The sequence below is a fragment of the Tasmannia lanceolata genome, unplaced genomic scaffold (assembly GCF_043159265.1).
Source record: "Tasmannia lanceolata isolate RefF3 unplaced genomic scaffold, GAP_Taslan_0.1 ptg000037l, whole genome shotgun sequence".
NCBI lineage: Eukaryota > Viridiplantae > Streptophyta > Magnoliopsida > Canellales > Winteraceae > Tasmannia > Tasmannia lanceolata.
This window is the reverse complement of record NW_027518714.1, coordinates 27870857-27942945: the sequence shown is the minus strand read 5'-3', so window position 1 is coordinate 27942945 and position 72089 is coordinate 27870857. Positions and strand designations below refer to the sequence as shown.

The 72089-nt window shown below is 39.4% G+C and overlaps 3 protein-coding genes across 3 annotated transcripts; all 3 read right to left on the bottom strand.

The window, feature by feature from the left end:
• Positions 1–16486: 16486 nt before the first annotated feature.
• LOC143862327 (uncharacterized) lies at positions 16487–21655 on the bottom strand. The gene is made up of 2 exons (XM_077373353.1): positions 19773–21655; positions 16487–19570 (listed from the first exon to the last, which is right to left on the bottom strand). Exon 1 carries the CDS (start codon positions 21580–21582, stop codon positions 19777–19779), a length of 1806 nt encoding a protein of 601 aa, XP_077229468.1. The 5' UTR covers positions 21583–21655; the 3' UTR covers positions 16487–19570; positions 19773–19776.
• Positions 21656–54585: 32930 nt separating this feature from the next.
• Positions 54586–56795, bottom strand: LOC143860590 (uncharacterized). The gene is made up of 2 exons (XM_077371305.1): positions 56291–56795; positions 54586–54992 (listed from the first exon to the last, which is right to left on the bottom strand). Exons 1-2 carry the CDS (start codon positions 56727–56729, stop codon positions 54913–54915), a joined length of 519 nt encoding a protein of 172 aa, XP_077227420.1. The 5' UTR covers positions 56730–56795; the 3' UTR covers positions 54586–54912.
• Positions 56796–62782: 5987 nt separating this feature from the next.
• On the bottom strand, positions 62783–63451 carry LOC143861366 (uncharacterized). The gene has a single exon (XM_077372292.1). It carries the CDS (start codon positions 63449–63451, stop codon positions 62783–62785), a length of 669 nt encoding a protein of 222 aa, XP_077228407.1.
• Positions 63452–72089: the final 8638 nt, after the last annotated feature.

The following is a 72089-nucleotide window of genomic DNA, read 5'->3' as shown; positions in this document are numbered from 1 at the left end:
TAATTAAGCATACCTCATAAACTGTTGAAACAATTGAGTCCAGTCTAGATCGGTGTCCTAGATGAGTTAGGCATATGTAGCTTAGTTTAGGTCACCGAACTACGTCGATCTTGATCCTAGTGAGGCTTGGGTACGTAGGCAACTTGGATAGTACTCCAAGCTCAGATCGACCCTACACATACTCCAATAGGGTTTTAGAGTTGTATTTTATTTCTTGATTATTTTCAAAACCCAAATTAACTAATTTAAATCGAATAAATCATCTAGAATTCCCTCAACTTAGATTCTTTAGGAGAACTATCACATAAATCAAATCAAATTAAAAGAATCAAAAGATACATCTAGGAAGCACATCGAGATTAGATCACTTAGGGCGCATGTCCAGTAGATTGCATTAAGAGAGTTTATATGAGCCTTTTAAAAGTGAGACAAAAGAGTTGACCTTCGAAATTGAAGACCGGATTACCGGACGAGAACGGTGCATATGGTGTTATCCATCATATCTTATGTTCTCGTAATTAGGTAATGAATCTAGACTCTCGGACCGCAGACCATTGCAGTGTCACTTATAGGTCCTAGGTCCCCTACCTAGGTGGGGACTCTAGTCATTCTATTTTGTGTAAAATTCGGATTTCTTTAGGGATTCCAAGTTCACGGAAAAGATTATTCATATCAATAATAAAAAAACACACGCCGCTCGCATGGGTGCCGAGAGATCAAGAGAGAGGCGGGTCACGCCCCCCTCGCGGGATCGAGTCCCACAGACTGGATCAGGTCGCGCCCCCCTCGTAATAAAAGACCTAATCTTAGACATTTTATCAACTTTGGCTCTTCATTCCCTATAAATACCCACCCACTCTACAGGAGAGAGAAGGAAGAGGAAAAAAGACAAGCTTTCTTTTTCCCCTAGAGACCGACCAAGCTCCCCCTCCTTCGATCCCATCTCACTTTTTTTTTTAGCTCTCTCTCTTTTGGATTCTCGTCCAATTGCTCCTCTACCAAACAAAAAATCCATCCATCTTCTATCAGTTTTTTTTTTTGGATATCTGTACTTCATCAACAAAGTCATCAAAGAGTTTCTCAAGCGAAGATTTTGAGCCGTTGGATTAATGAATCAAAGGTTAGTACATTTACAATTCATGGTTAGATCATAGTAGCATGTTTAGGGGTGTACTTTTCTGATTTTTTTCTCATTTTTTCGTAGAAAATACATGTGATGTTGTTCCCTAAGAATCTAATATGATATTAAATGGATCAATTCATGTTATTACTAATTTTGGTGGAGGAAATGTCGTTTTAATTAATAAAAAGGAAGATTTAAAGAAATAAGGTTCAAATCACTTTTTTGAGTCATTTTTCAAAGAAAACAATCTAAAACCCTTGATTTTTTTGTTGCTTATATTTTCTGAGTGTTATTTGGGTCAAAAGAGTATTGGAAATCAAAAATTCCAGTCGAATTCTTCTCATCTTAGTGGTCTAAGAATTCTTCGAAAAATACCCCGAAAAAGGTTATTTGGCTAAGAAAAATTCGTTTGTATATCAACTCAATTCGGAATTTGACGAAATTTTATTTACAATAGATTTTTAATATTCTATGATCGTAGAAAAGTTTTCAAGTAATTTCGTAATTATTTATTATCTTTCTTGAATTATTTGATGGAAAATAAGTGTTTTTTACATATGTGAGGGCTTTGTTATCAAACGAACTTTTCAAAAGCTGATATTTTGGAATAAGATTGAATGATCTATTAATATCATACTATGACGTTTTCAGAATTTTTTAGCATGATTTAGTATTTCTAAAGATTTTTATTCAAATCGGCATGAATCTAAAGAAATTAACCAACAATAGTAAAATCGAGTAAAAATGGTTGAAACTTTTACTGTAATTTTCTACAGTTATGAGCATTCTATGTTACTGGTTTGGACAGAATTTAATGAGATTTAATATGTTTTTTATCCAAACCTTGCTAAATTAGGAATATTCTTAAAAATCATTAAAAGATGGTAATAAGCCGAAAAATTCTAAAAAATTCCAGAGTAATGAAATATTCCAGAATGAACATAATATGTAAAGAATTGAAGTGAAAACCCTCAAAAATTAGTAAATATTTTCACACCCTCCTAAATCGGTCAAAATTTCAATCTGAGTAGAGAATTCTTAGAGCCTTAGAATACCTTGAATTTCTAGGTGTTAGGAGCACTTAAAAGCTGAAATTAATAAACTTAATAAGTTGGGTTGGTCAAACCCAAGTTCGGATCAATTCTGGAATCGTTGAATCACGGTCTCACCCCGTAGGAACCTTTAGAGCCCATGTAGGAGCACTTACTAAGTTAGGGATCCCAAGTTAGTGGAAAAGATTATTTATATCAATAATAAAAAACACACGCCGCTTGTATGGGTGCCGAGAGACCAAGAGAGAGGCGGGTCGCGCCCAGCTCGCATGATCGGGTCCCACAGACTGGATCGGGTCGCGCCCCCCTCGTAATAAAAAACCTAATCTAAGACATTTTATCAACTTTGGCTCTTCATTCCCTATAAATACCCCCCCCCCACTCCATAGGAGAGAGAAGGAAGAGGAAAAAAGACAAGCTTTCTTTTTTCCTTAGAGACCGAGCAAGCTCCCCCCCCTTCGATTCCATCTCACTTTTTTTTTTTAGCTCTCTCTCTCTCTTTTGGATTCTCGTCATAGCTCTTCTCTCAAACAAAAAATACTTCCATCTTTTATCGGTTTTTTTTTTATATCAGTACTTCATCAACAACGTCATCAAAGGATTTCTCAAGCGAAGATTTTGAGCCGTTGGATTAGCGAATCAAGATTGGTACATTTACAAATCATGGTTAGATCGTAGTAGCATGTTTAGGGGTGTACTTTTCCGGTTTTTTCTCATTTTTTCCATAGAAATACATGTGATGTTGTTTGCTATGAATCTAATATGACATTCAATTGATTAATTCATGTTATTACTGATTTTGGTGGAGGAAAAGTCGTTTTAATTAATAAAAAAAGAAGATTTGAAGAAATATGGTTCAAGTCACTTTTTAAGTCATTTTTCAAAGCAAACAATCTAAAACCCTAGATTTTTTTCGTGGCTTATGTTTTCTGAGTGTTATTTTGGTCAAAAGAGTATTTGAAATAAAAAAAATCCTGTTAGATTATTCTCATCTTGGTAGTCTAAGAATTCTTCAGAAAGTACCCCCAAAAAGGTTATTTGGCGAAGAAAAATTCATTTGTTTATCAACTCAAGTCGGAATTTGACAAAATTTTGTTTCTAATAAAATTTTTATATTCTATGATCATAAAAACGTTTTCAAGGAATTTCGTAATAATTTACTATTTTTTTAATTATTTAATGGAAAATAAGTGCTTTTTACATATGTGAGGGCTTTGTTATCAAACAAAATTTTCAGAAACTAATCTTCTGAAATAACATGGATTGATCTATTAATATCATAATATGAGAACTTTTTAGCATGATTGAGTATTATTAAAGATGTTTATTCAAATCAGCATGAATCTAAAAAAATTAACCAAAAATAGTAAACTCCAGTAAAAATGGTTGAAATTTTTACTATAGTTTTCTCCTATTATGACCATGGTATGTTACTGTTTTGGACAGAATTTAATGAGATTTGATATATTTTTTATCCAAACCTTACTAAATTGGGAATATTGTTAAACATCATTAAAAAATGATAATAACCCGAAAAATTCTCAAAATTTTCAGAGTGATGAAATATTCCAGAATGAACATAATATGTAAAGAATTGAAGTGAAAATCATTAATATCAATAAATGTCTTCACACCCTCCTAAATCGGTCAAAACTTAAATCTGAGTAGAGAACCCTTAGAGCCTTAGAATACCTTGAATTTCTAGGTGTAAGGAACCCTTAAAAGTTGAAAATAATCAACTTAATAAGTTAGGTTTGTCAAACTTAAGGTCGGATCAATTCTGAAACCGTTGGATCACGGTCCCACCATCTAGGAACCTTTAAAGCCACTTTAGGATCACTTAAGTCAAATAGAGTTTTAGGTCTTACGGAGTCTTAAGGTTAGGAGCCCGATAAGCCTCAATTACAGCTGGTTACTCTTGTTAGAAACTGAGCCTTAGATTAGGTTTCACATAGTTAAACATCTTCCCCCATAAGACATGCCTAGTCAAGATAGAATGTAAGGCCCAGCTGCATTAGTTTAGGAAAATCTTTAGATTTAGTTAGGATCATATAGGAATAGAATCCTAGATGGAGTCCTAAGATAAGAAAACGTAATCACATTGAATTAATTAAGCATCTCTCATAAACTGTTGAAACAGTTGAGTCCAGTCTAGATCGATGTCCTAGAAGAGTTAGGCATATGTAGCTTAGTTTAAGTCACCGAACTATGTCGATCTTAATCCTAGTGAGGCTTGGGTACGTAGGCAACTTGGATAGCACTCCAACCTGAGATCGACCATACACACACTCCAGTAGGGTTTTAGGGTTGTATTTTATTTCTGGATCATTTTCAAACCCCAAATTAACTAATTTAAATCGAATAAATCATCTAGGATTCCCTCATCTTAGATTCTTTAGGAAAACTGTCACATAGATCAAATCAAATTAAATGACTCAAAAGATGCATCTAGGAATCACAACGAGATTAGATCACTTAGGGTACATGTCCGATAGATCGCATTAAGAGAGTTTAAATGAGCCTTTTAAAATAGAGTCAAAAGAGTTAACCTATGGAATTGGAGACCGAATTACCGGGCGAGAACGATGCATATGGTGGTATCCATCATACCTTCCATTCTCGTAATCAGATAACGGATCTAGACTCTGGGATCGCAGATCATTGCAGTGTCACTTATGGGCCCTCGGTCTCTTACCTAGTGACGACTCTGGTCATTATATTGTGCGTGAAATTCATATTTCTTTAGGGATCCCAAGTTCACGAAAAAGATGATTCATATTAATAATAAAAAATACACGACGCTCGCGCGGGTGCCGAGAGACCAAGAGAGAGGCGGGTCGCTCCCCCTTCGCGAGATCAAGTCCCACAAACTGGATCGAGTCGCACCGCCCTCGTAATTAAAAACCTAATCTAAGATATTTTATCAACTTTGGCTCTTCATTCCCTATAAATACCCACCCACTCCATAGGAGAGAGAAGGAAGAGGAAAATAGATAAGCTTTCTTTTTCCCCTAGAGATCGACCAAGCTCCTCCTTCGATCCCATCTCTCTTCTTTTTTTTGGTGCTCTCTCTCTCTCTCTCTCTCTCTCTCTCTCTTGGATTCTAGTATAATAGGTCCTCTCCCAAACAAAATATCTGTCCATCTTCTATCGGTTTTTTTTTAATATCTGTACTTCATCAACAACGTCATCAATAGGTTTCTCTAGAAAAGATTTCGAGCTATTGGATTAGCGAATCAAAGGTTAGTACATTTATAATTCATGGTTAGATCATAGTAGCATGTTTAGGGGTGTACTTTTCTAATTTTCTCGTTTTTTCCATAGAAAATACATGTAATGTTGTTTGCTATGAATCTAATATGATATTCAATGGATCAATTCATGTTATTACTGATTTTGGTTGATGAAAAGTCATTTTAATTAATAAAAAAAAGAATTGAAGAAATAGGGTTCAAATCACTTTTTTGAGTCATTTTTCAAAGCAACCAATCTAAAATCCTAGATTTTTCCATAGCTTATGTTTTCCAGAGTGTTATTTGGGTCAAAAGAGTATTGGAAATCAACAATTTTAGTCGAATTCTTCTCATCTTAGTAGTTTAAGAATTCTTAGAAAAATACCCCGAAAAAAGTTATTTGGCGAAGAAAAATTCGTTTGTATGTCGAATCAAGTCAGAATTTAACAAAATTTTATTTTCAGTAGCTTTTTGATATTCTAAGATCATAGAGAAGTTTTCAAGGAATTTATTAATTATTTACTATTTTTCTTAAATTATTTAATGGAAAATAAGTGTTTTTTTACATATGTGAGGGATTTGTTATCAAACGAACTTTTTAGAATCTGATCTTATGGAATAACATGGATTGATCCATTAATATCATACTGTGAATTGTTCAGATTTTTACCATGATTTAGTATTTTTAATGATTTTTATTCAAATCAGCATGAATATAAAGAAATTAACCAAAAATAATAAATTCTAGTAAAAGTTGTTGAAATTTTTACTGTAGTTTTCTACTATTATGAACATGCTATGTTACTGTTTTGGACCTAATTTAATGAGATTTGGTATGTTTTTATCCAAACCTTGCTAAATTGGGAATATTTTTAAAAATCATTAAAAAATGGTAATAACCTGAAAAATTCTCAAAAATTCCAGAGTGATGAAATATTCCAGAATGAACATAATATGTGAAGAATTGAACTGAAAAACCTTAAAAGTAAAAAAAATGTCTTCACACCCTCCTAAATCGGTCAAAACTTCAATCTGAGTGGAGAACCCTTAGAGCCTTTGAATACTTTGAATTTTTAGGTGTTAGGACCCTTAAAAGCTGCAATTAATCAACTTAGTTAGTTGAGTTGGTCAAACCCAAGTTCGGATCAATTCTGGACCCGTTGGATCACGGTCCCACCCCGTAGGAACTTTTAGAGCCCCTTTAGGAGCACTTAGGTCAAATCAAGTTTTAGGTCTTAAAGACTCTTAGAGTTAGGAGTCTAGAAAGCCTCAATCACAGCCGGTTGCTCTTGTTAGCAATTGAGCCTTAGATTAGGTTTGACATAGTTAACTCTCTTCCCCCATAGAACATGCCTAGTCAATTTAGAATGTAGGGCCCACCTGCATTAGTTTAGGAAAATCTTTGCATTTAGTTAGGATCATATAGGAATATCATCCTGGATTGAGTCCTAAGATAAGAAAACGTAATCAACTTGAATTAATTAAGCATCCCTCATAAACTGTTGAAATAGTTGAGTCCAATCTAGATCGGTGTTATAGATGAGTTAGGCATATGTAGCTTAGTTTAGGTCATCGAACTACATCGATCTTGATCCCAGTGAGGCTTGGGTACGTAGGCAATTGGATGACACTCCAAGCTCAGATCGACCCTATACATACTTCAGTAGGGTTTTAGGGGTATTTCTCTATCATTTTTTTAAACCCTAAATTAAATAATTCATTTAAACTAAAGTTAAAAATAAATTGATTAAATCACTTGGGATCTCGCCCAAATTAGATCTTAGGAGAACTTTCACTTAGATTGAATCAAACCAAATTAAGAGAATCAAAAAATACATCTAAGAACCAAATCAAAATTAGATCACTTATTGTGCATGTCTAGTAGATTACATCAAAAAAGTTTAAGTGAGCCTTTTAAAATAGAGACAAGTGAGTTAACCTTTGGAATTGAAGACTGAATTACCGGGCAAGAACGGTGCATATGGTGGTATCCATCATACCTTCCGTTCTCGTAATCAGGAAACGGATCTAGACTCTGGGATCGCAGATCATTACAGTGTCACTTATCAGTCCTAGGTCCCTTACCTAGGTGGCGACTTTGGTCAATCCTCTTTTGCGTGAAATTCGGATTTCTTTAGTGATCCTAAGTTCACGGAAAAGATGATTCATATCAATAATCAAAAGCGCACGCCGCTCGCGTGGGTATCTAGAGACCAAGACAGGGGCGAGTCGCGCCCCTCCCCTGGGATCGGGTCCCACAATGATAAAATAGTTCATGCGCTCGAGCACAGATAAGCTAATCTACACTCGAGTATAGGAAACATGGTGGGCCCACATTTTTTAGGTGATCCTAAGCATTCATTTGAAAGGCCCCATCATGGATGGAGTGTGTACCAAAAATCAGCTCTATTAGATCATCGTAGCCCTTCCAATTGTGGGGTGAAAAAATGGGCAGATTTGTGGACCAACAATATCTGTCCATTTTCTCCTCTATAAATGGACACCCTAAGATGATCCAATGGAGCTAAGTTTTGGTACACACCCTATCCATGATGGGGCCTTTCAAATGAATGCTTAGGATCACTCAAAAAATGTGCGGCCGACCTAATTTTCTGCACTCGAGCGCAGATAAGCGAGCGCATGAACTGTTTCCTCTCTCTCTCTCTCTCTCTCTCTCTCTATATATATATATATATATATATATATATATATATATACTAAGCCTGTAGGATTCCAAAATGTCATTCGTCTTTTCCGAGAAAGGTTTGATTGGAAAAGTTTTTCCCTTCCTAAATTTGTGTACCTCTCTTAAATTAAGTTTGCCGCCTCTTTTCAAGATTTAATTTTCAACGATTAATTTGCTCTCTAAATATTGGTTTGGTGCTCTACAAAGTCAACTTTCCCAAAATTAATTTGATAGCGCCTACAAAATCGAATTTCCTTCCAAAATTTTGCCCGCCACTCAAAATTTTGCCCCCTATTTATTTGGTTTGCCATTTTAGAGCACAAGTTATTATGCATAACTACTAAATACGGAATCCTCTCTTGCTCTCTCTAATACAAGAGTCGAATTTTTGGGATCCATTGGTTGAACCAAATCAGCCTGGTAAGGGATTCTTGCAGTAAGCCAAAGAGGGATGCTTTCAGATTTTCCCACATCCATCGGATCCAGATCTATTTCATAGTTGCTATATTTTATTTGGATTTTTTGTGTCCCTTTTATATTGATAAGCCCTTAATGATTTTTCTTCTTTGTTTGTTGTTTTTTAGTGGGTTTCAAGGAGGAGAACTTCATGGGGCTTAAAGTAACTTTGGTGGTCTTAAAGGGTGTTTTGTTTATTCTTCTTTTTTTTTTTAGAGATTTGATATTTAAAACTCAGATCCATGGTATTCAAAACCATTTCTTTTTCACCTCTTGCTTTATATTTATCTTTGTTGTTAACGGCCTTCTAATTTTTGTTTCAGTTCAAAACCATAAAAGATTTACTCAACCTTGATTTTGTCTTTTAATCTCATCTTGCTCGGACGTGAAGAAGGTCATGGCTTAAACATCATTTGGCAGGTTATTATCTTTCCCTTCTCATAGTGACCAAATGCAATTATTTATGATTCCCCTGGTTTTGTGAGAAGCAATACATGTCACGGGTCTCATCTGGAGAAGGATGAGGAAAAGGCTGATGACGAGGTATATTTCTAGGATTAATCTAATGTTTCCAAAAAACCCGTCTTCTTTGTCTTTTTGTTGGAAATATTGTTTGCTGAGTTTTTAGAGTTTTTATATGATGCCCGACCGTCAAGTACCTTCAAAACAGTACCGCCCTTGATATTTGATCCAACTGCAGCGCACTTTTTAAGATGCTGTTGTTGGATCAAATATCAAGTGTGGTACTTTTGAAGTACCACCTTCACGTGACTTGCCGGTCGGGCATCCTATAATTTCTCGAGTTTTTATTTGATGTTTGCAGAATATTTTTATTTGTTTTTATATGTTTGATCCAAACAATTCATTTGTTTTGCCTGACTTAAGTGGGCCATGCCTAAAATTCATCTCTATTAGATTATCCTAACACTCGGATCAGTATTAATTTAAAATGGCCAGCATAATATAGGATCCTAGAAGTTTAGGATCATCCTATGAGTGTGTTTTTTTTTTGGGGGGGAAGGGCCTATTTAATTCATGCCCAACAAATGAAAGGTCTGGTTCAACCAATGGGCCCCGATTCTATTTTTGGGTGCACTGATCTCATTTCTTTGCTTTGTCATTCATTTTCTTGCATTGAAAAAAAAAATATTGGAAACCATTTTCTTTATTCCTCACGTTCTGTTTTCATAGTTTGGGCCCAATTTGTCATATGGAGAAGTTATGAAATGAGTTGTTTTGGGTGATCATTGTGGAAATGTATGTGCTATTGCAGTTTTTGCCCAGTCATTTGAGTTATTCATCTAAATGATAGCGTAAATGATATTTCCACCCCTTCTTGCACCTCGTGTTTCGGTGGGGTGGAGTCCAACATTATACAGCCACGCATAGCATGGGCCTGGAATACTAGTGTGTGTGTGTTTATGTGTGTGTGTGAGGAAAGTGTTTCTAAGCACATGCTCAAAAACACATGGCCCACATTTTTTGGGGGATCCAAAGCATTCATTTGGAAGGCCCTTCCATAAATAGGGTGTGTACCAAAAATCAGCCCTATGGGATCATCCTAGCCCTGCCATTTGTGGAGGGGAAAATGGGCAAAAACATGGACACACAGTGTCTGTCCATTTTCCACTTCAACTTTGATTGGGTTAGAATGATCATATAGGGCTGATTTTTTGTACATGCCCTATCCATGGAAGGGCCTTCCAAATGAATACTTTGGATCCCCCAAAAAATGTGGGCCACATGTGTTTTTGAGCATGTGTGCTTAGAAACACTTTTCTCATATATATATATATATATATATATATATATATTTCCATATAGGGATTTGCTAGTGTCCATCGCAAAAGGCATTTCACGGCTGGTATGTTGCATGTCAGACCAACCACCTCGTGAATGAAGACAACAGCTTTTGTCTCCATTCACGAGGTGGCTGGTCTGATGTGCAACAGACCAGCCGCGAAATGCCTTTTGCGATGGACGCTAGCAATTCCCATATATATAGAATAGTGTTCCTGCGCAGCTGCTCAGATAGCTTCTAAGGATAGGGTGTGCAGCTGCTTCAAAAAACTCATGTGGCCCACATCTTTTGGGTGATCCAAAGCATTCATTTGAAAGGCCCTTCCAAGGATAGGGTATGTACAAAAAATCAGCCCTATAAGATCATCCTAACCCAATCAAAGGTGGAGGGGGAAATTGACATACACTGTTTCTGACCATTTTTCCCCTTCACAAATGGCAGGGTTAGGATGATCCAAAAGGGCTCATTTTTTGTACACACCCTATCCTTGGAAGGGTCTTTCAAATGAATGCTTTGGATCACCCAAAAAATGTGGGGCTACATGAGTTTTTGAAGCAGCTGCTCAGATAAGCTAACTGAGCAGCTGCGCATGAACACTTTTCTCATATATATATATATATATATATATATGAGAAAACGGTTCCTACACATATGTGTAGATAAGTTATCTACACACTAACTTAAAATACATTGGGGGCCACATTATTTGGGTGATCCAAACCATTCATTTTTAAGGCCCTCACATAGATAGGGTGTCCACAAAAAATCAGATCCATAGGATCATCCTAACCATTCGAATTGTGGAGGCAAAAAATGGACTAATTTGTGAAGGTTTAAAGACATCCATTTTACCTCCACAAATCGTAGGGTTGGGATGATCCTATGGATCTGATTTTTTGTAGACACCCTATCTATGTGAGGGCCTTTAAAATGGATGGCTTGGATCACCTAAACAATGTGGGCCCCCACTGTATTTTAAGCTAGTGTGTAGAGAACTCTCTACACATATGTGTAGGAACCGTTTTCTCTATATATATATATATATATATATATATATATTAGGAAAAGGTTTATGAGCTCGAGCTCAGCCTGAACTAGAGCTCAGAAACCACCACTCCCATAGTTGTTTGACTCATCCAACCCATTCATTTTATAGGTTATGATTAGGGTTATGGTTATGATTATAGGTTATGGTTAGGGTTATGATTTGTAGAGGTTTAGAATGGATGGCTAGAAAATGGGCTTCTATAGATTGAATGGTTAGGATTATGGTATGGAGATGGTTTGTTAGGAACACCTTATCTATGTGAGGTCCTATAGAATGAATGGGTTGGATGACTGAAACAACATGGAGATGGTGTATTTATAGAGCTCTAGCTCAGGCTGAGCTAGAGCTCAGAAACCTCACCCTATATATATATATATATATATATATATATATATATATATAGAGAGAGAGAGAGAGAGAGAGGAAAATGATTGTACGCTCGAGTGTACCTAACCTTAGGTACGCTCGAGTGCCAAATCACATGGATCCCACATTTTTTGTGGTCATCTAAACCATTCATTTGCAAGGCCCCATCATAGATAGGGTGTGTACCAAAAATCAGCTCCATTGAATCATCCTAACCCCTCCAAAACTGGAGAGCAAAATGGCAGATTTGTGGACAAACACTGTCTGTCCATTTTGGCCTCCACAAATGGATGGGTTAGGATGATCCTATGGAGCTGATTTTTGGTACGCACCCTATCTATGAGGGGGCCTTGCAAATGAATGGTTTAGATGACCACAAAAAATGTGGGACCCATGTGATTTGGCACTCGAGCGTACCTAAGGTTAGGTACACTCGAGCGTACAATCCTTTTCATTATATATATATATATATATATATATATATATATATATATATATATATATGAGAAAAGTGTAGCTACACATACGTGTAGCTAACTTAGCTACACCGACGGCTTAAAATACAGTGGGCCCCACATTGGTTGGGTGATGCAATCCATTCATTTGATGGGCCCTCACATAGATCGGGTGTGCCTAAAAAATCAGCTCTATAGGATCATCTCAACCCTACGATTTGTGGAGGCAAAAATGGACGTGTAAAAACCTTCACAAATCTGTCCATTTTTGCCTCCACAGTTTGAAGGGTTGGGATCATCCAATGGAGCTGATTTTATGAGCACACCCTATCAATGTGAGGGCCTATCAAATGAATGGTTTGGATCACCCAAACAATGTGGGCCCACTGTATTTTAAGCCGTCGGTGTAGCTAAGTTAGCTACACATATGTGTAGCTTCACTTAACTATATATATATATATATATATAGCTGATGTTTTAAGCAAATCTTGTAACAATAATAATTTCTTACTCAAGAAAATATTCTAAGCCTAACTAGAATTTTAGCAACTCCAAGCACTTAAAACAAGAATGATTTACTGTTTCAAAGTTGTGTGTTGAATACATGTTGTAAAAGGGCATAATGCTCAAATTTACAAACATAGTAAGCATCTTCTTCCTCCTCAAGCCACATGATCGAAGAGCCACATGATCGAAGAGCCACATATGGCTGTAATCACTTAAATCAATTGTGTTGATGAAAGTGATGGTTGGTGGGTAGATACAAAATCCTGACATGTCAATTATACCAAAACTGGTTCCATACTTCTACACGTGTTGATTATGGAAAGAAGGCATTGCCTGGAAATTCATGCACCAATTGCGAAGAACTTAGCTTCTTGGTTTCTGCTTAACAAACTGTTGGATCTAATCAGAATATTAAAATAAAATTTGGATCCTTGAGAACAGGTATGTCTAAAACTACTTTATATTTTACAAAGGGGATTGATAAATCGACTCTCATATATCTTAAATCGACCCCCTATGTGTCTTTCTCTCTCCTCTTTCTCTCTCTAACCCAGAGGAGAGAGAAAGACACATAGGGGGTAGATTTAAGATATTTCGGTGTCGATTTATCACTACACTTTTACAAATTGTCACTAACAAAGAACTCATAAGTGATAAGGGATCTAGCAGATCTAGCCAACCACTAGAATCATCCATATCCCTTAATATGGCTCGAATTCATAAGCAAACATTGTTGGAGCCCCTGGGGAGCTAGCAAATTGTCCATGAATGATGCTTCTTTAAAACCTAAAAATACTATACAACTGAGCAACATAATCATATAGATCGTACAACAATGTGATAGATGTAGATCCTTTACTAATCTCTTGCAACTGTACAAGATATAGATAAACTCATTCGTGTTTATCTTGTAAACAACCTGTTGGGGGGGGCAAAACCCCACCGCCAATAGCACCTGCCAATCTACCATTGGCGAACACACGGAAATACCCAAGATCTTGCACAACAAGATGGAGAAAATATATGCCAACAAACCACAACCACAAAAGGAAAAAATCACAAGCAACCACAAGAAGATAAGAATATACGTGGTTCACCACCATGAGCTACTCCACAGACAAGGCATCACAAAAATCCACTATTTAGAACTAATAGTACAATCTTACCTTCACCAGTAAAATCCACTAGTTAAACCCTTCTCTCCAACCTTTTATGCGACCCCGAAGCAATCCTCAAATCTCTACACCTAGTATGAGTAAAACTCCTTTGAAAAACCCTCAAATACAATGCTTCTCTTGCAATGGAAAAAACTCTATGGAGAAGATGAACAATAGAAGAAGAAGATCATAGCTCCAAGAAGAACTTTGCTTTTGTTTCACCACAAAAGCACTCCAATAACCCCCAAGAGAAAAAGCCCTCTTGCCTTGCGCTAACCTTTCTTCTCACTCTCTAGATGAACAACCTTGCTTTTGTTTTACCACAAAAGCCCTCCTAGATCCCCAAGAGAAAAACCCCTCTTCTTGCCCTAGATTTTGCCCTCTCACCCTTGAGTAGAAGAACCACTTTGAGTAAATAAGAAGAAGATAAATCCTTGTTTTTGTTCCACCACAAAACCCCTCCTAGAGCCTCAAGAAAAACCCCTCTTTCCTTGCCCTAGATTTTTTCTATCTTCTCTTCTCCAAGCCAAGTTCTTCTTAACCCATCTTTACAACCCTTTCTTACTTTTATATACAAATACATCCCACTTAAAGAGCAACTGGGCCCGACTCCAAGAAAGTAACAAAAAACAAAACTCAACTGAACTCAACTCGACAAAGCTTTTGTCCCAAACTAGTTGGGGTCGGCTAAATGAATCCTTTAGAAAGATTTCATGAAGAAGGTGCAAGGAATCTACGCAGCTCTAATCCTGGCTCTAGTTGGGTTTTTCCACGTGGATCATTTTCTTCCATTTTATCCTATCCAAGGTCATGTTCTTTGTTATTTTCCTAGCTATCAAGTCTTTCCTCACTACTTCTACCTAAGTTGTTTTCGGTCGGCCCCTACCTCTTTTTATTCCATCAATTTGGCACGAGTCGCCTCTTCTCACTGGAGCATCCAAAGGCCTACGTTGGATATGTTCAAACCATCTTAAGCGGTGCTCCATCATCTTCTCCTCAATTGGTGCCACCCCCACCTTTTTACGAATGTCTTCATTTTTAATTCTATCTAACCCTGTATGGCCGCACATCCATCTAAGCATTCGCATCTCCGCTACACTCATCTTATGCACATGCTGGGGTGATCCTAAGCATTCATTTGGAAGGCCCCATCATGGATGGGGGGCCTACCAAAAATCAGCTCCATTGGATCACCAATGGGTGTCCATTTGTGGGGCCAAAAATTGACAGATACTGTTTGTCCACAAATCTGTTCATTTTTTGCCCCACAAATGGACACCCTAAGGTGATCCAATGGAGCTGATTTTTGGTGGACATCCTACCCATGAAAGGGCCCATCAAATGAATGCTTTGGATCCCACCCAAAATGTGGCCCCACCCAAAATGTGGCCCCACCCTGTTTCTGTACTCGAGCGTATATATATATATATATATATATATATATATATATATATATATATATATATATATATATATATATATGAGAGAACATTTCCTACACACTTGTGTAGGTAAGTTACCTACACACTACCTTAAAATACAGTGGGGGCCCACATTGTTTGGGTGATCCAAACAATTCATTTGAATGGTCCTCACATAGATAGGGTGTCCACAAAAAATCAGGGATCATCCTAACCATTCAAACTATGGAGGCAAAAAATTGACTAATTGTGAAGGTTTATACACGTCCATTTTACCTCCACAAATCGTAGGGTTGGAATGATCCTATGGATCTGATTTTTTGTGGACACCCTATCTATGTGAAGACCATTCAAATGAATTGTTTGGATCACCCAAACAATGTGGGCCCCCACTGTATTTTAAGGTAGTGTGTAGGTAACTTACCTACACAAGTGTGTAGGAAATGTTCTCTCTCTCTCTCTCTCTCTCTCTCTCTCTCTCTATATATATATATATATATATATATATATATATATATATATCCCTTAATTAAAAACCTAACAACTTAGAAGTAATATTAGATTTTGGTAAAGTAATATTAGATTTTTGTGATGTTATTGTTATGAGAATAGAGTTCCTAAGGTGTCACCTCATATAGCTTATATGAGGTGGCGCTCACAAAACATAAAGGGCCCACATTTTTAGGGTGATCCAAACCACTCATTTGAAAGGCCCTTAGATGGATATGGTGCCTACAAAAAATCAGGTCCATAGGATCATCCTAACCCTTTCATTTATGGAGGTTAAAAATGGGCAGATTTATGGAGGTTTATACCTATCGATTTCAACCTCCACAAATGGAAGGGTTAGGATGATCCTATGAAGTTGATTTTTCGGGCACACCCTATCTATGTGAGGGCGTATCAAATGAATGCTTTGGATCATCCAAACAAAGTGGGCCCCTTATGTTTTTAAGTGCCACCTCATATAAGCTATATGAGGTGACACCTTAGGAACTATATTCTCTATTGTTATTTGATTGTTCTCCAATTAAATTGTTTGAATTTTTTAACAAAAATATTCAAATTTTTAATTTGTATAAAAAAATAATAAAATATAAAAATATATTATATTCAGCGTACCTAACATACCCGTATCCTTTTTTAAAAAAAATCACGTATCCACATACCCGTATCGTGTCGTTCCCGCACCCTGTACCCATATCCGTGCTTCATTGAGTCTGAATCGACTGTGAAAAGATCTATAATGCAAAAAATCCAATCAAAGTAGCCGATCTGGTATAAAAATGATGAAATTTTGGGTCGACATGGAGTCAACTCAGGGAAAGTTGGGGTCGTGTTGAGGAAATGTCGGGTCTTGTCAGAAAAATGTCAGGCTGTATCGGGGAAATGTGAGGTCATGTCGAAAAATGTCGTGGTCATATTGAGAAAATGTGGGGTCATGTCAAGAAATAGGGGCATGTGGTCCTTCAATCTTAGGAAGTTTCATTTAGATGCCCTTTGTAAATAATCCATTTGGGCTAGCAGTCATTCCCATGCTCTTTCCCAACTTTTTTTTGGAATGCTAAAAGATTTCATTCCAAGCAAAAAAACCGAGGAGGTCTATACAAGGAATATAGGAATAGGAAAAGAAAAGAAAAGAAAAAATACAAATAGAAGAACACAGATAGAAACCCAAATGGGATAATCAAGGGGGGAGGAAATCAAACAACTCCACCTTCGCCCTGGAGATTCCCGCTCTGGCTAGTCTATCGACAATTTCATTGGCCGACTGTCGAACATAAATAAACGACATCTAAGCACCGCCCAATCCATCAAGAATCTCATCAAAAGAAGCCGCAAATATCTAAGGCTACAAATGAGAACCCCTAAGCCATATAATGGCATTAAGAGAGTCCCCTTCAATCACCACCTTATTCAAATCAACATTATCAAGAAACTTCATTCCTTGATGCACTGCTCGAACTTCAGCTTCATTTGCATCTGCTATACCTATTAGACCAAAAAAAGCCTAAATCACATAGCCCTTCTTATCCCTAAGGACTCTCCCAATGCCAGAAGGTCCAGGGTTCCCCAAGCTAGAACCATCAAAGTTTAGCTTAAGACCCCCGATCGAACGGGGGAACCTAAACTTGAACGATCTTAGGCACCCACTCATAGTCATTAAAGATCTTTATCCATCCGTACCAAAGGTCGTGAGCCAATGCAAACTGGAAAAGAGGTAAGGTTCTTACCAAAGAAACAGTAATGGCAATCACCTTGTTTAAAAGGAACAATGCCCTCTTTGAATATTTGGACACCCTCGCATTGCGCTCTTTCCATAATACCCAAATAGCTGCAGAAGAGGGACATTCCAAAGGATCTTACCTTTTTTCCTCCAAGGAATCAACGACCAACATTCCAACAAATCAATGAGCTTAGCAGGGAAAACCGAAGAAATCCCAAATCTAGATAAAAAGCGGCCCCATTCTCCTCTAGCCACTTTGCAATGTATAAAAACATGGTCCAGGGATTCCCCAGCCTCAACACAAAGTGCGAAATGATCCACGATCAACATCTCACGAGCCCTCAAGAAGTCAATAGTTTGAATTTTTTCCATCACCGTGGCCCAACCAAAAGCACAAACCCTATGTGGAGCTTGGATGTCCCAGACTATTGCAACTTTGGAGGGAGCAAGGCAAGGTACACGGTTAAGATAGAACAATTTAACTGAAAATTCTCCGCCCGAGTTCCAAATCCAAACCCTTTTGTCTAACCAAGATAGCTTGATGTAACACCCTTCCAATGTCTCCAAAACACGGCCCACCACTCCAAGTTCCCTATCAGAGAAGTATCGTCTGAAGATAGGCTTCCAATTCACCCTATTGTCCATTCATTCGAAATAGTCAACTCCTTTGAAGAGGTTATAGCAAAAAGCTCAGAGAAGATCTCCTTCCAAAGAGAGAGGAGAACACCACTTATAAACCCAAAATCAAATCCGGTCTCTAGAGTAGATTCTGAATCCAATCCCTTCGGAAAATTTATGCTTAAATTTCATGATGTCACTCTATAGAGTCACCCCTGACTTACAAAAAGAGTCTAAAGATTCCCAATGACCAAGCACCGCTCTTCCTAGTTAATTTCTTGAAACATTGATGTAAAAAAATACTGTGACTGACCGTTAAGATGGCTGACGGTTGTTGATTTCGCTATCTTGACAGAGGTTACTTGCAAGGATGGCCTGGTAGCACGCAATGTGCAACAGGTAGATTGTCGGGAAGGCGACAAACAGAGGAGCAAACGTTTGTCGAAAATGTGAGAAATGAGGAAGAAAGAGGTAAAAGCACCTCGAAAGGCATTTTTGTCTTTTTTTCGTACGGCATCAATTTGACGTGAAATCAAATTTTGCTTCCATTCGGCTCTAATTTCATAAATAAAACACAATTTCTGAATCCTTTTCCCTAATTTAAATCTCTTAAAAATAACATCATGACAATCTCTAAATGTTCAACACCCCCTACTTTGACCAGGCTCATCCACCCTTTTGAGATTCCATCAGAGTTCAGCTTTATCCATTCTGCCAATGACATTGAAGCAGTTGCTTCAGTCAAGAGGTCAATGTCCTACTAATCATGAACTCTGGGCCTACAGACCATTATCAAAGGCCTGGAGTCCCAGCAGAAGGCTGAGTTGGCCATGGCCAAAAATAGTCCGCAAAGCAGAGACAACCAGTTACTCACAGCCAGTCCAGCCTCTAAAACCACTACCAAAATTGGCCGCTCTTGCCTTGCCTTTGCCACCAATAATAATTAAGCTTGATTGTGATATCCTGAGGATGAGCTACCCTGTCCCACTATATTCTCTCTCCATTTCTTCTCCTGTTCTGGTGTACCTGGTGTGTGTTCTATTTTCATTTTTCATTTCTTCTCAAATGAATTATAGCATGTCAAACAAAACAATACAGATACAACAGTCTGGGCCACCAAGTTAGCAAGCACCCTCGGCTTGCTAGTCTTGCACAAGACCTGTATAGCAACAAGCACCCCCATAGAGAAATGAAGAGTAGGATTCTTCTCAGAAGAACCTCCTTCCCATCCAGTTGATGGCTACCAATGCTTTAATATGGAGCCTACCAAGAGTATGAGTTCAACTCACCAGTGAAGGAGGTGCTCCAAATTATCTTGATTTCACATTCCCACCAAACAATCTGTAATGAGCCCAAGTGTTATTTGAGGAACAATGGCGGATCCCATCTCAGACCAAGAAAAAGCAAATCAGTGCCAAACCTGTTCCACGAAGGAATCCTGAATCAGGAGATCAGATGTTGGATTTTCCTTTGATTAGCAAAAAAACTTCAGAAATTAACATACAGAATCCCACATTTCTGTGATTGAATGGAGCAGTAAAATAATAGGTATCACAAAACATTGTTTGTGTCATTTCAGGACTATCTTACAAAAAATGCTAAAAGGGGTGCCTAAATCCTACCTTTTCAGGCTTCGGAGTTACTTCGTTGGGTAACTTGGTCCATTTTCTCCAGCAATTCCCGAGCCAATTTCAACTTCCCATATTTCTGAAACGCGCGTTCAAAAATATCTATGGTGTAGATTGGTGGGCAGAATCCTTTCGATATCATTGAACTTAGCTTCTCATATGCAGCCTCTAACTTACCCGCTTTGCAGTATTTTTGTAAGAGCTGAGTATCCAGTTTCCCTTCCAACTTACGCGACAAATCAACCCGCCCATATCTATTCACAAGACTATCCACCAAATTATATGTGTGAAAATGCGGACACCATCCAAACCCCAACATCTCCATCAGCAACCCATATGCTGCCTCCCAATTTTTTGTTCCACAATAAGCATGGATTAATGCAGTATATGTTACATTATCCGGTGCACACCTTTTCTTGTTCATAAGCTCAAAGTACTTCTCTGCTCCCTCCACATTCCCCAATTTGCAAAGTACACAAATAACTGAATTATAAACAACAAGCTTAGGCTTCAATCCTTGAGAAACCATCCTTCCAAACAACTCACAAGCTTCGTCTATCCTACGAACCTCACATAATGCCTGTATCACAACCGTGTAACACTCGTCAACGCATCTCAGCTTCCTATCCTCAACAACCTTCAAAATTTCAACTGCTTTTTCTATCTTTCTCAATCGAGAAAGCTCTGAAATAAGCCGAGTAATAACAAAAGCACTAGGCAACAAACCCAATTTGCAAATTGCCCAGAAAACCTCACTTGCAGGCTGTATACTACTCTTTGTGCTAACATTCGGTACTAAAATACTAAACGGTCTACAAAAATTCTTAACCTTAACCTTCTCAATCGAGTCCTGTTTCGTTCTCAATTCGCACAATTCTCCAATCAGAATGTTCACAGCAGTTCTTGTAGGGACCAAACCAGCTGTACCCATTTCATAAAAAACTTCAACAGCACTCTCCAATCTACCACATTTACAAAGACCCACAAGAATATTACTATAAGAGAACACATCAGGGCATTCAATCCTTTGAAAAATGGCAAAAGCAACATCTATTGATTCCCCAGAAGTTACCTTCTTACATAGCACAAAGAGTATGTTATTAAACACGAGATTATCGGGCACACAACTGAATTCAGACTCCATCTCTTCAAACAAACAAAGTGCTTCTTTGACCCTCCCCTGTCTACCCAAAAACCTAATACAAATCGAAACAGTCCGGCACGAAACCCGCCCTTTGCTCAATGAAACTGTCCTCAGAAGACACTTCAAATCATCAAATAGTTTCCTCCGACCTAAAAAATCGGCCATGTATTCGATCACGGAGTCGTCGAAACTAAACCCCAATTGAAATCCGGCCCATGAAAAGAACTCAAGGGTATTGAATCTGCCTAACTGTCTATAATTCATTAAAATTTCTAAAACTAGGTCTGAGTTCAGCTTGTTTTTGAAATCTTTCAGTAAGTTATCGAGATTTCGGTTTTGTTGGATCGGCCCGAAGAGTAAAGAACAGATTGAAGTTACGTTGGAAGAAAATTTTTCTGAAATTTGTGAGATTTCAAGTGAGGAGGAATCTGAATCGTACCTGAATTCGGGAGCGACGGTGGTATGGCGTAGAGGACGGGTGAGAGAATCAATGGGTTTGTTGATGCTGATGTTTCTAGGGTTTCTATTGAGGGTTGTTCTTTTGTGAAAATTAGGGTTTTGTAAAGAAGGGTTTGAAGAGGATAGAGAGCGAAACGAAGAGAAGAAAGATACAGCGATAGAGAGGATTCCATGGGGGAAGGGTTTTCGCCTTCCGAGCATTGAAGGGTTTGCGAAATGATTGGGGGTGGAAGAAGGGTTTTAAGTTTGCATCTTTCAAAGAACGAAATTTGGTCAGACGGTACCTTAAAAATGTCTGAAATAGTGAGACGGACCCTGAATTTCAAACTTGTCAAAGAGTTCATTTTTTGACCGAAATACCCCTCCACCCTCAAAATACACGGTAAGCCATTGAAAAGTGTTCCCTCCTTTTTCTACCAACCCCATTTACTGCCCTTTACCTTCCCCAATCCCCATTAACGCCTGAAACGAAAAAGGTGAGTTTTTATTTTGTCCTATTAGGGTTTTTGCTTGTAATCCCTAATATCTCATTTAATGTGTTTGATAACCCTCTCATTTTATGATGGTGTATAAGGGTGTATTAAAGGTGTATTAAGGGTTTATAAAGTGTTATTAATGTTTGATGGCCCTACTGATAGAGTTGCTACCATTGAGTTGAGCTCTTGCTAGGTATTTCATAACTGTTGTGATTAGGGTTGTCTAAGGGATTGTCCAAAAATTAATCTCTTATTTTTTTGCTTTGATAATCCCTTAGAAAACCCCCATTTAGGTACTGGAAACCCCCTTTTAGTCCATGACCCTATTTTATTTCAATCTGTCCAATTGAAAACACCCTAGATAAGCTCCATTAAGCTATAACTTTATAGCCCCTTTTAGAGTCTCGAAGTTTATGTTAGAGAGTTTAGAGTTTAGAACCCCTGTGTAAAATTATAGAAAAATGCTTGAATCAATGGTTTCTTTTCTTTTACACTATGATGGACATTTGAAGGATAATGTTTCTTGGGACTATGTCGAGGGAGGAAGAGATTGTTATCAGTTTCCCGCCGAATTAATTTTGGGCTCTGTTCACTTGTTTTCCCAGGAATCTGACGTGGCATTAGGAAAAGAAATCCAGGGAAACTGTGCAGGAAAAGGTTTCCCGCGCCTGTTCACTTGCGCATGAACTGTGCAGGAAAAGGTTTCCCGAGAAACTGCTTGCCCACCTTTTTCACTAGTTTTCCTGGGAAAGCAAATCCCACCAATAAAGGGAAAAGGAATCTCACACTTATGAGAAAAGACTCATTTCCACATCATTTTCCCAATTTCCATGTCAGATGTGACATTTTCCACCTAGGCTCCTTCAAAATCCCGTGAAGACAAGTGAACATGAGAATTTTAGCTTTCTCGGGAAAAAGGGGGTGTTTTCCCAGGATTTGGTCTCCCGGGAACACAAGTGAACAGAGCCTTGATGAATTTCAAAGTGCAATCCAAAGAAGAATTGGTATAACAGAGAGGCATGTTTTACTATCGATAAAATATCGATACGCTGTTGATCTATATATAATCACTTTAATCGACGTCGATGATGATGATGCCCTTCAAACAATGTTGAGGATGTTTGACAGAGACATGTTCAATTCTGTGATGATATACATAACGAAAACCATAAGTGTGAACGGTATTAATTCATTTAATTCGTCAATGCTTCCCCCAAACAATGTTTGTATTAGTAGAACCTCTATTACTCCTAACATTCCATCTAATTCGATTCCGCTCCAGGAACGTGCACGCGAACGGAAAAATGTCAAACTTCGCCTACGTTTTGAAGTCTTGCAAAAAGACAACGAAAGTGAATTTGTAAGTGAAGAGATCCCTGATACCAGTATAGGAGATGGTTCACGAGAACGCAACGTAAGGTATTTTAGTTCTTTGGTAATCTTTCAAGACTTCCATAGTTCAAATTATGAATTAATCATATGGATTGAGGCTGATTATATATTTTCGAACTGTACAGGTCTCAATTTGACTTAAATGAAACATTGGCAAGTAGTTTGCATGTTAACCATATTACCGGAGGTATAGATGAGTTACAAAATGTTGGAGATCATGAAGTGGACGTCAATAATGTTTTTTAAAATGATTTCTGTATAAGGGGTTTAGATTCTGAAGAAGAGAGAAATTATGATAATGATGATGATGATTATGATGATGATTATGAGGAGGAGGAAGAAGTGGAGGACGAGGATGATCATGATCGAAACATCGTTGTTAGTCCAACCGCTCAGCCTATCAACGGAGGCTACAACGAAGGCTTTCCTACCAGAAGGGATACTCCTATCAGAGGTGGTACTCAATCAGTTCTGAGTGACGGCAGTAGGCCAATGGAAGTAGATAGCATGTTTGTTGGAGCCCAAGAGGTAGAAGCTGATACATTAAAATTTGACCAGTTAACAGTTGGGGCAATGTTTTATGACATGAGACACTTCAAAAAGGTTGTCTGAGAATATGCTATTCGATAGAAATTTATCTCCGAAAAAGGCAAAGTCATCACGCAAAAAGTACACCGTTCGGTGCAAGGAAGATGGTTGCAAATGGTGTATAATGGGTGTGAATCCTATGACTTTTGTGGTAGTAAAGTCGTTTGTTGCCGACCATACGTGTATAGCTAAAATATGGGGCAATGATCACCCTCTCATTACAGCAGCTTAGGTAGCTGAGACATGTTTACGTTTATTCGCTCTCCCAGAGGACGTCCGTACAAGGATCATAAGAGAATATATCAAAATGCATTGGGGTATAACTATTAGCTATTGGAAAGCGTACAATGCGATGAACATCATACTTGAGATTAAGTGTGGGAATGTCGAGGACTCTTACCACATATTGCACGCATTTGCAGTTGAGATAATGGGCAGAAATCCTGGAAGCTACATACATGTTTTTCGACATAGAGATTTACGTCCAAGGGGAGATGATAAATCTACTCGCTTATTCTGGACATTTGGTCCCTGCGTATGTTCTTTTCGAACATTGAGACCTATAATTTTGGTGGACAGAACACATTTGTGAGGAAAATATCTAGGAATCTTATTGATTGCAATCGGTGTCGATGGTAACAACGGTTTATATCCATTAGCATTTGGGGTGGTGGAGACGGAGAATGAAGATAGTTGGGAGTGGTTTCTGATCTTGTTGAAAAGGCATGTATTGCCAGAGCAGATGAATGTATCCACTATATGCTCCAATTGGCAGAAGGGGTTGTTGCAGGTAGTACCTGCAGTATTTTCCAATTATCATCATAGTTATTGCATGCGTAACCTCACTGCCAACTTCCGGTCCGACTTTAAAGATCTTCTACTTGAGAGATTGTTCTGGAGAGCCGCAAGGACATTGAGAGAGTGTTTTCAAAGAACCAATGGAGAATATTAAGGCAAAGAATGAACACGCACATAAGTGGATAAGTAACATTCCAAAGGAAAATTGGGCTAGTTTTTATTTCAAGGGGGATAGGCATGATGTATTGACTACGAATAGATCGAAGTGTTTCAACGCTGTCTTGAAGGATGCCAGAAAATTGCCGATTACATCATTGGTAGTGCACACTCGACATCAGACTACCCAGTTCATTCAGAAGTGTCAGAAATTAGGTAGTAGTTGGCACACATAGTTGACTTATTACGCAGAAGAACATATGGAGACATCACTGAGGGAGAGCTGTCAATATACACCTTATCGAGTAGGGACTCATGAATTCGAGGTAAGGTCCCTTGAAACTACAAATCCCATAGATTTGACAACTCGAACGTGTAGTTGTCGTGCCTTCCAAACATATGGATTTTCGTGCGGACATGCAAATGCAACCATTAACATCACAGAATTTGATCTGTACGATTACTGCGACGAATGTTTTGATGCAAAGAGGTATCAGGATACATACGCTGAGGTTGTGCATGCAACATTAGATCGAACACAATGACATGAAAGTCCCGAACCATTGATGACAATATTACCACCGCTTGCAAAGCGACCGCCTGGATGGCCACGTACGAGAAGAACGGATCGTGAGTTGAAAGGAGAATTATATTACAAGTGCACCCGATGCCGACAACTTGGTCACAATAGAAGAAGTTGCGAAGAACCTCTCGTCGTCAGAACGAACCTCGACGAAACTGCTATTGGACATTCTGCACCAATACTCACCAGGTCGAGCGTACCTTGTCAAGCTCCCTTCTTTGCGTAAGGGTGTGGATTTTTTTGAGGAGAAGTTGTATATGATTTTATTTATGTACTCAGATACTCTTACGAATTTTGTTGTTTTCTGTAAACAGTGGTTGTATTCAAATATACTTATAAATTTTTTGGAGTAGAAGTCACCTATTGTTTCAGTTGCTTTCCTTTTTCTTTGGTTGGTCTCCTCAAAATGGGGTTATCAGGTCAAGGAAAATGGGGTTATCACATACGAAACTGGGGTTATCACACCTGTAAATTTTTTGGTTTTTGTCTGTTGGGCCTTGAAAGGATTACCAGGTCAAGGAGAATGGGTTATCACATATGAAACTGGGTTACTAAGAGATGAAATTGGGTTATCAACTCTAAAAAAATTTTGGTTTTCCTGTTGGGTCTGGAAAGGGTTACCAGGTCGAAGGCAATGGGGTTATCACATGTGAAAATGGGTTACCAAGAGATGAAATGGGGTTTATCACAGTTGCAAAATTTTAGTTTTGTCTGTTGGGTTTTGAAGGGGTTTCCAGTTCAAGGAGAATGGATTATCACATATGAAACTGAGGTTATCACACCTGCAAATTTGTGGCTCTTCTTCGTTGGGCCTGGAAGGGGTTACCAAGTCGAGGAGAATGGGGTCATCACATATGAAAATGGGGTTATCAACTCTGCAAAATTTTCGGTTCTTCCTGTTGGGTCTGGAAAGGGTTACCAGGTCGAAGGTAATGGTGTTATCACATATGAAAATGGGGTTATCATCTATGAAAATGGTGCTATCACATCTACAAATTTCAGTAACTTTACTGTTAGTTATGGAAAGGGTTACCAATTCCATGAAAATGGGGTTATCAACTATCAAAAATGGGGTTATCAACTACCAAAATGGGGTTACCACGTCTGAAAATTTATAGTCCTTTACTGTTACTGTTAAGTAGGGAAAAGGTTATCAGGTCCATGAAAGGGTTATCAACTATCAAAATGGGATTATCAGGTCTGGAAATGGGTTTACCAGATCCATCCAAATTGGGTTACATAAAGCATCCTGTTACATAAACCTGCAAAATTTGTTACACCCAAACCATAAACCTGGTACTCAAACCATGACTTGTTAATAAAGCATCCAATAATCATCCCCTAGCATCCAACAAATTGGGTTATATAAGCATCCAGTTACATAAACATGTTACTCAAACCATGACCTGTTAATAAAGCATCCAATAGTCATCCCCTAGCATCCAACAAATTGGGTTACATAAGCATCCAGTTACATAAACATGTTACTCAAACCATGACTTGTTAATAAATCATCCAATAATCGTTCCCTAGCATCCAACAAATTGAGTTACATAAGCATCAAGTTACATAAACCTGTTACTAAAACCATAAACCTGTTTTTGCAACCACGAACATGTTAATAAAGCATCCCCAACCATCCAAACCATTAACCTATTACATCAGCCTCTTACATCCAATCACTTAACCTCTTACATAAATCTGTTAAATTCTCCCAAGCATTAAAAAATAAACATAAAGTTTTGTCAAACATGAACATGTTACTAAAATTCATTTCACAACCCAATCAATGCACAACCCTATTCAAGATCACATCTCCCAAAGTCCCCCTTTAAAAATCTTTGGCAAAGTTCAAGTCGAAATTTAGGAATGTCTGCTGGGCCGAAATTCAATGGAGATCTACTGTAGAAGTGCTCAATACCCATTATGACGAATGCGCCGCAATCAAGGTTGCCAAATAAAATGCAGTGATTGGAATGAGTTCAAACTATTGATGAACTAACAGATAAAACTAGTTTCAAACATAATAGGTTGTACCCACCCATTGTTCTGTTGTGGGTAGTCATCCATCTGTTCATATGGGTAATCATCAATGTTGGCACCCCGTCCTTTGAAATACTCTTTGATGCATGCTACCTGGCAATTAAAAATGGGATTATCTAAAGTCATTGAAGTTGATGATTGTAATGTCGTTGAAGTTAGTAATCTACTTACAGAGGGTAATACCCTTTCCTTGAACACGTCTCCCTTGGATGAGTTCCATTCTACGAATGATTTCTTCACCATGTCCACCGCTAAGAAAACCCAATGGAAGTCTTGACATAACGGGAGTAAGAGTATATGAATCTCCTCCAACGGGATATCGTCAAGAATAGACCGCAATTTTCCTAGGGCGATACCATGTTTCTCCTGCTTCCTTTTCTCATCCATCACCTCATGACCGGCAGTAAGAGTTTCCTGTACAAGAAAAATCAAAGAAATTGGCATTTGGAAGCAGTAGTTATGCATTAGTTGTAAAGTTAGATGCATAATTACAAAAAATCATCTTACATGTACCGAGGACGGAACAAATAGAGTCTGTCCAGTAGAATCTGTCGGCCTATCCTTGTTGGAGGAGCGTAGGTAATTCCCGTATAAATCGACCAACTTTACAAATAAAAATTAAAGTTAGTAGCCTTAATGTATGAAATTGAATATACACAGAAAAAACAACACTTACAGCGCAACTTAAGACTCTTCTCAGATTCCAAAGGTGTTCAAGGTCCTCAACAACTATCACTACACCGTCAACATTCATGAGCATACGACTGCAAAATTATAGCATGGTTAGAACTTAGAAGATGCATATCTAACTTCCATACTTACATAACTTAGATATCTACTAGCCTTTGGTCCTGTTTTTTCAGCCTTTGGATCAATTTCGTCCTCCTCTCAAGTCTACCCTCCTCCGCCTCCTCCTCCTCTATAATAACATCTTTTCTCTTCTTATTGTACACCCTTGCCTTTTCCTTCTTTGGGCCTACTAGTGTTGCATAAGGGCTTCTCTTGGCATAGCTTCCTTTCTTATCACTAGCCTCAGTTTTCACCCCTCTTTCTATACTCCCTATTTGTCTCGATGCCTCGTGGAACCTCTTTTTTGGGTCAGGGCTGCTGTCGGAAATGGAAAAAATCGGTGGCGGTTCATTTACCCCAACATCTTCCTTTCCACCCTGAATTTCTTCCACAACATTCATTATATCCTGACTCAGTATGTCTAAGACTTCCACGTCCCCCTTCTCTATCTCATCCTCTATCCCCCTCCCCATTCCAAATAAACTTCCCATTCCATCCTCCCCCATTCTTCCTTTTTGCTCCTCACCTCCTCTATCTTCCCCCTCTGCCCTCACTCCCTCCAACTCACTACCCATTCTATAATCACTCTCCTCCCCCATTCTTCCTTTTTCCTCCACATCTCCTCTATCTTCCCCCTCTGCCCTTACTCCCTCCAACTCACTCCCCACTCTATACTCAGCCTCCTCATCCATTCTTTCTTCCCCCCTTCCCTAAATCCCTCCAGCTCCCTCGTAGATGTAGGGTCATCCCCTTCTTATCTTTCTATTGCCCCCTCCAGGGGCGATGCCAGAAATTTTGCACAATTATAGTAAATTTTTTTCTATCTTAAAATTAAGATAGAAAAAATTTCTATCTGAAATTTTGCACAAGGGATATAAAAATGGTAAAATTAAAATTTTAAACTTATTTTCTATCTTAGGGATAATTGGAAAGGAGGGCCTATTTTTTTAAAAAGGGGGTAAGTATAAAAAAATATTAAAAAATAAAGGTTTTTTTTTCCCCAAAAAATTAAGGGGGGCAATTGTCCCCCTTTCCTGTCAAGTGTCATCGCCCCTGGCTCCCTCCCCCTTTCCTTTTCTCCTCTCATCCTTCTCTTTTACTAACACAGACCATTCTTCTTTTAACTTCTGCCTCTCATCTTCTATCCCCTCCTTATCTTTCCTTAACTTCTCATTCTCATCTTCAATCCATAGCCTTTCTCTGCGGACACCCTCCCATGCTACATTTATTTTCTTCCATTCTCTGTCCATTCTTAAGATTGTTGTAAATTTTGAGTGTACTGTTGTTGATAAAAACAGAAACTTGTTGCTTCAAGGGGTGATATCACTTTCCTTAAGACAAGATTCGCCCCCACTAGTAGTGTGCAAAGGGGATCCGCGAATTGCCTCCAAGATACAATGAAGCCTAGTAGGGAAGCCCTACTAATGTTTGATGACGCGTAGCACTAGCGGAATCAAACCCGAAATGCCCTTCCGAAATTTCAAGCCTTAGAGAAAGTTCTAGATACTGTTTTTGCAAACCTGAAATGTCCTTCCGAAATTTCAAGCCTTAGAGAAATTTCTAAATAATGTTTCTGCAGAAAAACAGTATCTAGAACAGTAAACAAAAGAAAAACAGTATATAGAAATACTTGGGGATTTTGTAGGAGTGTAGAAGAGAGTGTAAAGTCTGTCAGAATTGCCAATTCGTTTTCTATTTGAAATGACTGAAGTTTGCACATTTTTATAGACCATCTGGTGTCTTTTCAGTGTGAAAAACACCTCTACAGGGCACCTTTCCAGAATGTTTGAAATCTGACCGTTAGATCGCACCCATTGATATTGAATGGTCCTGATCGATTCTAGAGGTGACTGTTGGTTTGAGTAAAACCTCTCTCCAACCCAGTCATCATTAGATCAACCATCTATGGTGTGGATCGCACCCCCTTGGCACATGACCGTTGGGGGAAGGGACACAACCCATTTGATCACACCCTTTGACCGTTGGAGTCATGGGCCCGTTGGGCCGACTGTTAGGCCCGAACCGAAACGGGCCCACCGTTAGGCCCGAACCGAAGCCCAACCCAACTGAACCATTCGGCTTGATGGGCCTGCGAACCATTTGACCCACCCATCCGACCGGTCCACCTTCATCTTGATCCAACGGTGCAGATCAAATCTGGAAAAATTAAAGGCTCCAATCGCTCCTCGCCCATCCGACCGGTCCATCTTCATCTTGATCCAACAATGCAGATCAAATCTGGAAAAATTAAAGGCTCCAATCGCTCCTCGCGACGCTGCGTACGTGCGAAGTGCAAAGTGCGCCTAAAAAAGCGCCAATAAAGCGCCACTATGCGCCCTATAGCCCATTGCCCACGCCGCGCGCGCGCGTGCGCGTGTGCGAACGGTGCATTGCACCGTCTCGCGGGTCCAACCATGGGTTCAACCCAATGTGCAATCAACAAGAGTTAGAAAAGGTAGTGCTTTATAAGCCCTTCTCTTTCTTTTCTCTCATCCGGTACGGGACTATCTTTTCAACTACACTTCTACATCCTTTGGTAAAAGTAAATATTTCCAAGAAAACATTTTATTTTTCCCAAACGCTTTTGATAAAACATTTTCCAAAACACTAAAACATGTAATATACAATATTTTGAAAATGCAAAATCACTAACAATCCCCCACCATTTTCAAAATCAAAGAAAATTTTCTCATCGGGCTTGGAAATCTTATGCATAGATGAAGGTATCTCTCGATTTGAACCTTCACTTAGTGAGGACATATCAAAGTTAACCAGAATTGCATAGTAGACGTATCTTTGAACTAGCTATTCTATTTGGTTAACCGGATACGTCTCACACACAAGATTTCACCTCTTTGGGCAATTTCTAAAACCGACACATGTACTGGCCTTGTGTCTATATCTTGGTTTCATGAGCGCTCTAGAGACTAGCCAGGTCTCATAGGAAGCGGCACCACTTCCACACTCACATAGGTAGGCTTATCAAGAGTGCCCCTGTAACTAAAACACTCCAACACTATGTTATAAGCCTATTAAGAGTTTAAATACTCAGCCTTCTCCTTTTAAACATTACAGGTACCAAGCACTTTACCTTGGGATGGTAAATAATACAGATTATAGTGCTTGCAATCACTCCATATGATGTACTTGGACTCATTGAACTCAAGACTTGATGTTTATTCAAGTGTTGAGTTGATGTTCCATCATTGGTGACTATTGGTTAATGGCTTTAACCCCATCCCTAATGATGTTTTACACACCAGATCTCTTGCAAGAGCTTTAGTGAATGGATCGGCCAAGTTTTGGCTCGATCTCACAAAATCAATAGTTACTACTCCATTACTAAGTAACTCTCTTATAGCACTATGTCTAAGTCCTATATGTCTGGACTTACCATTATAAACATGATTATATGCCCTTAATAGTGTGGCCTGACTATCACAATGGACATAAATCGATGGCATTGGTTTAGACCATAACGAAATTTCCAATAACAAATTCTGAAGCCATTCCGCCTCTTTACAGCATGCTGCCAGAGCTATAAACTCGGCTTCCATAGTTGAAGTTGTTATGCATGTCTGTTTCTTAGAGGCCCAGGAGACTGCTCCCCCACCAAGGGTGAAAATCCACCCACTGGTTGATAAATGGTCTATACGCTCAGTTATCCAACTAGCATCAGAGTATCCTTCTATTACAGTTGGATACCCACTATAACATAAACCATAGTCTATAGTTTTCTTTAAATATTTTAAAACTCTATAGACTGCATTCCAATGAGAAAAACTAGGATTACTGGTAAACCTACTAAGTTTACCTACAGCATATGCTATGTCTGACCTAGTACAAGTCATAGCATACATAAGACTACCAATTACACTAGCATACCCTAGTTGAGAGATAGTCTTGCCGGTATTAAGATACAACTTTATATTTGGGTCAAAAGGTGTTGAAATGGGTGAACATTCAAAATGGTTAAACTTTTTGAGAACTTTCTCAATATAATGTGATTGTGTTAGAATAAGACCATTATCCTGTCTTATGATTCTAATACCCAAAATCACATCAGCTTCACCCATATCTTTCATATCAAAGTTTTGAGAAATATATGATTTAGTACTTTGAATGCTTTCAATATCGGTACTAAAAATTAACATGTCATCAACATATAAACAAATAACAACACCTTTGCCACCCTTAAATTTACTGTATATACATTTATCTGACTCATGTATCTTATAACCATTTGACACTAAGACTTTATCAAATCTTTCATGCCATTGTTTAGGGGCTTGCTTAAGCCCATACAAAGATTTGATAAGCTTACATACTTTATGCTCTTGGCCTGGCAGAATAAATCCCTCAGGTTGTTCCATATACACTTCTTCATCAAGTTCACCATTTAAGAATGCGGTTTTAACATCCATCTGGTGAATGTGAAGTTTGTATATGGAAGCAAGGGCAATCAACACTCTAATGGTAGAAATCCTAACAACAGGTGCATATGTGTCAAAGTAATCAATACCGGGTTTTTGAGTAAACCCTTTGGCAACTAACCTTGCCTTAAACTTTTCTATGGTCCCATCTACTTTGATCTTCTTCTTGAAGATCCATTTACATCCTATAGGTTTAGACCCAGGTGGTAGATCAACCAAAATCTAAGTTTTATTACCCATGATAGAATCCATTTCGTCATTAATTGCTTCTTTCCAAAAAGCAGCATCTTGTGACTTTATGGCTTCTCCATAGGTTTGAGGGTCACTTTCTATGCTTAAGTTTAACAAGACAGAACCTTGGAGTTTTTCCTTTGTCCCTTCTACCAGGTAGGTTACAAAGTCAGGGCCAAAACTCCTATCCCTTCTATCTCTTGAACTTCTTCTTATTTTACTAGGTTGTACACTAGGTTCACCAACTTCTGTTTGTGATTCTAAAGGATGATCTACAGAAGTTGTAGGTTCAATTTCTTTAGGAATTGAAGTGAACCTATTTTCATAGAAAAAGGCATCTCTAGATTCAATTATGGTATTGACATCTATAAAAACATTAGGTTCTATAACTAAGAACCTATAGGCCTTACTGTGACTAGCATATCCCAAAAAGATACACTCAATACCCTTTTCACCTAATTTTCTTAACTTAGGTTTAGGGACTTTAACTATAGATCTACAACCCCAAACTTTAAGGTAACTTAAGTTTGGTTTCCTTTTCTTCCACAATTCATAAGGGGTTATATTAGATTTCTTACATGGTACCCTATTCAAAATGTGACAAGCTGTAAGTAAGGCTTCACCCCAAAAACTTTTATTTAAACCAGAATTAACAAGCATAGCATTAATCATTTCAGTAAGTGTCATATTCTTCCTTTCTGCTACACCATTTTGTTGTGGTGTATAAGGGACAGAAGTTTCATGGACTATGCCTACTGATTCACAGAAATGAGGAAAGTGATATTCACCACCTCTATCTGATCTGAGACATTTAATGCTTGTTATACATTGGTTTTCTACTTCAGTTTTATAAATCTTAAATTTTTCTAAAACCTCATCTTTATGACTAAGTAGATAAATATAACAGTACTTAGAATAATCATCAATAAATGTAACAAAGTACTTTTTACCTCCCTTTGTGGGAACACTATGTATGTCACATACATCACTATGAATTAAATCTAACAAGTTAGAAGTTCTATCTACTTTAGGAAATGACTTAGTGATTATCTTGGTTTGCATGCATGTTTTACATCTATTTACTAGGTCATTTTCATATTTAGGAATTAAGGTTAACTTAACCATATCATTCATTTTCCTAGTATTTACATGTCCTAAACGATTATGCCATAAAGATAAAGAAGAATCCAAAACATAAGCAAAGACATTCACTTTATTGATATTAAGTTTGAACATCCCTTCATACATATATCCCTTCCCAACAAAAGTACCCCCCTTAGAAAGAATGAACTTGTCAGATTCAAATACAAGTTTGAAGCCATTCTTGTTGAGAATGCTTCCAGACACTAAGTTCTTTCTAACTTCTGGTACATGGTAGACACCGGTTAGAGTGAGTCGCTTGCCGGATGTGAACTCAACTTCCACCTTGCCTTCCCTTTGACTTCTGCTGTCGACGAATTTCCCATGTATAACACGCTTCCATCTTCAACTGTTTCATAAGTTAAAAACAGGTTCCTGTCTTTACAGACATGCATCGTCGCACCAGAGTCAATCCACCAATCATTGCCATCTTCAAGCATATTTGCCTCTGAAATCATGGCGACAAACTTTTCTTTGTATGTTGGTGCACCCAACTTCTTATCCTTAAGAAGTCGGCACTCACTCTTGTAATGGCCTGGTTTGCCACAGTTGAAACAAGCACCCTTTCTTTTCTTATTCTTATTAGTCTTCTTTTCAGGGTGTTTGTTTCTCTTCCAATTGCCTTTTCCTTGTTGGTTCGAATTCTTGACATTTTCCACCAAATGGATCTTAGAGGATACAGTTTCATTTTCTTTCTTGTCTCTGATTCTTGACTCTTCCTCAATCCTGAGGCATTGAGCCAAGTCTTCAATAGACATTTTCTCTTTCTTGTGTTTTAGACTTTTTCTAAAGTCTTTCCAATTTGGTGGAAGTTTTTCAATAATTGACGGGACAATGAAGGAATCATCAAGAAGGATGCCTTGCAAATGAATTTGATTAATTACATGTTGTATTTCATGTAATTGATCAATAACAGACTTATCATCTACCATTTTAAAATTTAAAAATTGACTCACAGTGAATTTCTTGCTACTGGCATCTTCCGCCAAGTATTTGGCTTCAAGTGCATTCCAGATTTCACTTGCTGATCCCATGCCTTGATATATGTCAAATAGTGTATCTGACATAGCATTTAGGATGTGCCCTTTGCAAATGTAGTCATCCTGTTCCCACTTCATCCTTGCACGAGCCTCCGCCAAAGTTTCATTTTCATTTGCTGACGGCTTTAGAGTAGTGAGAACATGGACCACTTTGAGTGATGTCAAAATGAAGTGCAACTTCTTCTGCCAGCGCTTGAAATTTCCTTTGTCGAAACGTTCGAGTTTGACAAAGTCTTAGGTCATTTGACGAACTGAATAAAGTGCCATTGAAACAAAAGTAGAAAATCTTGTCTTAAGATTGTTGTAAATTTTGAGGGTACTGTTGTTGATAAAAACAGAAACTTGTTGCTTCAAGGCGTGATATCACTTTCCTTAAGACAAGATTCGCCCCCACTAGTAGTGTGCAAAGGGGATCCGCGAATTGCCTCCAAGATACAATGAAGCCTAGTAGGGAAGCCCTACTAATGTTTGATGACGCGTAGCACTAGCGGAATCAAACCCGAAATGCCCTTCCGAAATTTCAAGCCTTAGAGAAATTTCTAAATAATATTTCTGCAGAAAAACAGTATCTAGAACAGTAAACAAAAGAAAAACAGTATATAGAAATACTTGGGGATTTTGTAGGAGTGTAGAAGAGAGTGTAAAGTCTGTCAGAATTGCCAATTCGTTTTCTATTTGAAATGACTGAAGTTTGCACATTTTTATAGACCATCTGGTGTCTTTTCAGTGTGAAAAACACCTCTACAGGGCACCTTTCCAGAATATTTGAAATCTGACCGTTAGATCGCACCCATTGATATTGAATGATCCTGATCGATTCTAGAGGTGACTGTTGGTTTGAGTAAAACCTCTCTCCAACCCAGTCATCGTTAGATCAACCATCTATGGTGTGGATCGCACCCCCTTGGCACATGACCGTTGGGGGAAGGGACACAACCCATTTGATCACACCCTTTGACCGTTGGAGTCATGGGCCCGTTGGGCCGACCGTTAGGCCCGAACCGAAACGGGCCCACCATTAGGCCCGAACCGAAGCCCAACCCAACTGAACCATTCGGCTTGATGGGCCTGCGAACCATTTGACCCACCCATCCGACCGGTCCACCTTCATCTTGATCCAATGGTGCAGATCAAATCTGGAAAAATTAAAGGCTCCAATCGCTCATCGCGACGTTGCGATCCAACGGTGCAGATCAAATCTGGAAAAATTAAAGGCTCCAATCGCTCCTCACGACGTTGCGTACGTGCGAAGTGCAAAGTGCGCCTAAAAAAACGCCTAAAAAGTGCCACTATGCGCCCTATAGCCCATTGCCCATGCCGCGCGCGCGCGAACGGTGCGTTGCACCGTTCCGCGGGTCCAACCATGGGTTCAACCCAATGTGCAATCAACAAGAGTTAGAAAAGGTAGTGCTTTATAAGCACTTCTCTTTCTTTTCTCTCATCCGGTACATGACTATCTTTTCAACTACACTTCTACATCCTTTTGTAAAAGCAAATATTTCCAAGAAAACATTTTCTTTTTCCCAAACGCTTTTGATAAAATATTTTCCAAAACACTAAAACATGTAATATACAATATTTTGAAAATGCAAAATCACTAACAACCATCACCATCTACACTGTTCCTTTCTACAAATGCATGAGAGGTGGACAGTGGGGTGTTTGTAGGTGTCTGGCACAAAGTTCGGAGCCCCAAAACGGCTCCTGTCTCCTCTTCTTCCTGATATAAGATAAAGGAAAACATAATGAATTTAGTTAGATCAGTAATTCTAATTAAATAATATAGATATACCCTATTGTAATACCTGTTCGTCGAAGTACTCGACTTCCTCCCCTACTGGTGTCAATGTGACCACCACCTGATGATTTGAGAAGTTAGGTAGTTCACGAGATATTGCAGAACTTATGATAGGGTATGCAATTTTATGTCTCACCTCATAATCCTCTATCTTTCCCTCCTCAATCAGCTTATACTTCTTCGACTCCTTCGTTGTCCAGTCCCACTTGAGCATAAGTGGACGGGCATCTGGGCTAGTAGGAGTCCATAATTTGGTATGCTTATATAACCAAACCTGCATGGAAGAGGCAGACTTTGTTATTAGTTTGTTAAGACTAAGATATCAATGCCAAATATTGAACCACCTGAGCCCATCATATCTGCAATAACATCGCACAACGGCCGAGGTATTTCCCACCATCTTTGCTCCATCTATTCAAATATTCTACTAGCCATTCGCACACAGCAAATCCCCAGTTGCAGTTGCCAATATTTTCCAAATTATCGACAAACTGCCAGAATAGTTGGTCGACCCGATGGGCAACCTGGGTGAATAGGACGGTCCCAAATAGGTGTAGAAGAATATACTTGATAGTCTTCTTTATGGTTGGTTCGTCCTCCTCCGCAACTAAACCACTAATCTCCTCCTCAAGAACGCGTGCCATCACAGAGGCTTTATTAAAAGGCCATCCGGACACTTTGGGGGACGCTTTTTCTTGTCCATATCCCTCACCACCTTCATTTTCTCTCCTATGAGAGGGAGTCCTATCACTAAAGCAACATCACTTGGAGTAAAAGGAACTCGTACTCTCCCTAGTGTGAAAGATTTAGTGGTGGGATCCCACTTCCCTTGTAGTGCTCTAATGAGAGGCTTGTGCATCACAATCTCCTTTAAGTATATGCGGATCAAATTAATAAATGGAGTCTTCTTTAGAGCTTCATAATGCCATTCCCACAATACCAAACTACCCATAGCCTTGGTAAAGCACAACGGCGAACATCGTGCAAGGACGTATGGAGCCTGCAAAACAAATTACGTAATCAAACTATAAAAGTAGAAAATAAACTTACCATATTTGAAAAAGACATAAACACATACATGTTGCTTCCTGCTCGCTTTCTTCTTCCCCTTCTCCTGCTTTCCCTTCTTTAAACCAACTGCCGACTTCCTTAAAACCTTCTGTGTCATTTTTCCCTTCTCCTTCTTTGAAGACTTTGTCATTTTCTCAATCTAACTTTATATATATATATATATATATATATATATATCTGTTACTTTGAGAAAACAGAATGGAGCATTAATTATATCTGAAAATCAACACTATAACCCTTTCCAGACTGAACAGAGAGGGAAGTTAAAATTTTGCAGGGGTGGTAACCCCATTTTCATAAGTGATAACAACATTTTGATAAGAGATAACCCCAGTTTCATATGTGATAATCCCATTTTCTTATGTGATAAACCCATTTTCTTAGACCTGATAACCCTTTCCAGACTGAACAGAGAGCGAACTGAAAATGGGGTTATCACATATGAATCCGAAGTTATCACATATGGAAAATGGGGTTATCACTTATGAAAATGGGGTTACCAACCCTGTAATTTTCAGTTCCCTCCGGAAAGAGTTATCAGGTCAAGGAAAATGGGCTTATCGCATATTAGAATGGGGTTACCAGGGCTGCAAAATTTTCACTTCCCCACTGTTGACTCTGAAAAGGGTTATCAGGTCCAAGGAAATGGGGTTATCAATTATGAACATGGGGTTACCAAGTATGGAAATGGGATTATCACATATGAAAAAAGGGGTTACCAAGTATGAAAATGGGATTACCACGTCTGCAAAATGTCCACTTCTACTCTGTTGGGTCTAGAAAGGGTTATCAGGTCCATGTAAATGGGATTATCACCTATGAACATTGGGTTACCAAGTATGAAAATAGGGAAAATAGGGTTACCAAGTCTGCAAATTTTTCAGTTCTTCTCTGTTGGGTCTGAGAAGGGTTGGTTATCACCTTTCCCATGACTCTCAGTTGGTTGCCAACCAGATCCAAGGTATATACGAAGCCCGCGACGAGCGAATGATTAAATACCTCTCCCAGGTCCGGCAACTATCCTCCAAGTTCAGAAGTTTTGAGGTCGTCAGAATCCCCAGAACGGACAACACAAAGGCAGATGTACTGTCCAAGCTGGCCGCATCCGGGTACACGACTCTCGGGAATATATGCATGGAGTTCCTACAGGCCTCCAGTATCAAAAGAAAGGCTGCTGAGATAATGCAGGTGGAACACGAGCCCTGCTGGATGGACGAGATCGTCGACTACCTGCGTAGTGGGAAACTGCCTGAGGCCAAGAGAGAAGCGCGCAAGGTGATCCAAAGGGCAGCCCGTTTTTCACTCGATGGCGAGAACTTGTTCAAAAGATCCTATACTCTCCCATACTTAAAGTGTCTCCGGCCCGGCGATGCCGCGTACGCCCTGCAGGAGACACACGAAGGCATTTGCGGGGAGCACCTGGGGGGCAAAGCCCTGGCGATCAAAGTCCTGCTGAGAGGTCTGTACTGGCCGACGTTGAGACAAGACGCGCTGACCCTGGTAAAGAGATGCGAGAAATGCCAAAAATTCTCCCCCACCATTCATCAGCCCACTGTATCTATGGCCCCAATCATCAGCCCGCTACCCTTCGCGATTTGGGAGATGGATATCTTGGGCCCCTTCCCACCGGCCTCCGGAAGGCGCACCTTCGTAGTGGTGGCCATTGATTATTTTACCAAATGGGTGGAGGCTGAACCTCTAGCCCAGATCACCGAACAGAATGTGCAGAACTTCTTCTGGAAATCAGTAGTTTGCAGATTCGGGATTCCTCGCGCCTTGATAATAGACAACGGCAAACAGTTCGACTGCCTAAACTTTCGGAAGTTTTGCTCCGACCTGAAAATTGAGCAGAGGTTCACCTCTGTGGCACATCCACAGACCAACGGGCAGACAGAAGTCACAAACCGAATTCTACTGCAAGGGATCAAGAAAAGACTGGACGAAAAAGTTGGTCGATGGGCAGATGAGCTCTATCACGTCCTATGGGCTTATCGCACAACCCCGCGCACACCCACGGGTGAGTCTCCATTCAACCTGTCCTTCGGAACAGAGGCGGTAATACCTGTCGATGTAGGCACCCCGTCCGCTAGAATTTCCAACTTCAACGAACAGCTCAACGGTGACGGGCTCCGCGCGAATCTTGACTTATTAGAGGAGGCCAGAGAAGAATCCCGAATAAGAGTCACCGCCTACAAGCAGAAAGTATCTCGCTATCATGACTCGAAGATACGCCCTAGAGAGTTTCGAGTTAGAGATCTGGTCTTAAGGAAAGCTGCTATCTCCCAACCCAAGAAGGCCGGAAAGCTTTCCCCAACCTGGGAGGGGCCTTACCGAGTAAAAGAGGTGATTCGCCCGGGAAGTTATAGACTGGAAACACTAGAGGAACAACTACTCCCACATGCCTGGAACTCGAAGAACCTCCGCAAATATCATCAGTAGCGAAGTAGCCGGCACACAAAAAAAAAACTTTGTAAACATCTCCTGAATGTGAATGAAAGAACCTTTTCCTTTTTTACAAATGCCTTCGTGTCCGTCAGATTGCGAAACCCAGTTCACTAAAACTAGGGTACTCGACGTTTAGTTCGCCACGGCTCATCTTCGCAAAGACCGGGAGCCCACTCCTGGTCCGGAACCAGCCCGGATGCAAAAACTAAAGCTCCTTCGAAACCCAGTTCACTAAAACTAGGGTACTCGACGTTTGGTTCGCCACGGCTCGTCTCCGCAAAGACCGGGAGCCCACTCCTGGTCCGGAACCAGCCCGGATGCAAAAAACCAAAGCTCCTTCGAAACCCAGTTCACTAAAACTAGGGTACTCGACGTTTGGTTCGCCACGGCTCGTCTCCGCAAAGACCGGGAGCCCACTCCTGGTCCGGAACCAGCCCGGATGCAAAAACCAAAGCTCCTTCGAAACCGAGTTCACTAAAACTAGGGTACTCGACGTTTGGTTCGCCACGGCTCGTCTCCGCAAAGACCGGGAGCCCACTCCTGGTCCGGAACCAGCCCGGATGCAAAAAAACCAAAGCTCCTTCGAAACCCAGTTCACTAAAACTAGGGTATTCGACGTTTGGTTCGCCACGGCTCGTCTCCGCAAAGATCGGGAGTCCACTCCTAAGTCCATAACTCCTACCTAGAGCGATAGCTACGCATCATACGAAAAAGCAGTGTAAAACTAGAGACGGACAAGCATAGAAGAGGTAGACAAACAAAAGTCCTTTCCATTCATATGTTGGGCCCTCAGAGGACCATTACAAAAAAGATGCCTCAACGGGCTGTTACAAAAGGGGAGTTGGGCCTTCAAGGGGCCATTACAAAAAGAAATCAAGAAATCGCCAAAAAAGAGGAGAAAAAGAACTCAAGGCGCCTCATTGCCCCCATCCCGTGCTGAATCTGCCCCCGGGGGCAAGAGTGCGTCAGCTGCGGCCGGCTCCTCGCCAGTGAGCGTCGGTGGATCAGGTATAACCATCCTCGACAGGTCAACGCCCGGGTTGGAATCCTTGACCTGCCCAAGGCAGTCAAAAAACCCTATCTTGTAGGCCTCACTGGATAGAAGAAGGAGTTCGTCCTCCTTCTCCTGAACGGCAGTCGCCTGCCTCGATAGGGCTCTCTCCTTCTGAGCGTTGAGGGCTTCCGTCGCTTCCTCCTTCTGCGCGGCCAGCTGAGCGGCAAAATCCTCTCTCAGCCGCTTGATCTCGTCGGCAGATTTTTCGACGGACTTCTTCAGCTCCTTCGCCTCCCTTTTCAGCTTCCCATTCTCCTCATCAGACTTGGTTATAGCATCGGAGAATTTCTTACTCTTCCCTCGAAGATCATTGAAGTACACTCCGATCTATAAAATACAGACGAGCAAGCGTTAACACAAGCAAACGAAGTAGAAGGCGAACAAAGAGTGAGCGTACTCAACAGCCATCTTACCTGATAAAGAGAAGAAAATACGGCCTCTTCAGCCGTAGCTGGCGGCTCGTGGAGAACCTGTTGCTTGTCTTTGTCAAGAATACATTTAGTTTGAATCTCTACAGCCACCCGGCTCTCTCCAAGGCCGGTATCAGTCTTTTGGACGGCCCAGTTCGGCCGGAAAACGTTATCACTGGGCCTCGTCGGGTGTGGGAGGGTGCCAGCAGATGTCGCCACGGTCCTCGAGGACCCTGCGCCCCGGCCGGATGAACTCACCAGTTTCACTGAGCTCTTAGCCTTGGGCGGGGGCAGCGCGTCCTGGGTCGGAGCCGGACTTGCCGTCTCTAGGGCCTTCCTTTTCTGGCCCTGACGGACCGTCCCGAAGGCCCCCTTCCTCATCTTATCGACTAACGACTGCTGCTGCATCTCTGAAAGATAGACGAAAACAAAACCAGTCAGAGACAAAAAAAAAATTGGAGAGACGAATTTTAAAGGAAGCTATCTACGTACGTGCCCGGGTCGCAGTACTAAGGCCCAACCCAACCAAAACCTCTTCCCCTTGGAAGTCTGAACAGTCAGCAGGCCCCTCCCGGTCCAGCACCTCCCGAAGTAGAGCGAGGGTTCTCGCATCTTCACCCTCAAGGAACGGTTTGCGACTCATCGCAACTGTATCCGGGGTTCCCCATTTCAAAGGGACCGGCCAAGGCTCGCTGGACTCCGCGTCCTCGACGTAAAAGAACCTGTTCCTCCACAGGTGTATGGAGGAGGGAATACCAGTGATCATTTTTATCTCCGGACGCTGGCTAATGTAAATCCAACCCCCACCCTTGTGCTTCTTCAATTGCGCACACGCGCGGAACAACGTTACTGACAAGTCCCTCTGAAGCCGGCCCCGAATGAGGTATACGAACCCCGTGAGCAGCCTCCATGAGTTCGGTGCCACCTGGGCCGGGGCCAGCCCGTAATGCTGAAGCACCGAGGTGAAGAAGGGGTGTAGAGGAAATCGGAGTCCGGCCCTCAGTGACTAGTCATATATGCAAACATCGGAGCTTTCGTTGCAGGCTCTATCTCCCTCCGCCGCCTCCCTCAGTCCAAACCTGGATGGGATGCAGTACTTATCCCTAATTACTGCCATGGCGGACTCATCCAGGTAGTTCTCCTCATTGAGAGCCTGTATGTTGTATGTAGGGTTGGCATCCATACGGGCCCGTGCCACGACCTCAACGGCCCGGCCCGGGTGAAACGTTGTGGACGCCTCGCCGGTGTCACTACCAACACTCCCCCCTTGTGGGATGTAGCTATCCGTCAGAAGCGGAGCGGTGTTCAGGTCCAATATCGCCTCGTCCTCCCCCTCCTCATCACTACCTATAACAGTCACACTCGCCATTTTCGGGGCCGGTGACCAGGTAGGCCTATCCTCGGTCCTAATCAACGATCTAGACCCTGAACTACTAGAAGACGACTCCCCCGAACCGGACTCAGAACTAGAGCTACTAGACATGAAAGCAGGAAAAGAAATGAATGAGACGCGCTCAAGAAAAATTACCGGATCACACTGAATGCTCCTGAATCCACCGCCGTTCACAAAAACTACTTGGCCCGAACTGACCTTCACCGAACTGGGCTTCGCCGGACTGACAGAGGAAAAAGAGGGGGAGTAGGAGGAGAAGTAAAAAAGTGAAAATGAGAAGGTAAAACCCACTCTTATATAGATTTCTCTGAGGCGGTGTGCATTAAATGAAAGGCACACGTCTCGAGGACGCCCGAGTGGTGCCACATGTCTTTTATTAATGGCGGGCACAAACTTCGAGACAAGTTCCAAGCAGTCCGGCCCAAGCCGGACTGGGTCGCTAAAGAACAAAAAGCAGTCCGGCCAAAACCGGACTGGATATGACGAGTTCCAAGCAGTCCGGCCCAAGCCGGACTGGGTCGCTAAACGACAAGAAGCAGTCCGGCCCAAGCCGGATTGGATATGACGCGCTTCGCAAAATGACAAAAAGCAGTCCGGCACGCGCTTCGCAAAATGACAAAAAGCAGTCCGGCCCAAGCCGGACTGGGTCGCTAAACGACAAAAAGCAGTCCGGCCCAAGCCGGACTGGGTCGCTAAACGACAAAAAGCAGTCCGGCCCAAGCCGGACTGGGTCGCTAAACGACAAGAAGCAGTCCGGCCCAAGCCGGACTGGATATGACGCGCTTCGCAAAACGACAAAAAAGCAGTCCGGCCCAAGCCGGACTGGGTCGCTAAACGACAAGAAGCAGTCCGGCCCAAGCCGGACTGGATATGACGCGTTTCGCAAAATGACAAAAAGCAGTCCGGCCCAAGCCGGACTGGGTCGCTAAACGACAAGAAGCAGTCCGGCCCAAGCCGGACTGGATATGACGCGTTTCGCAAAACGACAAAAAGCAGTCCAGCCCAAGCCGGACTGGGTCACTAAACGACAAGAAGCAGTCCGGCCCAAGCCGGACTGGATATGACGCGTTTCGCAAAACGACAAAAAGCAGTCCGTCCCAAGCCGGACTGGGTCGCTAAACGACAAAAATCAGTCCGGCCCAAGCCGGACTGACGAAGATCCGAACTGCCTCCAGAATCCGGACTGCTCCCAAATCCGGACTGCCCCCCCCCCCCAGAATTCGGACTGCCCCGGAATCCGGACTGCCTCCATTTCCGGACTGCTCCAGAATTCGGACTGCCTCCATATTACGGACTGCTCCAAAATCCGGACTGCCACAGATTCCGGACTGCCTCCATTTCCGGACTGCTCCAAAATCCGGACTGTCTCCAGATTCCGGACTGTCTCCAGAATCCGGACTGCCACAGATTCCGGACTGCCTCCAATTTCCGGATTGCCCCAGATTCCGGACTGCCACTGATTCCGGACTGCCTCCAATTTCCGGACTGCCCCAGATCCCGGACTGCTCCAAAATCTGGACTACCACAGATTCCGGACTGCCTCCAATTTCCGGACTGCTTCGTATTCAGGACTGCCACAGGCCAAGCCTCGACCACTTCTAATCGGAAGCGTACCCCACCATATTTCCCCAAGTCACCATAATAACTTGGAGAACTGGGGGGCAACTGATGGGGTACAACAACGCAGCAGCCTGTTAGCTTCCAACACGTGGCTAGAGGAGGGCCCACCGCAGGACCCTCGTCAGCAGGGGTAGTTTGGTAATTCCCTCGGGGTAGGTGAACCTGAACCTATAGCTGGTCGACACCTGCGTTGGAGGCATTAACTCCCCACCTACCCCAAACTTTCCTTATAAAAAGGCTTCCAAAGCTCATAAATCGGGTATTGAATTCTTACCCTCCACTCTTAAAATTCCCTCTTCACTTCGGCTCATACTGACTTGAGTGTCGAAGGGCCAGTCCGGAGTACACTCCGGGTCGGTCATTCTGACCTCGTTCGCTTCTGTGCAGCACACAGCTCATCAGGACTCTATTTCCTTCACTTCAGCTCCTTAAGCCCTCCAGCTCGGCTCTTACGTCACTGCCATATCTGTTAACCGATTTCGGGCCTAACACCTCCGATCAGCCATATCTTTAGTTCTTTTTTATACACTTTTTTCCTCTATTTCTAATTGACTTCATCATCTTCTTGATTTACCTCATTCAAACCCTAGTTTCCTTTAAAATCTTTGGATTTTGACTTGAAAACCCTAGCATTTCTAGCTAAAATTTGAAGTTCCTTCATCTTCAAGCTTCAGATTTGTGCTTCAACTTTTTGTATGATTTGAAATTGAAGATTCGATCTTATTTTGTTTACATTTTGGTCGATCTTACAAGCTGCAGTGGTATTACGTTCAGGTGAGTCTCTCTTATGCTATTTGGAAATATTTTAATTCAGATAATGCTCTAGCAAGTAATATTGTCAATTTTTTGATTAATTAGTTTATTTTTGTTAATTTGCTTTTGAAGAAGTTGACTTAATTTTTATGCCTGAATGAGGTATTGTGTTCTGATAATTGTATTGTGAGGGATTTTCTCGATTACTATGATTAAATGGCATATGCTATAGATCAATAGATATGTGTGAAAGTTGTGCACTGTTTGGATATGTTAATTAGTTAGATTAGCCATGTGAAAATTTAGGTTGTTCTTGTGTGCATTTCAGGTTTTTCATCATATACAGGTAGTGTGGCGTCTCCTGTGTCTTTAAGGGCAGTTATCCTCAGTTATCAGCCCTATTTTTGTTCACATTAGAAATGATTTTCATCATGATAGGGTCTGTTTTGCTTTGACTAATATAGAGCTGAACTTGTTTTCATTATAAGGTAGGTATACTTTAGTCATCAACATTTGTATTGTATTGCTGGGATTGTACAAAGATGAACCTGTCTTCATTGCTTTAGTTGAACATTAATGAGTTGTTCGGGTATCGATTGTGATGTGCAATATATAACAGTTTTGAGAATTGAATAGCTGTTTTGTACCTTTATCTATACAATCCATCACACAGTTGTTGTCTCATTTTGCAAATTTTATGTTACCTTTAGTAATGCTTATAAGGTAGTAATGGTACTATTGTAGTTAATTTAATGACATGTATTTTATCATGATTGAATACTTGTACCGTTTTACCTTATATTTCCCTCAAAAATGAGAATCTGAATGGGATTATGCCTTGATTTAATAAAGGGACACAGAGAGTTAAAAAGAATCAGAGTGAAAATCCTGTAAAGGTCTTTGTGTTCCATTGTCTTTGGTTGATATTGAATGATTTGAGGATCATTAAGACAACATCAATTAAAAATCTGAGAGTTAAACGGTAGAGTGCAGCTTTACATGTTCCCTCACTTGTATTTGTTAACCATGCTATATTCGTGTCAACTTTTATATTTGTTTACCATGCTATATTCGTGTCAACTTACCTTTCGTTTCTATACCATATGTTGGAATTCTTTAAACCCAGGCCTAGACCCAATTCGATTTGGTGACTTGTTAATGTCTAAATGCTTAACATTTGATGCTAATACCGTGCAATATGGAAGAGACGAAAAGATAGTCTCATTCCCAACTTGAGTTCCATATTGGTATTCAGCTTTTGAGGTGTATTGAGGCAGTGTATTTGCAGGGGATTAATTCCCGGCACTCTTTCATTTGATTTCATAGTATTTATTTGTCGGGATTCAAAAGATGTGTATGAAATGTTGGTAGCAGCCCTTCCCTTAGTGGTTGAGTCATGGAAATGCTTATAGCAGCCCTCTCACTTTGATGTATGCATTACTCCAATAGTAGCCCTCATTTAGTCGTTAGAACATGGTGGTCCTGTAACCTTTTGAGTGCGTATGTAGGTGTGAGTATGTCTATGATTGCGTGTGAGTAAGTGAATATGCTCGTGAGTATGTGTGTGTATAAATGTGGGTATATGTAAGCGTGTGAGTGTTTGTGTAAGTAAAACTAGAAGTTATCTCATCTCTCTTTTTACTTAGTCTATGTGTGTTGTGTGTAGGTGTATATGTGCATGTGTGTGAGTGTGTGGGGTAAGTATATGTGTGTATCTATGTTTGTGAGCAGGTGCATATATGTGAATATGTCTGTGAGTGTGCGTATATGAATATGTGTCTGTGGATGTCGTATGTGTGTGTGTGTGTATATATATATATGTGTGTGTGTGTGTGTGTGTGAGAGAGAGCTAACTTTGCTAAAACCATTTAATAGCGAAAGCTCAGCTTGTCTTCTCTGTTTGAATGGTCATCTTGAGAAAATATGAGATCCGAATCTTGATATTAATGAAGTTACTAGCTGGTTGTTTAGACTATTTCACTTGTTAATTGTCTTGATTGATTATAGTTGTTGTTATCCTTGTATAAGAAATGTCTTAGGCTTTTTGGTTTTTATGAGCGCATTATGATTAGAATGGTCATAGGCCCCATAAGATAATCCCTTGTTTCCTTAGGCCATCATGTTTAATCTGTCCTCACCCTGTAAGTCTCTTGATCACCATATGTACAGTTTTACTTGTTTGTTTGGGGATTCGCAGGGTGATGGTAGTTATTGTTTTGTGAGGATGACTATATAACCTGGAGGTTATTCTCTTATAACCTGTGTGAATATTGTGAATATATGACTTGGAAATCTCACCTTGTCGCGGTACATAGAGCTTAGCTGTTAGATTATTTGTAGAGTAATTATGTTGTCCTTTCTTCCTTGAGCTGTCCTTTTCTTTTAGTGGACATACCTTGTCTTATTAGCACTCCTATTTTAGAGTTGTTTCATGTTCATTTTGGAGACAAGCTTTGTCTCATTTACCTTAGTTGTTTCCCCCTTTTTAGGAAAAGCACTTTGTCTCATTTAGAGAGTTTGTTTATAGGAGACTACCCAAGTCTCACAAGTTACACCCCTATTAGTTGAAGACTAACTTGGTCTGTTAGTTGTCTTATTCCCTATTTATTTTTGCAGGGGCAATGATAGGGATACTTGGAGCCCCATAGGAGATATGCCTCGTCTGATTAGAGTAAAATGATTCCCCCATTGGAGACAGGCTTTGTCTTATTTCCTTTGTTTATTTTCTCCCCTTTTAGGAGCGTACCTTGACTTATTCGCCCCTATTTTGGTAGCATTATTAGAGTCTTTGACTTATTTGCATCCCCTCTTAGAGCTATTAGACATGTTTTGATCTACCTGTACCCCCTCTTTAGTGTTGTTAGTTAGGAGTCTACTCTTTATTGTTATTGTCACTCCCTTTTGTTAGAGATTATCTCAGTCATATTAGAGCTTTGCTTACTTGGGATCTTAGATCATTTTCATTGTTCTTGGAACACTAGTTCATTTATTTTGGGATCATTACATTTTTAGTAAGTTTGTTTTGTTTGGAGTTTCCCCTCTGCCCTAGGGTTTTACCCAAGGGTGTTGCTTTGTGTATTCCCTTTGGCCTTTGACCAAAAGGGTGAAAATATTTTGAAATTCAAAAATACTTGAAAATTTTAAAAATCCAACAGCATTAAAACAATTAAAAGTCCAAAAAAATTTGAAAATCATAAAAACTTCAAAAACAAATAAATTGTCAAAAATATTTTTTAAGAGCGTATTAGGAAAGTTTGTTTCCGAACTACGTTGGCTTGATCCTCTTCCACGAGGTACGTAGGCAGCTTATGACTTTTATCCAAAGTCCAGTCAAACCTTTCAAAATAAACATTTCAAATTTTGTAAATAAATCATTTAACCCTTTTAAAAATATAAAAAAATCTTTTATAAAATATGTTTTTGAAAAGATATTCCTCTAGAGTTAGGTGTATGTCCTAGATAGAGTGCTTTGAAAGTTGTGTGTTTGTGTTAGAGTTAGGAGTTTGTCCTAGCTAGGAGCGCCTCTGTCCGGTCAGTTGGCGATCCACGTCGCCAATTGATGACTAGAATATGATGTGTTAGTCTGCCCATTGTTTTCCTTAGGACATACAGCCTAGTTACACATAGGATATAGGAACCACCTGCATTAGTTTAAGGCTAACTTGCATTTAGTTAGGGCATATAAGAAGTCCTAAAATTCACAATTCACTTTAACCTAAATAACGTCCTAAAAACTTAAAAAATCAGTCCGGTCATTTAGGTTGACTCTAGTTTAATGGTCTAGATGTCTTAGGCATCGTAGTTTAGAATAGGCGCGAAGAACTACGTGACTCTGATTCTCGTGGAGGCGAGGATACGTAGGCGGGTTGGATGAACATCAGACCATCCAAGAGTCAAGGAATACATTTAGAGTTTAGGGTCTGTTGTTAGTATTTTATGAGTTGTATTTATTGTTCTCTACTGTTTATTGTATAGGATCATGCTAGTGTGTTTTCATTCTTTGATTGATAGTGATTTATTATTTGTAGTTTTTTAGTCGCAGCCGTTATCTATTCACTATAGATTTGTTTAGTTGTAGTTTATCATGCTTAGTCTTAGCCCTTTTTGTTCTTTACAGTTTTTATTACTGCTCATACTCTTACTTAATTATAAGTTATTCACTGCTTTCTTTATTGTCTTAACTCATGTGTAGCTGTAGTTCTTTCATTTGTTCATCTCATCATATACATATATTCATTTTGCTGCATATACAGAATCTTATATTATATTAAGCGCTATGTGTTCGCCCCTAAGTTCCATTCCATTATTCTTCTATCTGTCTGTCGTTTTGTTTATTCTTTATTTCGTTTACTGTATTCTTAATTCATTTCATGATTAACTGTCAGTTTTAGATTTCTTTTCATGTACAGACCTCATACCTTTAGCTGTAGTATACATGTGTTTGTCCACCAGAACTTAGACACCCATTAGGCATGACACTCATAACTTAGCTAAGCTTAGGTGGCACTTATCTTTTATTTATTTTGTGTGTGCTTGTTATTTCTATCCTCGGGTCATGCATGTTTAGGTAGACGTTCTCTTGGGGATATTTGTTTCCATTTCACATGATTTTCGCCCAAAACTCCTCAAAGTTAATAAATAAATGGCATAAGAGACCAAGTGCTTGCACTTGGGCGGATTGAGATGCTCTTCGGACCTTTCTCAACCGTAATCAGGCACGGACCCATATATATTTCTGGTTATCCATTGCATGGAGGATTTGTTTTTGAGGTTTCATGGCCTATCCATGGATGGCGACTTTGAGTTATTTTAGGTACGTCTTGGTTTCGAGCTTTGGCTTCAGATCAAGAAGTATCCCATTCATTTATCGTCACTCGTGCTATGCTATGAGGGTGGCACCTGTTCTGAGAGTTCCTTGGTAGAGCTCTCATTCACATGTGGAGATCCCAAAGGACCGACGGGGGACTCATTTTCTCCTCACTCTCTCTCAGGATCGGGGTCCACATGTCTGTAATATGTATAGACCGTTGGATTCTTGACAAGTGGAAATATTTTTATGTATTTCAAATATTCTGGCGGCATACTCCAGAATTCGGTGGCGTACTCGATATGTTTGGAACACATGTTTAAACCCAGAAAATCCGGCAGCGTACTTGATATTCTGGCGGCGTATTCGAGGTTTTGGCGGCGTACTCAATATTCTGGCAGCGTACTTTAGAATCCAGAAATATACTTGATATCCTTGAACGATGGGTGTTTCTTGATACGATAGGCCAATGAACGTTAACAATATATCTCATAACGTAGATGTTTGTAGCCAAAAGATTTTAATAAAATATTCAATAACGTAGCCATTCTAAGCCAAAAGAGATGTGAGAAATAGTAAATTGTTCAATAAATAATAAAATATTCAATAACGTAGTCATTCTAAGCCAAAAGAGATGTGAGAAATAATAAAATATTCAATAATGTCGTCGTTCTCAACCAAAAGAGATGTGTAAATAATAAAATATTCAATAACGTCGCCGTTCTCAGCCAAAAGAGAAGTGAAAAATAATAAAATATTACTGTAAAGATAATGATTGATGTCTGGCTGTGAATGTGTTAGGAAGGACAACATATGAGGACTTTGATCATGTCAAAAGGGTATTGGGGTATTTTTTCCACTAGTTTCTAAGAATCACCCGAGTTTCATACTTACTTTAATTGGTACCTGCAATCCGTATTTTTCTATAATTAATGCCCACATTCCGTACTTTTCTCTTTTTTACAGCAGTTTAAAAGCAGTTTAAAACAGAAAAGACAAGCTGAGATTGTGTAATTATTAAAACTTGGCAGTGTAGAGCTTTAAAAAAATACCAAAACTTGCTTCGGAGAAGATATTCACTTTATACTAGAAGAATTGTGAAGTCCCCGTTCAAAAGGCATTTCAACTCATAGTCATTTGACTAATCAATTTACATTTTTATTAAGGGCAGTGATAAATCGACTCCCTATGTGTCTTTCTCTCTCCTCAGGGTTAGCGAGAAAGAGGAGAGATAGACACATGGGGTCAATTTAAGAAATATGGGAGTCGATTTATCACTCCCCTTTTATTAATTGGAAAGGCATTCAAAACTTTCGATCGAAGGACGACTCTTGTATGTTGTGCAGAATTTTTGTCAGGACTCTTCTCTTGTACGAATAGTGTGGAGGATTTTTGCACCATAAATATTTTTGGTCTCTTTACGCTCAAAACTTGGGACAATGGTACGCTGGTAGTTTCTTTGACACCTTGGCAACTTTCGATAGTTTTGCAAAAGTTGATTGGCAAATTGGTAGTTTTCCTCTGACCTTAAAATGGATTTTATAAAACCAAATATTCCTGGCAAATCATAACTTAAGAATTGCTCAAAGGGCATTTTTCCCATCAAAAGATTAGTGTAGCATTTCCCAACCTTTATAAAATATCTTTTAACAACTTGTTAGCCAATTCATAATCTTCCATGCAAAATTAACATATAGTTACAAAATTAGAGGCTTATAGAGAGAAAAAACTGTCTTTACTTGTTCACTTTGGGAGGGGTGCAACTCGGGTTTTCCAAAACCCTACACCCTACCCAAGCATTATCTCAGGTCGGTTCGGGTCAGATTTTTTACTGTAAAACCCGAGATTCGTAAACCTGACCCTACGCAAGACAGTTTCTCGGGTTGGGTCGAGTCAGATCGGGTTTTCATTTTTTAGTGTAGGATAGTGACTAATTTTAAAGATTGTAGAAAAAAAACTACACATAAAAAATCTATAAATTGATGACATCAAGTGTATAAATTTAAGAACACCACCAAATTTTTACATAACTGACATGATCACCTCAGTGAAAACAATTGTATCAATTTATTCGAAAATAATTTGCTATGTTATTCAAGAGATACTTATGAAAGTCACAGTACACCCATATGAGTCGGGTCGGGTTTCAGGATTTTTTTCTTTAAACCCAGCCCTATGCAAGATTGAGTTGGGTTTTCCAATTTAAAACCCGACCCTACCCAAGACCCATGATTTCTAACCTGACTAGGGCTGCAACAAGGTCGGGCTGGGTCTGGTTTTTCAAAACCCTAGCTAGGGGTGTAAACGAACCGAGCCGAGCCGAGCTTGACCAGGCTCGGCTCGGCTCGTTAAGCTCAAAAGCTCGGCTCGGCCAGGCTCGCGAGCGGCTTGCAAGCCTTACCGAGCTCGGGTTATATTAAGTTCACACCCCTCATCTTCCCTAGACAGCCCTATCTAGTGTAATTTGACTACTTTTTTTACACTATGCGGGGTGGTCCAAGTAACAAATGGGGTTCCAAAAATGAAGTGACATATTTTGCCTCCCCCTTTCACTCCCTGGACAACCCTTATAGTGTATATATTAATATATAATATATATATTTAAATATATTAAATTCTTAATGAGCCGAGCCGAGCCTGGCCTAAATCGGGCTCGGCTCGTTAAGCTTAACGAGCCTGGCGAGCCGGCTCGGCTCGGCTCGTTAAGGATTCAAGCCGAGCTCGAGCGAGCTTCCGAGCCCGAGCCAAAATTGACACCCTTAACCCTAGTCCAACCCTGGATCCCATTATCTTGACCCTGAGTCAGGGCCGAAAAACCTCAACCCATTGCCCGCCCTACAGGGCTCAGCGCTGCCCTGGCCCGCCCTGATTGGGCCGTGCGGAGCCGGGCTGGCTCTGATCGACCCTAGTGCAAATACATGTTAAGAGTACCAAAAATAAAACAACCACATATCATATAGAACAAAATGATCAATAAACAAAGAAAGTGAACAAAATAAGACAATATGAATTCAACAACGTCACGGACAACAGAGACAATTAATAATAATAATCTAGAGAAACATCAAACCAAGATAATAGAAAACATTAGCAAAAGAAATAGGCACAGATGGTTCAATTCTATAATTGAAAACTTAGGGTCAGGCCGGATCAGGCTGACCCGAGGTATCAACCCAGAACCCGACCCAACCCTGAGTCAGGGCCTAAAAAATGAACCCTGACCCGCCCTTAGGGTTGGAAAATCCAGCCCAAACCCTAGTCGGGCTCAGGGCGGGACAGGGCCAAACTTGCACCCCTAAACCTGACCCATGTTATTTTCGGGTCGGGTCGATGCAGGTCAGGTAAAACCCATCCTAAGTTGCAGCCCTACACTTAAGGCACATTTGGCTAACATGAATTTTCTCATGATAAATTAGTTTCTCCAAGTGGAGATGAGGGTGAAGTGGGTGAAGTGGCTAAAATTCAAGAAAAAAAAACAGTAAACTAGTGTCTCCAAGTGAACAAATAACTGTACTTTAAAAAAAACAAAAAACTATACTGAAAATAGGATCGACTTTTCCTGATTTTTAGACACTTCTCAGGCTCATCTCAATCGTGCCCTCTCAAATCTCTCTCCTTCCACTGCCCTACCAGTTGGAGACATCGATTTATCATTAAAAATATAAATGTCCTAGCCTTCAGCCCCTTAGGCAAAGTTTGGCAACCAGGAATTTATTTTCAACGAATGTTAGCTTACCAAGTTGAGAGAGCAAGTAGGGGAGCAGGAAAGGGAGAGAAATGAGAGGGCAGTGAGTGAGGACATGATGCTAAGGGGCTGAAAAGTAAGGAAAATTAAAACTTTATTTTGATTAGAATATTTCCCAGTTTTCAGCCAATCCTCACCCTCTCCTCACGCATGCCGCACTTGCAATTCTCTTCCTTTCCCACCTTCCTTACCCCTGTCCCACTACCTGATAAACCAATATTCCAAGGAAACAATTTTCATGGCAGCCAAAATTGGCCTTATTAGCCTTGCCCTTCTTTAATTAGACTTGTAGCCTCTTGCCCCTTGATTTTTCGTTTGGTTATTTGAGATCTTTTATTTTCGACCGAAGTCATACATGAAAGTATGAAACCACTACTTTTCTGTTGACATCTTCTGCTAATTTTTTGACGTCCAGCCTTTTGTTATCCTGCTACCAATAAAAATGAAGGAAGAAATTTATTTTGCACCTCAATTACCATACATACATTATACAAATATATACTCAACTGGTATTTGGTTAAAATTTCACCATCAAATTCTTCTTCCCCTGTTCCTCCTCTCTCTTCTAAGCTGTTCCTGCTACCGCCATTTTTGTTATCAGTAGCAGATTCCGGCAAAGCCAAAAAATTTAGGACTGTGACAACTCACTCTACAAAAAGAGGGAGTCACCAAGTAGAAAACTCACTCTACAAAAAGGCTCACTTATCAACTTCCATTAGATAAGGATAGTTTCCACACCGAGAGATAAGCCCAAGGGTTTTGTTTCTTAGCTGCATAATCTCACAGTACATGCCACTGCTTGTGCCCAAAACTTCAGCCTGGCTTTAACTTCTTCTGGATGGTCACCTGAAAAAGAAAACCAACAAAACAGGCAAGAACCAGTTATGAAAAACTATGTTGAATGAAAACTTGATGCGGGCCGATTTGATTTGAGTAAGGAAGTCTTTTCTGGTATGATCAGGACGATCTGATTCAGCAAGTTTATGAGATACTCACATGCATAGCCCACAAATTTGTTCTACTGGAGACTAACATTCGATTGGCTAAAGATGATATTTTAGATGAATTACTAATAGTCATGTTATTAAATGTCCTAAGCTTAAGGAACACCAGAAATAAGGGCCCGTTTGGATACCTCAGATTTTGTATTTGGAATTGGAATTGAGTTTTCAGTACAAAATGAATAGATCTGCCAGCTCATGTTGAGGGAGACAGATACGGAAGGGGGTAATTCCTGCTGCGGAGAGGTTGAGGAGCCAAGAGGGTGAAGGAAACTGCTAGATCAGTGGATTTCCAATTTCTTATTTCTACAGCTTATTTGGAAATCTGATTTTTTTCACTCAGTCGCTGAATTGGAAATTCAAGGATTTGATCGGGATCTAAATGTCAACGCAAAAAGGGCTGCAAATGTGAGAATTCCAAATCAAAATCTTCTCGGCATCCAAACGGGCCCTAACTCTTCTCAGATTCAATTACAGGTAAACACTTATATAAATAGCTGTATAACTTAAGAATATCACCATAAGATTGCGAATTCTACAAGATTATAAAAATGGCACAATTCCTGCAAAGATCGAGAGTCATATTCAATCTCTCTTTGAATAATGAAAAAGTCCGCGAATAATGAAAAAGAAAGGCTCAAATATTGCAGACAACTCTTTTTTTCCCATTTCAAAGATTTGAACCCCCAAAACCAACTCCCCTATTCTCCACACAGAATACTATAGATTAATCAATTCCAAAAAATTATCTGAATATTCAAACCATGTAAAAACTTTACAATCTTCATCTACAGATAAAAACAATTAAAATATTTGAACAGATTTTCCACAAAACCAAAATGCCATTCATCTGCTCCGATAATCATCAATCAGAAAATGAAAACAAAACAATGCAGAAACCTTTATCAGAAACTCCAAAGATTTAACTCTGCTAAACTGAGTCCAGACACAGAAAACAAACGAATACATGATGGAATTCAACCCGATTCATAGAGTCCCTTAAAAAAATGAAAATCTTAATAATCTTTGAACAAACTGTTTATTAGGAAATTTCATGAAAAACTCCTAAAAGAACTTAAAACCATTGAACACCCAGATATTAAATTAACTAAATATAAAAAACAAAAACCCCAAATCAATTACCAGGACTAGAGATCTTCCAGTTTGCAATCGGGCTAGATGACGAAGAACATGGTTCAGATGCCACTGTTTGCTCGCCTAAAAACCTCTGACTCATCGAATAACAGAGTTCCAGAGCAGGCAATGTATTACAGAGCTCAGGAATCTCTTCGTAGCTGAAACCAAACCCTAAATCCAAGCACCCCTTCAACTCGTCTAGATCTTCGTCTGTTAAACTCTTTGTTCTCGAAACCCCTTTCACCAAACCCTGATCTTGAACCTCATCTTCCCCACCCTCCACATACCCTTCCAAAAACACTTGCTGATGCTTTTTCTTCTTGGCTGTCCATGGATCTTTCTTCTTGAAACCCCTCTTGGAGAATTCTAGGTTTTCAAGGTCCTCCGGGTTAGGGTTAGGGTTCCTAAAAGAGGGACATTCTGAATCTGAAGAAGAACGACCCATTGCTCTCTCTCTCTCTCTCTCTCTCTCTCGCTCTCTGTGTTTCTGTTTCGATGTGGCTAGGGTTTTTAAATGGGGAGAAGAACCCTATGTTATACAGCTGGGTCTGATGGATGTATGTAGAGGATACATGCATGTATGCGTATGGAATGGGCATGCGAATGGATGATGTGGACAGTCACAGCTGTAGCTTGTGGTCGGAAAAAGCCACGAGGAAACAGAATATATGACAGAAAAAAGCAACATTTAAATTTAGGACCAATTACCAAAGGGGGACAGAAATTAGGCAGAATTATCAACTGGACCAGGCATTTCAGAAATTACGAATGGAGGATGAAATATGTACGGATGGAAAATTGTGGTCCAAAATGCCCTTTTCCTAATGACGACTTTCATTTTTACTTTTTTACTCTTCCCTCTTCCCTCTTCCCTCTTCCCTCTTCTTTACTGTTTCCATTTTTTACTTTGGGGGTTTTAACCTACCGGTCATCTCCTTCACTTGCAGCCACCATTAGAGGTGGAAAAAGTCGACGAACACGTGAGTATTTTATTTCTTTTCCCATTTTCTCTATCTCGGTTTTGTTTTTCATTTTTTTCTTAGGGTTTTGCAATGCTTTTGTTTTGTCAATATTTGTTTAGGGTTTTGTATTTTGTTCCTCTCTAATGATTTCTGGTGGATTACCCTATTTTGAGAGTTGAAAACCCGATTTTAGGTGGATACCCTATTTTGAGGTTTTGTTTTGAGAGTTGGAAACCCTGTTTAGATATTTTGTAAGCCCCATTTAGATACTTGAAAACTCCTCTTTTATAGACCTTAAAACCTTTGACAACCCCCTTCTAGAGATTTGAAAACCCCTCCTAGAGAGTTGAAAAGCTTTGAAAACCCCCTCCTAGAGAGTTGAAACCCTATTTTGAGGTTTTGTTTTGAGACTTGAAAGCCCCTCTTTAAATATTTGGTAAGCCCCATTTAGAGACTTGAAAACCCCTCTTTAGATATTTGGTAAGCCCCATTTAGAGACTTGGAAACCCTGTTTAGAAACTTGAAAACCCTGAGTTAGAAACCCTATTTCAGGTGGATAACTATATTTTGAGGTTTTGTTTTGAGACTTGAAAACCCCTCTTTAGTCAGCTAGTAAATAGAGCATTTATATGGATTCAGGTTGGTTCTAAGGTGTAGAACTGATAGGTTGGAGCTGTAACAAACATACTCGAATGTATAAATAAGAGACTAGTAAAAAAAATGTGAAAACTGATATAAAAAAAAGGTGCGTGTGTGCCTTTCCCTACTATGATTTGAATGTATTTAAAAATGAGGTGGGAAATGAAAATATATATAAAGACTAAAGCTAGATTACGATGGATGTTAAAAAAAAAAAAAAAAAATTAGTTTGTATTATAAGGGGTTTGAAATAGGATACTAGCTTCCAGAAGCAATTTTAGAAAATGATGACTATGAAAGTGATTGAATGATCTTTTATGTGAAAATTGATTTTCAAATTTTGTGAGAGTGTTTTTTATCCTAAATTGTAATGTTTATTTTTGGATCTTTTATTTCAGTTATTTGAATGGTCTACCTGTTCTATTTTGCTTATTTGTATGAAGATTTCCTCTCAAGATTGGTTAGTGTTAAATACTTTAGTTGTCTCCTCATGATGTTTGGTGTTAGGATTGTCTAACTTATAGAGGAATATGTGAGTTGCTATCAATTTTTTTTAAAAAGAAAAAAATGGTTCAAAGAACTTCCTGTATACTCTTTCTATTGTGTATACTCAACTAGCTTTCTTATTCTTTCTAGCATCCTTTTCTAAGTCTCTTAAAGTTGACATTATTCCTAATTGTGCTCTGCCAATTATATAATTCTTGTTCTACTTTGGGAAATGATTCCATCACTTAAATCTTGTTATATGTATAGTTTTTTTAGTTATTTGGTTAATAGTAAATGACATCAGCCCAATCTTTGTTCTATCTCTTGTGAATAATGGTATTGTGACACTCGTGTTTTAGTGTTTGCACTGTTAAGGCTTGCCTTTTTCTTATAATTTGGTTGTGAACTATGGTGGCATTTTATAGAGTATTTTAGCCACTAGGAAATGATGCTTTTTAATCCAGTTATGACTGAGGTTTTTGTCCTCAAACCAATTCCTTCTTCTCTTCCTTTTGTTCCCAACTAGAGGTTTCACCAATAGATTGCATGAAGCTAGCTCTGAGATGGTCAAACAAAGACAATAGGCAAAGGAGAAGACCAAAAAACTCAATCCTAACCCTCGCTACTCCATCTCCAGCCAACCAGTCTGCCTCTCTAGATATTGGAGAACACTATTTTGGAAATCACGTATGAAACGAATGTATCCTTGGTGCACATTTGAATAAGCGCAAATGAAGTGGCAGACCTTAATGCAATGGAGGTTTTATATGTGGATCAAGACACTCCACTATAGAACTGTTTTGTGATTTTCAAGGGTGCTACAAATTTATTTCTCTTGTCCTGACCATCTTGGTCTTTTTCTGTGAATAAAATTAGCAGCCATTCAAATATTTCTCTTGTACTGCCTTGGCTAGTTGAATCCATATCGTCCCTGATGTTGTATACTTCATTACCACGAAATTACTATATCTTGCTCACACACCTTGAAAAAAAGAGAGTAAGAATAAGAAAAGAAAGAATGTTATATTGAGGTAGTGGTCATAAAATGGCTTCAATCTGCCATTTCGTTATAAATGAAAAAGAGCCAACCTCTCCAACACTTGCAAGCATAGAAGAGAAAGAATAGTGAATACATGTCATATCAAAAGCAATAGCCCCTGATACAACATAATCATGATATGATTATTTTTGAAATGCAAACCTCTTAAAAAATAGATTTTTTTTAAATTCAAAATTTCTAATTGTGTTCATTCTTGTCATCACAAGGTAGTTGATAACCTTGTCTTCTTTCTTCTCTTGCCTTTGATTTAAAATAATATGAGTTTTGATAACCTTATTATGTAGTTGATAACCTTGTTTGTTTTTTCACAGATCTATATATTGTGTCTGTTTTGATAAATGGCAAGGGTGACAGAAAAAGGGGGGAGCAAGGCTAAGATTCAAAGGGGGAAGATTCTTAAGAGGAGGGGGAAAATGCAAAAGGGGAAGGGGAAGGGAAAGGGAAAATTTGAAGGGAGGAAGCAACATGTAAGTGTATTTCATATTTATGTTTTCAATATCATTCAGTTTTCATATGCCATTTAATGTTTTGATGATGTTAATTGATTTGCAGGCTCCTTATGTCCCTGCAAGATGTTCGCCTTCATGTTTCAAGAGTGCATTGGCTAAGATGGGGTTGCAACAACACCATTACGAGGCACTAGAGAAGACCCCGTTCAAACATCTGATCCACCTTGAAGAAATTGTGATGCACAAGCCCCTTATCAGAGCACTACATGATAAGTGGGATCCTGCCACTAAATCATTCAGATTAGGCTGTATTTCAGTTCCTTTTAAGGCCAACGATGTAGCGTTGGCGTTAGGCCTACCAGTCAGAGGGGAGGCAATAAATGTGAACAGGGTTATATCAACTGACAAGAGAAACCCTCCTCCTCTTGTTGATGGCTGGCCATTTCGTAAAGCAGTTGTTCTAGCCCTTTGTGGAAGATTTAAAAAATATTGGTAACTACAACTGGAACTATGTCAGATGCGACTGGAACTATGTCAACGATTTATACGAGGAGAGTTTGGGAAATGTAAACTTCAATAGGAGAAATGTTGTGGACGAATGTGATTGTTGTGTTTGAGTTGTTGCGTTGTTCAAAACTTAAAATGATGTGTATGTGTTGTTCAGAACTTCAATAGGAGAAATGATGTGATTGTGTAAACAGGTTGTTGTGTAAATGGGTTGTTCTGTAAACAGGTTGTATACTGTGTTGTTCAAAACTTCAATAGGAGAAATGATGTGATTGTGTAAACAGGTTGTTGTTCAAAACAGGTTATTGTGTAAACAGGTTGTTGTGTAAATGGGTTGTTCTGCAAACAGGTTGTTGAGTAAACAGGTTGTATACTGCGTTTCTAAGTTGGTAACCCTATTTTTAGACTCCAGAACACCGCTCACATTCACCAGACTTGATGGTCTCATTTCTAAGTTGGTAACCCTATTTTTATATTTGATCACCCCAAAATTGAGGAATTGAAAACCCCATGTGGATGGACCAGTAACTTCGGCCAACACGCATGGACTTGATGATCCCATTTCTATTTTGGTGACCCCATTTTTTATACCTGATAACCCCAAAACCCATGACTTGAAAACCCCATGTGGATCGGCCAGTAACTTTGCCCAACACACACAGACTTGATGATCCCATTTCGATTTTGGTGACCCCATTTTTTATACTTGATAACCCCAAAACCCATGACTTGAAAACCCCATGTGGATCGGCCAGTAATTTTTGGCTAACACATGGACTTGATGATCCCATTTCAATTTTGGTGACCCCATTTTTGATACCCGATGACCTCAAAATCGAGGATTTGAAAACCCCATGTGGATGGACCAGTAACTTCGGCCAACACGCATGGACTTGATGATCCCATTTTGATTTTGGTGACCCCATTTTTTATACCTGATGACCCCAAAACCGATGACTTGAAAACCCCATGTGGATCGCCCAGTAACTTTTGGCCAACACACATGGACTTGATGATCCCATTTCGATTTTGGTGACCCCAATTTTTATACCTGATAACCCAAAAATAAGGACTTCAAAACCCCCAGCTTCACATAACCCTTTTTTGTAGACTTGATAATCCTCTACCAGTAACTTGATAATCCTCCAATGGAATTACAATTCTACTCATGATGGAATAACAAAAGATATGGATCCAAAGAAATGGATGTTGTATTCATTCAATGTGCTTCATGTATTACATCCCAATTCATTTAGTACAAAAAAATTAGAATGGTTAAGTACCCAGAAAAATATTTTTGTAGCCACCTTGTCTGGTTAAGTACATCAAAAACATATCATTTACAAGTAATCCACTTGTCTTCCAAAAAAAGAGACTGAAGTCATCCATCGTATGCAACTAATCCAATTGTCTTCCAAAAAAATAGACTGAAGTCATCCATCATATACAATTAATCCACTTGTGTTTCAAAAAAGAGAGTGAAGCCATCGATGCATTGTCTCAAGGACACACCTTTACAAGAAGAAAGGAGGTTCACAAGGTACACCAGACCTAAAAAATACCAGCACCACAGTTAATTATTCTTGAAAAATATTTTTTTTTAGAAAAAGAATAATTCATATAATGTGTACCACGTACCTGTTGAAAATAGGTGCAGAAGGTCCAATGGCAGTTTCGTCAACAGGTTGTCTTACGATGGGAGGTTCTTTGCAACTTATTTTGTTGTGACCAAGTTGTCCACATGTGGTGCAATTGTAATGTAATCAGCTTTGCAATTCACGATCCGTTCTTCTCGTACACGGCCTTCCAGGTGGCCTCTTTGCACGTGGTGGTAATAGTGTCATTAAAGGTTCTGGAGGAACTTGCCATTGGGTCCGATCAAGTGTAGGGTGCAACACCTCATCGTATGTATCTCGATACCTCTGTACATGATACCATTCTTTGCAGTAATCGTAAGGATCAAAATCTGTGATGCCAATAGCTGCCATGGCATGTCCGCACGGTAGTCCAATCGTTTGGAAAGCACGACAGGTGCATGTCCGCACGGTAGTCCAATCGTTTGGAAAGCACGAGTGTGTTCTACCAATGATGCAATAGGCAATTTTCTCGCATCCTTCAAGACAGCATTGAAACACTCCGACCTATTGGTCGTCAATACATTATATCTATCCCCCTTAAAATAAAAACTAGCCCAATGTTCCTTGGGGATGTCACTTATCCACTTGTGTGCAGTTTCATTCATTTCCTTAATCTTCTCCATTGTTTCTTTAAAAAAACACTCTCTCAATGCCCGTGCAGCTCTCCAAAATAATTTCTTTAGTAAAAGATCTTTGAACACAGAATAGAAATTGGCGGCGAGGTGACGTATGCAATAACTATGATTTGCATTAGGTAATTATATAGGTACTGCTTGCATCAACCCCTTCTGTCGATCAGAGCATATGGTGAATACGTTCGTCTCCGCTGACATTATGTTTTCTCTCACCAACCTAAGAAACCACCTCCAACTATCTTCGTTCTCGGTCTCGACAACTGCAAACGCTAATAGAAATAATCTGTTGTTACCGTCAACCCCGACTGCAATCAATAAGATTCCTAGATACTTTCCTCGTAGATGTGTACCATCGACCAAAACTATAGGTCTGAGTGTTCGATTAAAGGAACGTATGCTGGGACCAAATGTCCAAAATAACCGAACAAACCTATCATCTCCCCTTGGATGTAAATCTCTTCCACGGAAAACACGCATATAGGTGCCAAGATTTCTTCTCATCATCTCAACTGAAAGTGTAGGCAATATGCGATAAGAGTCCTCAACATTCCCACACTTAATTTCAAGGATGATGTTCATCGCAATGTACGCTTTTCGATAGCTTATAGTTATACCCCAATGCATCTTAATATATTCTCTTATGATTCTTGTCCCGATCTCTTCTGGGCAACCGAATAAGCGTAAGCATGTCTTAGCAACCCAAGCTGATGTTACAAGAGGGTGATCATTGCCCCTTAGTTGAGTTGTGCACGTATGGTCGGGAACAAACGTATTCACTAACACATAAGTCATATTATTAATTCCAGATATACGCCATTTGCAACTTCTTCCTTACATCGAATGGCATATTTTTTTGGTGTTGACTTTGATTTCACAAACTTAAATCTTTGCCGAATTGCATACTCTCGAACTACCTGCTTGAACTGTTTCATATCTGCAAACATTGCCCCACACGTTAACTTCTCAAGCTCAACATTATCAGCATCTACCTCATGAGCCCCAACAAACATATCATCTACTTCCATTTGCAGCCTACTGTCATGAGGGACACCAAGATTTCCATCATCAACATCATGATCATCATCAATGCCATCATGATGATCCTCGTCATTGTCACTATGATCATCATCATTATCATCATCATCATCATTCCTATCTTCTTCAAAATAACCACTCATGACACAAAAATCATCTTGAAATTCATTATTGAAGTGCATTTCCAAATCTCCATCACTTTGTCTGTCGTGGATATCTTCAATGGCATGATCCGTCAAATCATGTGTAAATTCTTCATTTAGGACAATGCGAGACCTGCATAGTTCAACAATATATAATCAGGCTAGTAGATTGATTAATTTTTAATTTCAAATATTGAAGGGAGAAAACCATTGGTAAAGTACAATACCTTACAGTCGGTTGTGTTGAATTACCTCCTATATTGGTACCATCAAGTTCATCATCGTAGTCTCTTTGCAAATCCACTTTAAAACGGAGGGGATGATTGACATTTTCTGCTTCTCGAGGAAGATTTTGGTGTGGATTCGAAGTAGACGGAATGGCTACATTATTAGAGGGTCCCGTAATAGAAACATTGTTTGGAGGCAACATTGACGAATACAATGAATTTCTACCATTGTCACTAATGCTTTTGAATATGTATATCATCATAGAATTAAACACATCTTTGTCAAACATCTTCATGATGGTTTGGAAGGCATCATCATTATCGACATCCATTAAAGTGGATATATATGGATCAACAACGTATCGACACTTTATGGATTCAATCACCTGCCCTTCTATAGTTCCGATTCTTTTCTGGATTAGAACTTTAAATTGTTGGAAATTGATTCGTCGTCCAATCGATAAGAATGTCTTCCTCCCACCGATATATTCCCACGAAACTTCATCCTTCAATTTTCCATCATAGTGTAAAAGAAGAGAAACCATTGTTTGGGCCATTTTTTTAAACACCTGCAAAGACACACAAGATGTCAGAAGAACAATGTTGAAAAAGGGAGTTTTCAAATCTCTAAACAGGGTTGTCAATACTCTAAATGGGGGTTTTAAAGTCTTAAGAAGGAGGGTTATGAAGTCAATAAACATGGTTGGCTAGGGGGCTCAAGTCTAAAATAGTGCTGATCAAGTAACTAAATTGGGGTTTTCAAGTGTCTATAGAGGGCTTCTCAGGTCCCAAAGGGATTATCAAGTACCTAAATTGGGGTTAACAGATATCTAAGGGAGGGTTTTCAAGGACAAAAGGCTTATCATGTGATTAATTGGGGGTATCAAGTAACTAGATGCGTTTCAAGACTATAGAAGGGGGCTTTTCAAATCTATGAAGGGAGTTATCCATTATCTAAATTGGATTATATATAAGCAGGGGTTTTCAACTCTCTAGGAGAGGGTTTTCAAAGCTTCTAAAGTCTATAATAGAGGGGTTTTTAACTCTCCAAAAGGGGGTTGTTAAAGGTTTTAAAGCCTATAAAAGAGGGGTTTTCAAGTATCTAAATGGGGCTTACTAAATATCTAAACAGGGTTTGCAACTCTCAAAACAAAACCTCAAATAGGGTATCCACCTGAAATCGGGTTTTCAACTCTCAAAAAGGGTTATCCACTAGAAATCATTAGAGATGAACAAAATACAAAACCCTAAACAGATAATACAGATATGAGAAAACAAAAACATTGCAAAAAAACTACTCACGTGTTTGTTGAGTTTTCCCACGTCCAATGCTAGGTTAAAAAACCCCCAAAGTAGAAAATGAAACAATAAAGAAGAGGGAAAAGGTAAAAGTAGAAAAGTAAAAAGGAACGAAAAGAAAATGGCATTTTCGACCACAATTTCTCATCCATGCATATTTTGTCCCCCATTCGTAATTTCTGAAAAGCTTGGGTCCAGTTGATAATTCTCCCTAATTTTTGTCCCCCTTTGGTAATTGATCCTTAAATTTAAATAGTGGGAGCGATGGTGGAAGTAGGCGTGTCAACGGTTGGATCCACCTATTATACATTACTCACTATTAGACCTGGCAAACGGGTGGGTTGGGCCGGGTCAACCCGCGGGTGATGTGGGTGCGGGTCACACGGGTCGGGTCAGGAAATGACCCGCATTTTTGCGGGTCAGAATTTAGGTGACCCGCGCGGCCCGCGAGTGGGCCGGGTCAACCCGCGGGTTTCCCGCAAATTCAAACAGTTGTTTATTTTGGGAAATGTTATCACTGGATTTTGATGAGGGCGGTATGGCCGGCACCGTGGGATGATCCAAACCATCCATTAGATGGCCCACAAGCTAAATAGGTGTTGCCCCAAAATCATTTCAGTAGGTTGATCCTAACCCTCCGATCTATAGAGGGTTAGGATCAAGTGATCAACCCTCTAACATTCAAATCCGAGGGCTGGGATCAACCTATGGTGCTAGCCATAACCTATTTAGGCATCAAACCCTTAAAAAATATATTAGCATGACAAAATCACCATCCTTTGCATTAGAGAAAAAAGCCATCTAACTAAATTAGCATAACAAAATCACCACCCTTAAAAAAGCCAAGTGACCCGCGGGTTGACCCGACCTGACCCGTGTTTTTGCGGTTGGGTCACCCACGGGTTAGTTTTGACGGGTCACTGAAACTCAGACCCGTGCCCGCAAATTTGCGGGTGGGTCAGGTCGACCCGCGGGCACGGGTCGCGTTTGCCAGGTCTACTCACTATCTCTTCAAATCTTTATTGGTCAGATCCATATCGGAGTGTCCTATTAGGTCCTACATACATTTTACAAAGTTAAAACCGTGGTTTAAAATTTTGGTTTCGGTAACCGTTTCGGACCCCACCAAAAACCGAAATTTCGGACGAAATTTTGTACCACTTTTTTTTTAATAAATAATGTCATTAAATTGAAATTTCGGACCGAAATCCGAAATTTGGTAAATGGCGAAAAATTGAATTTCTGAAAATTTCAGTTTCGGTCCCCACCGAAATCCGAAATTTCGGATTCCGGTCGAAATTTAAAGCCATGGTTAAAACTCTCCTAGTACCTAGTAGGTCCTACTTACATTTTACAAAGTTAAAACTCTCAAAAGAGGCGTGAATGCAAACGTAGCTGGTAGCTTCGAGTAGGGCTGCAACTCGAGCCAGGTTTTACCCGACCCGCATCGACTCGACCCGAAAATAGCCTGGGTTGGGTTCAGGTTTCTCGGGTTTCGGGTCGAGCCGGGTTGAGCATCCAAAAGCCCGCATGAATCTTGGGTCGAGTCGGGTTTGAAGGGGCTCGACCCGACCCGACCTGACCCGAGTTACATAAGTTATAGTATGTATTTTTTTTCTATGATTAGTTAAAAGTTAAGAGTGAAAACCCACGCACGCACTGTTATAGTATGTGAGTGTAATTATGCTTCTATGAGTTAAGTTGATTCAAGTGTTTGATTCAACATTGTTTGATTGTAATTACAGCATTGTTTGATTATAGCATTGTTTGATTCAAGTGTAATGTAAGTGTAATTACATCATTGTTTGATTCAAGTGTAATGCGAGTGTAATTTCTGCTTCTATGAGTTGAGTTGCCTTGCCAAACAAGAGTTTTCTTTAAAAAATTGCGTCAACGTGAAAAAGCCCAACCCGACCCGAGATTTATCATGGGTAGGGCCGGGTTTGGGAATCGTGGGTTTTCCGAAAAAAAACCTGACCCGACCTGACCCGACCCGCCCGACCCGAGTTGCAGCCCTAGCTTCGAGGGTGAGCCGCAGCAATGGAGACACAGTGGGCTAGGGACCTAAGGTTAATTGGATGATCCCAACCCTCCATCTAACCTCTATAAGTTGAGGGTTGAGAACATCCTATGGAGATGATTTACGAGGCATAGCTCATTTACGTTGTAGCTCAACAAATAAAAAGTTTGGATCATTTTACGAAGTGGGATCCACTCTGCTTTTTGAAAAATACAGAACTTCACACTACTCACATAGCTTATTAGAGAGCGAGATTTTTTCGCCCCCCTTAGGATTATACACCTCCTTGTAACGTGGTTTGATGTCAAAAAGCATTCAAAGTCTGCCCACAATTCATGTTAACAGGGGGCGCATCATCATACAGCGGGGCGAAAAAATCATCTCCCCTTATAAAATCGTCTCTTTTTAGCCTCATATGGCTTTGAAATAAAAGTATACCCCAGGGAATGTAGTAAATGGGTGTGCATATCATTATATAGCTCTTAATTGAACTCACTTTAGAGAGAGACTCCCACGGACGGTCCAATTCAAAATGGTCGTGACCCAGACTTAAAAAATAAGATCCGAAAAGGATCCGACCGATAAGGAATATGTAAGTATATGTAGGTATCCTGAACAACGTATAGGTTGCTCCGGTCTGACTAGTGTTATGGGGACACACTTATTTTGACAGCTACTTAGTACTTTAAATAAGGGGATTTCACCCCATTATCAAAATGGGAAATTTTATCAGCACAACCATGATTTGATAATTGCACAAAAGCATTTTATCTCCTATTATTTAAATAGCTGTCAAAGGTGATTACCGTTCCCAAGAAAAGCTCTGACAAGCCAATTATAAAAGAAAAAATATAGTCATTTGTGCAATTATAAAAACATGGTTGTGCTGATAACATTTCCCTATCAAAATATGTTCAACTTTTTCTTATATTTTCCAATTTGAATTTTAAAAACACGGTAGCACATATACTGTACGATTAAGCTGGGATTGAACCACCAACCTCCAGGTTGACACTAAAGTTTTAAGTTTCATATTGGAAAATTTAAAATATTAAATCGGACATTCCACATCAATCAGGAAATTAATAGCACATTTCAAACAAGTTTTAAAATAGATTGTGGTTAGAAAAAGCACTTTCACATGAAAAGTACTTACTTACAAAAGAAAACGCGTTATAATGCAACGACCACATCATAACATCCGGTCCACAACCCTAACGAGTGGTTTTGGCTTTTTTGTACGAGCAATGCTTTCGCTTTACTTTTACCACTGATAACATGACACGTGTTCCACGCATTTCACTGGCAACACAACGGCGAGTTGTTGCTGTTTCCGGGTCCCACCAAATGTCGCTGTAGTCTTGGGGGGATAGGTGGCAATCGCAGGGCCAGGAAAGCCAAGCATCGGCTCCAAGACGGGTCTTGGTGGTGTGTTTTAATGGTGGCTCTCCCCAACAGACACTTTCAGGTCTATAAAAGGGGATGAGACAGATTGTTTTGAAAATAGAAATAACACAGACGTTTTTTCACATTCTAAAATTTATAACTCAAGGCTTTTTGTTCTGTTCTTCTTCCTCATTCGTTCCGTTCATTTTGAGCACAGTTCCGTTGGTGATTCTGGGTGGACCAGTCAGCAAGTGCACGTGGATTGGGGCCAATTTCAGCCTCAATTTTTCAGGCAGAAATTTTTTTGAGGCAAAGACTTAAAAAATTAAAAACTATGTATATATAAATTTAGAAAAAAAATCTTAGTATACTCATAATTCACAAGAAATTATCAAAATACTACTACATGATTCTAAAGGACTAGAGTATCTCTAAGTAATGAAAGGAACCAAAATACCCACATCTTATTCAAAAAAGGGAAAGTTATGCGGAAAAGATGTTATCTTGAAGAAATTATTTCGAAATCGTGGTTATATTCGATATCACGTCTTTGGCATCGTACAATGAAAAAGACCAAAATGCCCTAATCTTTCTCTTTCTTACTTTTTGTTTGTTTTTGCATCTCTACCACTGCTGACGACTATTGCTGCAACTCGAAAGAGGATGATGAAGGGAAAGAAGAAGAAGAGAAAGGTGAAGAAAAAAAAATGAATCAACGCTGGCAAAAATAAAAGATACCAAAAAAATGGAAAAGAAGAAGAAAAAGAAGGGAAATTTGAATTTGACTTAATGAGATTTGAGTTCGACCCCACATCTCACCGAGTCGAACTCAGATCTGATCGAACCCAAATCTCACCGAGTCGAACCCAAATCTTGCTGAGTCGAACCCAACATTCCCTTCTTCCTCTTCTTCTTCGTCTTTTGTTCTTCAATTTTTAGGCATCCTCTCTTTTTTCTGCTGCCGATTATGCTTTTATCATTCTGCTTCCACTTCTTTTTCATTTATCCGGTGTATTCCATTTTTCCGATGTCGATTCTTTTTCCTCAACTTTTTCCTCTTCAACTTTTTCTTCATCTGCTCTTCGTTTTTCTTCCACTTTTTATTTGTCCTCCTCTTCCTCATCTTTTGAGTTGTAACAACGGTCATCAGCAGTTGAAAAGATGATACAAAAAAAAAAAAAAAAATTTAACGTAGAAGAAGAAGTGATCATTTTGGTCCTTTTCATCGTCCAACACCGAATAGATGTGAAATGTCATAATGGAATCACTTCAAAGTAATTTCTAAAAGATAACACAATTTTAGAAGAACATTTCTTATGAAAATGACGAAAAAAAAATCATATTTCATAAAAAATGACCTAAATAGTCATATCTCAAAGAAATTAACAAAAATGCATTTATCCCATGAGAAATGGACAAATTTACCCTTATCTCATATAAAATGACCAACTTACACAAAATTTGGGTATTATAGATAAAGTTGACATAAAAAAGGAAAACATAAGAAAAAATTTGAAATATTAAAAAAAGGGGAATGTTTTTAAACAAATAAAAATAATAAAAAGATAAAAAGGTCTTGGAAAACTCTTAAATTGAAGAAAATGACTTAAATATCCTTGCAAAATTTTTATTTATCCATGATAAATTTGGGAAAAAACAAATAAATTGAGAAAAATGGGAAAATGAAAAGGTAGGAAAAAAATAATTCTAGAACACCATTATTTCATAGGAAATAATTAAAATTTCTCATAGAAAATGACCAAACTACCACTATCTCGTAATAAATGACCAAAATATTCTTCTCTCATGAAAAATGGCCAAAATACTCTTACCTTAACCAAAATACCATTATCACATAAAAATGACCATTTTATCAACCAAAACATCCCTATTTAATATAAAATGACTATAATAACCTTATCTCATAAAAGCAGCCAAAATATATTAGTGTATTTAGGTCATTTTCTATGAAATAAGGTATTTCGTCATTTGGGCTAGGTGATGCCATCTTAATCAATCATAAAAAAAAAAGTTAACCAAAATACTCATACCTCATAGAAGATGACTAAATACCCTTATACAAAGTTTGTACTACGGTACATTTGAGAAAAATAGAAAAAATTGTAAATTTAAGGAAAATAGAAAAAATTGTAAATTTAAATTAGATTAAAAATATTAAATATGGAAAAACGAGAAAACCCATACTACATAGTAAATAAAAAAATGCTCCTATCTCATGAAAATGACCTAAGTGTCCCTATGTCATAGCAAGTGATCAAAATACCCATATCTCAAAAAATTAATAATCAAAATACCCTTGCCTCAATGGAAATAACCAAAACACCCTTACTCCATAGAAAGCAACCAAATAACACTTGGTCCTACTTCATTTCATATGTGATTCTCTTTTAGGGATATATTACTTTTTATTCTCTATTACTTGTAGCTCATACTTAATGTTATATATATATATATATATATATATATATATATATAGAGAGAGAGAGAGAGAGAGAGAATGGTTCCTACACATGTGTAGAGAGTTCTCTGCACACTAGCTTAAAATACAGTGGGGCCCCACATTGTTTGGGTGATCCAAGCCATCCATTTTAAAGGCCCTCACATAGATAGGGTGTTTACAAAAAATCAGATCCATAGGATCATCCCAACCCTACGATTTGTGGAGGTTAAATGGATGTCTTTAAACCTTCACAAATTAGTCCATTTTTTGCCTCCACGATTCGAATGGTTAGGATGATCCTATGGATCTTATTTTTTGTGGACACCCTATCTATGTGAGGGCCTTAAAAATGAATGGTTTGGATCACCCAAATAATGTGGCCCCCACTGTATTTTAAGCTAGTGTGTAGATAACTTATCTACACATATGTGTAGGAACAAATTTTCTCTCTCTCTCTCTCTCTCTCTCTCTCTCTCTCTATATATATATATATATATATATATATATATATATATATATATATATATATATATATATATTTATTTATATATATGAGAAAACGGTTCCTACACATATGTGTAGAGACTTCTCTACACACTAGCTTAAAATACAGTGGGGGCCCACATTGTTTGGGTGATCCAAGCCATCCATTTTAAAGGCCCTCACATAGATAGGGTGTTTACAAAAAATCAGATCCATAGGATCATCCCAACGCTACGATTTGTGGAGGTAAAATGGATGTCTTTAAACCTTCACAAATTAGTCCATTTTTTGCCTCCACAGTTCGAATGGTTAGGATGATCCTATGGATCTCATATATATATATATATATATATATATATATATATATATATATGAG

Excerpts from the sequence above, each read along its gene's own strand:
- LOC143862327 (XM_077373353.1), bottom strand. The coding sequence starts at position 21,582 with ATGCTCGGAAGGCGAAAACCCTTCCCCCATGGAATCCTCTCTATCGCT.
- LOC143860590 (XM_077371305.1), bottom strand. The coding sequence starts at position 56,729 with ATGGGTCGTTCTTCTTCAGATTCAGAATGTCCCTCTTTTAGGAACCCT. Across the intron at positions 54,993-56,290 it reads CTGGAAGATCTCTAGTCCTG|GTGACCATCCAGAAGAAGTT; the intron begins GTAATTGATTTG and ends TTTCTTTTTCAG.
- LOC143861366 (XM_077372292.1), bottom strand. The coding sequence starts at position 63,451 with ATGACTTATGTGTTAGTGAATACGTTTGTTCCCGACCATACGTGCACA.